General features: G+C 39.7%; 1 protein-coding gene across 1 annotated transcript; it reads left to right on the forward strand.

Annotated features, from left to right (window-relative positions):
* The first annotated feature begins 27,928 nt into the window (after positions 1-27,928).
* On the forward strand, positions 27,929-60,597 carry FRZB (frizzled related protein). Its single transcript, XM_008687230.2, has 6 exons — positions 27,929-28,782; positions 36,173-36,220; positions 51,472-51,537; positions 55,353-55,557; positions 55,934-55,997; positions 59,367-60,597. Exons 1-6 carry the CDS (start codon positions 28,305-28,307, stop codon positions 59,481-59,483), a joined length of 978 nt encoding a protein of 325 aa, XP_008685452.1. The 5' UTR covers positions 27,929-28,304; the 3' UTR covers positions 59,484-60,597.
* Positions 60,598-69,247: the final 8,650 nt, after the last annotated feature.

Consider the following 69,247-nt stretch of genomic DNA (forward strand, 5'->3'; position numbering starts at 1 on the left):
TAGAAAAATGGCGTTTAGCTGAAAGATTATCTGTTTTAATAATATGGTAGATATTGTCGAATTTCCCTCCAAAGTGTTTGTACCAACTGACACTGCCACCTACAATGTATAGACAGCTGTTCCCCACTCTCCAGCAATGGATATTATCAGATTTTTAAACTGTCAATTTAGTGGATGGAAACTAGTGTTGAGCATCTTTTCTGTTAATTGATTTGTAAGAGCTTTTAATGCATAGTAACAAAATTAGGTTTTTGTCCATCATATAGTTGGCAAATATTTTCTACATTGTATACATTTGCCTTTATGCTTTTTTAACAGCTAGGCGGAACTTCTAAATCATTATGTAGACACAAATGTATCCACTTTTTCAAGATTAAAAAAAATTCTTCATGTCATTTCTCATACTTTCATGGTTTCATTCTTTACTTTTAAGTCACTGATTTATTATTTTGGTAAAAGATTGAGGCCAAGAAACTTGGCTCTTTCATGAAAATAATAGTTACTCATTAAACAGTCTGGGAAGCATTATGCTAGTGCCTTCCGCTGGTCACAATGCCATGTGTGTGGCACACCGGCCAGGAGGCAGCTCGGCAAGCCCAGGAGCACAGCTAGCAACTGGTGAAGACACGAGACCTGTGCCCGAGCGATGGTCTGAAGAGCTGATTTGTTCACAGACTCTATGACTATAGAGGGGACCTCTGCTTTCATACTCAGTCACTTCCTTCATTTTACACGAGAAGATCTGAGCCCTAGAGACATCACATGAATGGGAGCAGCAACTTTAAAAACCTGTCAGAACTCCTGAGTCCCCCCCAGCCCAGTGTAAGTTTTTTCTTCCAAAAACCTTTATTCTCAGACTTTCCTGGGTCAGCACAAGAGCGTGTGCAAGACATTTCCCCATGATGCTGCTTGGCGATTTCACCTCCAGGGACTGCAGGGACTGTGAGGCTTTCTGGGGGCTCCTTTGGCTCTGTGAAAGGCTGTAGGTGCCCTGGGGAGGAGCAGACCAAAGTACCCCCACCCGCCTTCGCCCCGATGGAAACCTGGAAACCTGGGCTCTTAACTCGAGGTGGGGAGGCCTCTGGGCTCTACTGCAGGAGGCTTGTGACCCAGGCTGTGTATTTACATACGTGTATTCTTTCTCCTAGGGCCATAGCTCATATTGCTTATCAGATTTTCAAGAGGGTGGGGGAAAGGTTAAGAATTATGTCACTGTACATATATAAAATATTCACCGAATGGATGCTTGCATTGGACTGTATTTCTTCTTGAAAAATTTCTTTTAATATGCATCATTTCTTCTTGAAAGATTTCTCCACTAGAAATTCCTCAACCAACAAAGGTAAGAGCCTATTATTTTACTGTCAGCAGATGTGTAAACATTTTTTAAATTGTTTCCTTTTCCAGAGCTCCCCCGCTCCCTTCTTCTGGAATCTTTCAAGTCTGAGAGGCAAAGTACTCCTGAATGTCAGAGAAGCTACACAGATGGCTGTGGCCCGAACATTTCAGGGGCCTTGAGTTCCCCCGAACATAGAGTCCTGGCTGTTCTGTGGCCAGCAACACAGCGGTCCATGTCTTCAATTAGCGCAGAGCCTGGGCTCCCATGAGGACACCCCGTCCCATTCAGCCTCAAGCAGCGACGTGATTTCTTGGGCTAAGCAGGAGGGAAAGGAGGGACGAGATGGCACAGCCTGAAAACTTGCAAGTGAGATCAACTTTGAATTGATCCAGAATGAAGCCTTTTTTCCCTCCTAAGCTGCAAGTCTTTGAAATGCTCACTGGTGTCTTTGGGGTGGGAAATTAGCATAACTTCCTTCTCTCACGGTCAGGTCTTCCAGCCTCCCAGTGGGGGCTCTCTTTGAAATACGAGGAGTGTGTGTGGAAAGGATTCAGGAGCAAGGCTTGCAGGCCAAGAAGAAAAGCAACCGGCCTATTTCCCATCCAAAGAGTAACCAAATACAGCTGTAACTTTAGAATGAGGTGCTTGGGAAAATGGTTTTTATTATTATTTATTATTTTGTAAGAAGCAAGTGTGCACTGCTATGGAAAGGATCTAAAACGTGGCTTAGGAAGTCTGGCTTTGATGATATAGTCTAATGTATTACGTAAAATTCAACAAGTTAGCTGATTTGTTTTCTTGGGGAGAAAAATCTCATAATTAAAAAATTTTTAAAAGACAAAATAATTAAATATTGATTTAGAAATACAAACCAGAGATGCCCAAACACCCAGCGGGTAGAATATACTTACAGCCTGTTCCTATTTCCTTCTGTATTAGCTCCGTTCAAGTTTGAGCAATTATTAAAGGAAGCTAAAATTCTCTTGTGTTTTGTCTACCTGTGGGAGCTATAACGGCATCGCCGCTGAAGCAGGAAATATACAATAAATCCCCCCTTGATGACTGGAAGTGAAGTATTTTATGGCCTTTGCAAGTCATGTAACTTTGTAGGGGAAACGAGTAAATTACATTGTAAGTTATGTATCACTAAAGAGTCTCTGCTGAATAATAACCTGTTTTGTATATTTGCCACCTCTTTGTAATTGCAGCCGGTGTCTGCCCGGTAGGTAGCACGTAATCAACTGTGATATTGAAATGAAGAGAAAAGAGGCATTTGACACTGAGTTTGTGAAAGCTTATGTGTAATGAGATTTCCCATGAGCAAATGAGACCAACAATGATATATTGTATCTTATTAGTTTGAATAGAAAAAAGCTAGGTGACTTAAAAACTAGGAGATATTTCAAGAATATGGTTTTTTGGCTCAGTGCTTTTTTTTCAAGGAGTCTTTAATTCATGAGTCTTTCTTCTGCCATTTTAAGAGAAATTCAGAGTAGTTATTCTTTGATGACTGTTACCAAAAAGCTAACTTTTAAAAAAGAAAGAAAACGAGACACTGTCTTAGTTTTCAAAATCCAGTTTATTTGAAAAGCCTATACTGGGGGTCACCATATTATGTGCATTTGAATCAAACTCTTTTTGCTCAAGTCAGTCTACCCACCTCTGATCCAAATTTGGTGGTGTTTCTTGATACCTGCATCACCTCTCCCCTGTCTGACTTTGCATCTCCAACCTATCACCTGGTCAAGAGCAGATGTAATCGAGATGAGACTTATAAGGTGTATCCCTAATCTCGACACTATTGAAGATTCTGGTTTAATGTCTTTAAAGTCTTGAGAGACCTGGGTTCTGTGTATCTCCAGTGTAAGGCTTTGATCATGATATCAGTGACCATCAGTCTCACTGCAACCCAGGCGGTGTCTCTAGAAGGAAAAGAAACCTTTTTTCATACAAATGGAAGACTAATTCATCATAGAACCCATTCATCTGAAAAGGAATTGAAGTGAAGGGATGCAGAAGAAACTCAGAATCAACCTTCTGCACCTGTTTTTGTTCCTGGTCCTTGCTCTGAGTGTTGTGATTGTGGCTACAATCATAGTGAGGCATTTTGTGAATCAGAGGATAGACTGCAAATACCAGAAACTGCCAGAATGTTAGCTAGAGGATTCAGCGTCGAGTGAGACCCATTTCTCCTGAATGCTGAGGGCAATGCTACCTTGTGGCTATGTGCATTATGAATAAATTAGGGAGGGCCTCATAAAAGTGGGGGGAGAGCCCACAAAACAAATTCAAGAAAAGTAAAGAATAAAAAACAATCTCCTTCCATGAGACCATTTCACTGAACCCGTTAGTATATATACATTTCTACTCGATGTGCTGTTCACTGGAGATACTGTGACTTAAATAATAATGCAAATTTGGATTCGGTAATTGTTCCTTCCTATATTTTTCATGCACAGCATCTAGGCCTTCTGTCATGTATCAAGCTGAATCCTAATCTTCCATAGTTGAAAAAGACCATTTCTATATTTATTTCTTTAAGGCCTTCTTCTTAAGAGCCAGCATTCTGCAGAGGATATTATACCAGAAGTATTTGACTCTAAGGTGTTATTCCCTAGTGGAGGTGACCACATTTCCTTCTTCGTTATTAAACTGGGGGAGGCAGTCCTAGGTGGATAAAACAAAAAGGAATTGGATGCCAAAACAAATTTTCTATTCCATCTACTACCCAGCCATGAGTACCTGGCTTGACGGATTGGCCCCCATTTTGCTTGCCATAGAAAGGTTCAGTGTGGAATTAGGCTCGTCTTCACTTCACAAATCTGAAGATGTTTCCCAGATGAATTTAGAATGCCTTAAAGCAACCATTAAATGCCTTTTTATCATGTTTCAGATGATAGGTGGCTCAGTGTCCTAGAATTTGTGTGAAAAGTCACATATCCCTCAAGAAATCAAAAGCTGCCCCTGCAGTTGTCCCCGGCCTGGGGACTGGGATGGTGGCTGTGACTCCGTTCCCATGTAGCCTGGCCACGTGGCAAAGGAAATATGGCTCTGCCTGCGATAAAGCCCAAAGGGCATGACACAGCATTGGTAGAATTGGGGCTTAAAAAGTATAATCACATGAAGATATGCATAATAATACTTTTCTTTTAGAGTGAATATGGCATAGTCTCTTATTGGTCTAGATATGCTGTTTTCTCCTTGTGTCATCCACTTAAATATTTTTCCATATTATAAAGTAATACCCGTTTGTTGAAGGAAACTTACATATTTATTGCAGAAAATCCATGTTTATTCAGAAAAATACATCAATAGACACAAATGTTAAATGACCTCAAATCCCATCTTTATTAACATTTTATCCAGATGTAAAGAGATATCTATATAGATATCCAGATATGCATATACTTCCTAGAGTTATATGTATTTCTGTATCTACATTTATATTTATAAATATATCTACATTTATCCTTACACACCAATCTATCATCTCTCAATTTATTTCAGTATCTATATGTACTCATATAAGATCATGCGAGATCTACTGTTTGACAATTTTTTATAAGACTTAACACATCATGAACATTTTTCCATACCATTTTCTTCTACTACTATATAATCTACAAAGTCATTTTTAATGGCATAATGCGTAGTATTCCATCGAGCATACATTTAACAACTCTCTGTTGTTTTTTTAGGATCAATTCACAGAAGTGGAGTTATGAGTCAGTACTGCAAAGCTTCTGCTACTCAATGACATTGTCTTCTAGATGGTATGTTCCTATTTCTACTTCTACCAGCAGGGTTGGGGAGGGTCTGCCTCCCTGCCTCATTACCAAACATTGCTTTAAGCTTCTCTGGGCTGTTCTTTATCAGAACGGCTCAAAGTGCCACACAGACGTCCATTTAACAACGTCTTCTATGTTAGACAACAGAGTGAAAAGAGTTGTTATTCTGGTTTAGCAAAGAGTATTCACTATATGGTTGAGGCAGGAAATTAAGAGTAGATTCCTGGTCAGCTGATTGCCCAGTTACAGCTCTTTCTTTTAGCTGTATTGTAAACATTGCCAGCTCTTTGCTATTGGGCTGACCTAGAACTTAGAGGGTTTCAGTGAGGATTAAATAAAATAATGTATCACGAGTACTTAGCACAGAGCTTAGCATACAGAAAAAAACCTCTTTATATCTGAATGCAGGAAAAAATGTTTTAGAAGGTGGAGTAGACAATTGTTGGGGACCCCATTAATTATGTTGACTCCACTTGATATTACTGGGGCTTACTTTGCCCCCATAAGAGGCAAAACCACCTTTCCACTCATTGCAGAAAATCCAATGCCTTCCCATCTATGTCCATGAATTTCCGAGAAACGTATGGTCACCTATGGCTCCAGTCTCCTGCTTCTACCAAATTACTCGTTAAGAGATTGCCTCATTTTCCCATGAATCTGTCCATGTCCTGTGCCACTTTGACCCTGACACGTCACCCAGCGATTATCTTTCATTTCCATATACACTCAAAAATTACTCAGCAAGGATACTAAGGTCTGTGTTGAAAACTTGACTGCAGTGTCAGGTAGAGGGATTTGCATCACAGACACATTAACTTACATATTCAATGTTGGATATTTCTGATTTTGAAAATGCCTTGGCCATTTCTGAAAAGTGGGCTATCGTTAAAAGGATGGTGAATAATAATACCTAAACCACAGGGTTGTTGTGAGGGTTAAATGAGATAAGCCATACAAAAACACTTAGAACAATGCCTGGCATGAAGTGGTTAGCTGCTTTTCCTCTCGCTACTACTCTCACTATTATCGATATCTGGGCTGCCACCATGTGACTTGGCCATCCTCTGTCTGCGTCCCGTCTCTTTCTTCTGCCAACCACATTCCTATTTGTTGTCTTGGCAGGTGCTGACCTTTAGCTCTGGCATTCATCAAGATATTTATGAAACATTTCCCAAACAGAGATAGTTCCCTTTCTAAGAAGAATTCTGCTGCCAGCTGTTAAGATAACATGTTTGTGTGTGTGTGTGTGTGTTTCTTTGCCCTACTACTTACATGTTTCAAGCTTATAAAACAAATTTACTGAAGAAGGCAAATTCCGCGTGTATCCCAGATTGAGATCACATTCATCCTCCTGTCCTAAACAATCTATACCTACTAGCTACCCAGGTAACTTATTGACCAAAGAGTGTGTTTCTTGTCTTTGTTACAGGAGAATTTACTCCTTGATGGCATGGTTGTGCTCCATACATTTTGGTTTGACACGGAGACCTGCATGCAGGTGGCTGTCATAAATAATAGTGGATTGCTTTTCTCCCTTTCTCCACCACTGTGGTGTGCGGGGTTGACACCTTTCCTTGTCCTGTTTCCTATAAGACTTTCAGGATCAAGTGATTTCTGGCCAAAACAAACAAAAGAAACAAAAGCAGAGTCATTTTCATTCCCCAATGAATTCACCTGGAAACTCATAATAAATCAGGTACAACTCTAAGAGGAGACATTGGAGAATAACCAAGCTGTGTCTGTAAGGAATCACTCATCGGATGACTCACACCTGATGCTGTTGTCAAGCTCACTAGCATTTTACCCTTGTATCAAGCTGAAAAACTGCCACTATCAGAACAGTTGGGCATATTTTATTGGGAAAATAATTTTTTTCTTTATACCTCTGCACAGATTGGTGCAGTAATAAATACGTGAAAACTTTTGTTTGAAAAAAAAATAGCTGATTAAATGAATAGACTGAAGAATACTGAGTATATTTAGCTCCAAGGAAGAAAAGTATTTTTGAAAAAAGAGCCAGCAATCTTTTTAAGGTAGCATGGAAAGGTTTAATTCATTCGCCCCCCTCACAGAGGGGTGGAAGTGGTGATAATGGTTACACGGAGAGGCCACCTGTCTGCCCCAGCTGAGCCCACGGGCAGAGGGGCATTCTGGGAACGACTCGCCGCAGCTCGCAGCCTGGCTCCCAGCAATCCAAGTGCTGAAGACACCTGCTGTGGGAGCAGGTGGTCTGGAAGGTTCGCCGGTGTGTGTGCGTGTGTGCACGAGTCTGCTTGTGTGAGTGTGTGTGAATGTGCGTGTATCTGTATGGGGTGTGCCCCGCAGAGCGGTAGGGGGCCGGCCGTGTGTTGAGGGGGTGGGGTGGGGGTGCGCTTTTCCTCCTTGTGTCTAGCTGAGCGTTTCCCGACAGCTTTGGATGCATTTGGCCTTTAAAATAATCTTGTAGGTATTCTAGCCTCGGGCATAATACGGTTTAGGATATTTTATATGAAAGGGGACGTGTATATAAGTCTTAGAACTCAAAAATCAATTTTCACCATCTGCAAAAACCACGGATTTGACATCCGTTCTGCCTTTCCTGATGTTGCCCGGTAACTGAGATATTCCTTTGTTTCTCCTTTCTTGAAAGGAAGGAGAGTGAATGATGTTGACTAACTTCATCAGCTGTAACTTGTTAGTAGTTGCGGAGGACCAACCTCTCTAGGCTCCAGCAAGGACGGCTCTACTCCGGGACACGGAAGCCCTACCTCAGCAGAGCTCATCAGCTCAGCGATTTACACGAGAGCCAAGAAGACTGTTCCATTTAGAACTGGCTAGAAAAAATGTGCGAATGAGGGGCACGTTATGAGTGTGGTGTTTAGTAAGACAGAAGTAGAGTAATAAACAGTGTAAATGAAGAGGAGAGTGAAAGAGAGAAGGAAGGAAGAAAAGAAGGGAGGGAAGAAAAAGAAGGGGACAGGGAAGAAAGTCTAGGGCTTACTAAGGGTTTATTCAGTATTCACTGTGGAGGGAGTAGGGCCTGGGAATGAAGGGGGTTAGGTATCCAGTCACTTTCTAATTATGGCATCGATTCACTGAGGGAGGTTGTGGGATATTATGTTCTGACGGTGTTTACATTTTGGAAACTTCCAGACTTCATTTCTGAGACCTGTGTTTTTGTTATCACTGAAAAGACAGTGTGGTTTCCTGTCTCCTGGCCACAGACCTGAGAGATTTCCCCCACCCCGCAAACCGCTCCCTATTTAGGTGGTTTGGTCTCATGGAGGCAGCTGCTTGCCCTACTTGCTTCTGAAGCATTTCTGTGGAAGCAAAAGTTTTAAATTTTACTTGAAAAACAGTGGGAATACACTTATCTGATCTTTTTAGTGTCATGGTATAAAGTAAATGGCTAAATTCCCCCTCCGTCTACTTGCACCACATGTAATCCCATCCTCCTGGGAAATTTTTACCCTCTCTTACATTTTTGACTTATCCTTTCCAACTCATTCCTACAGAGACGCAATGGTATATGCAGATATATGCAACTATTTCTTGCCACAAAACGGAGTAGTTCTATGTATATTTGTTTGCATTTTTCCCCCCGCTCCATATATCATGGCTTTGTTTTCAAGTCACAGTGTGCAAATCTGCCTTGTTCTTTTCAGTTGCTATACAGGGTCACCTTTGGGTAGGTACCATCATTAATTGAATCAGGCCCCTATTAATAGCACACAACTACAGAAAGTTAATTACATATACTATATGTATATGTAAAGTTGTTTCCAACTTTCTATTATAAACTATCCAGCAACAAATGTCTTTTTAAAAGCAGGGCTTAATTTTAGAGCATTTAAATTTTTTCTATGGTCTTATGAATGAGTTGAGTTGTGCAAAGCTATTGTTCCTCAACACTGATAGAGACAAGAATTGCGAAGACCAAAATTCTGCGTTTTCTCCTGAAAATTATGGGGTGGATTAGTTAGAGAGATAATCATACAAATAAGTCTAGTATATGTAATTAACTTGCTGTAGCTGTATTTCTTGGCCTGCTAAGTGTTATAGAAGTGTTAGGATCTTTTATTATGTTCTTACCAGTCTTTTTTTTTTCTTAAGATTTTATTTATTTACTTGACAGAGAGCACAAGCAGGGGGAGCAGCAGGCAGACGGAGAGGGAGAATAGGGTTCTCTGCTGAGAGCCCAACATGGGACTTGATCCCAGGACCCTGGGATCATGACCTGAGCTGAAGGCAAATGCTTAAGCAGCTGAGCCACCCAGGCGCCCCTATTCTTACCAGTCTTAAGATCATTTGAACACAGTCCTGCTTCAAGGTAAGATGAAGAATGAGACGATACATAAGATTACAATCAGTTTGATATTCTATTTATATTATAATTTGTTGTATAATTGGAATAATCTAATTATAATTTTGTAGTATTATATAGTTTAATAATGATACATTGCTGTGTACCTCAAATCTAAGTCAGTTGGACCTGATTTCTGTAAGCCAGTGTTTCTGAGCCACTTCCCCCACAGCTTACCCTGTTGAGAAATCTATTTAATAAGCTTATTTCACAAAAATTTAGCCATTCAATATGTACTGAAAACCTAATTGTAAACGAGAAATACAGAAATATATGTCACAAAATTTCTGCCCTTAAGAATCTTACTATTGTAAGCAGTCAGAAAAAATTCACATTTCATTTCAACGTATGAAAAGTTGAATGAATAAATATAAATGACAATGTGATGAAATGCTAAATAAGTCAGACAGTAAGTTTAATAAAGAAGAAATGAAGGAATTGAGTCAACTTATCCTTGAAATTTCATTGTTAAAATGATTTAACATTGTCGAAATTACAACTTACAAATTTATACTGTTTTTATATACATTATCTTATTTCACCCTTAAAATTGCTTTTTGATATAGAGTGGGAAAGGACTACTAGGCTCATTTTACAGATGAGGACACTGAGGGTCAGAGAAGTTCAATGACAGACAAGGTCAAGATATTCGTATGAGATGGAACCAGGACCTAATATGCCTTGCTAGACTTTATATTCAGTGAGGTTATTATGATGAGTAACTTCTCAATGTTGCTGTTCTTCAAGAACAATCAGCAAAGATTCTTTTTCACACTCATTCATTAATTCATGCAACAAATATGTTTTAAATATGCACTATGTGCCTGGTTCTATTGTAGGCACTAGAACAAAATGGTCAAATTACTATCCTTGTGAGCTTCCATTCTAGACAATAAAATATATACATATATAATATTGTTTATTACAAGGTGCTAACAGTTATGGAGAAAAATAAAGCAGTACGAGAGGGCTAAAGAGGGCCATGGGGTTGAGCATGTACCTTTTTAAATAAGATTGTCAAGGAAGTCTTCAGTAAGAAGTCAACATTTGAACTTAGAGAACTTCAGACAGAGAAATTCACAAATCAGGAGCATTTCCATTCCCAGCATGTTCAAGAAACAGCAAGGAACCACATGTGGCAGAGTGGAGCGATCGTGGCTAAGAGTAGTAGAAGATTAAGCCAGAAAGGAAAGGGAAAGGTAGCTCCCGAAGAGCCTGGTTGGCCACTATGAAGACTTTGATGTCTGCTTTCCGTGAAAATGAGAAAAGTAACATGATCTGACTTCTATTTTTAAAGTATTACTCTGACTGTGGTGTCAGGATTAGATAGTAAGGAGCTGACAGTGGAAGCAGGGAGATGACTCGTGAGGCTCTTTGAATAATCTAGACTTGTCCCACTGTGCTAACGGTTGAGGTGATAAGAGGAGGTCAGATTCCTTATATATTTTGGAGGTAGGACTGAAAGAAAGAATGGCCCCAAGGATTTTGGTCTGAATTAACTGGAAGGATGGAGCTGCCATTCATTAACTGAGATTGGAAAGATTGTGAGTGAGCCAACTTTTTAATTTTTTATTGTTTTTTTGTGGGGGTTGTTGGCGGCGAAAGATCAGGTGGTGAAGATCAGGAGCATGGTTTGGGACATGCTAAATTTGGGGTGTGTATTAGACATCCAAGTGGAAATGTTAGGTAGGAAGTTGAATAGAGTTCAGGGCCAAACTTGGGCTAAGAGACATAAACCTGGCAGTTTCTCGATGGAACATAAAAAGCCATGAGATTGGGTGAGATCACCAAGGAAGTGAATTCAGGGAAAAGTGTAGGATCAGAGACTGAGCTCTGAGGCTCCCCAACATTAAGAAATGAGGGAGATGAGGATTTCCAGGATCATCTTTTAGGTAGAGAACATACTAGGACTCTCCTACATATACAAATAGTCTGCCGCCACCACCATGACCACCATCATCATTATTATTACTTCCATGGCCACATAGCCGTTGTGTGATGCTGGTTAGGTGCACTGGATCTGCCATCACAGTGCTTTACAGAGCAAGAGTGACCTCTTTGCATATCCATGAGTGGTGAAATTGCTGAGTGGAGAAATTCCCTAGCCAACTTTCATATGAGAAGGGATACCTCTTATTCTACTACTATAGAATATTGGCTCAGGAAGGGCTTTGCTCTGGGTTCACATGCCTTGATTAAAGAAGCTACACAAGGTAATTCTAGAGAAAAACGAAGACTCTGTTCTCATTTAGGTTACAAATACTAACCATGTACTATGGGAACAGCACACTGGGAAGTATGGCGAGACATACAAAAGAGTTACAATATAGCACGCAACCTTGAGGCATCACGAATTGTTACATGCCTCTATAACAAGGAGCTATCTGATGAAGTGATACGGTTGTGAGTCCCTGCATGCTGCCAGGGTTGGGGAAGAGTTCGTGAAGGTCATGCTTATACAACAGTCTTCCTGAAGCAGAGCATATGTATTGAAAGGCAGCTCTGTGTTGACTTGGAGAGAGGAGGAGGTCAGATCTAAGTAAGGGGCATGAAGAGACCAGGACCAAGGGAGCCTTGGGGTGGTGGTGGTTTGGGAGGGGAACATGGCCTAAGCAGTGGGAGAATGTCAGGGGTCTGGCCATCCTGGGCCAAGTCTCTGAAGGGTTTTGATTAAAACCTCAAAGGGTAAGTCTCAGCCCTAGCCACTTATACTACTTTAAAGAGACATGGGTTTGGGGAGGACTGGACGTCGGGACTCTGGGCACCTTCTCATACTGGAGATGGAGGCCGAGCAGCCTCACGGACCTTCGGGGTCTTTCCTAAATCTCAGGACATGAGGGGCACAGGAGTGACTTCCAAGGATTGCCTTCTTTCTTCCCTTCACCCCCACTAGTGTTAGATTGAATTTCACTAGGAAAAAGTGTTGTGAAATTTTTAAAAACATGATTTTTTTACATGAAAACATTCTTAACAGAAAGTTGTTATATGAGACAAAAGTGACACATATTCTTTTGTTTATTTTTTCATTCACTCTGCTCTCACAATCTACATTTATTGAACATATATTTAAGACATCGTGCTGAGGACACAAAAGGGATGAAGTCTAATTTCTGCCTTCTGTGGAGGCTCTGACGTGCTCACATCATTGTTATAGTTGGAATGCTTTCTGGTAGAAAAAAAATCATTTAAGTATGTGCCCCATCACACCTACTCCCCAGAACCTCAAACAGTGGGTTCAGTTTAATTTTGCACCTGTGTGCCTCAAAGGAGAAAGTAATGACCAAGCATTTTGTTAAATAAAGCCAAACTGTTCTTTTAGCTGCAGTCATCATGTGCTCACCTTGAAGGTTAAGAGCCTACAGAAAAACCTAGTGCTAAAGTTATTGAGTTTTATAATTTTATTCCACTAACAAGTGATGGTTTTCACTAAGCAGGGAAAAGGCATAAGGCATTTAGTGGGATAGGTGGTTTCAAGACTTTTCTAGTCAAACGATTTTTATTTCATTATTAACAATATCAGATTTTCTCTGAAAGCTTTCTTTTGCAAAGACTATATTGAACCTCAGAATGTATTTTAAGTGCCTTAATCACTGTAATAAAAAAAGATAAACACTGTGGCCATTTTCATAAATTTCAATGTCCATTTTATGTCTTTGCTGCAGAAGAAAGTCAAAAGGGAGAAAATGAACTCTGGCACTTCGTTATAGTTCATCTAAAATTTGTTTTGTCTTTTTTTTGCTTTCTTAACAGTTATGGCTGTATTTACCATTTGGGACTGGGTAAATGCAGCAACAATGACTCTGGCAAAAACTTTTTTTTTTATTTAAAGAAACTGAGAATTTTGGAACATTTCCAAAACATTACACTAAGGAGCCTTTAATTGGTAGCAGTTAAGTTTTGTTTAAGCTTAGCCATTTGGTATTTTATGTTTGTCTGAAAAAAATTGCCTCGTATGTGGCTGCCAAAGAACACACAATACACACAATAAGTTAAATTTGTAGTTCAGTATGCCATCTTGAAACAAAATGGCGACCTAGGAGAATTTTCAAGTCAATGTAACATTTTATGGGTTTCTGGGAAATATTTAATGTAAGTTATTGTAGAGTCTTCTATTTTAGATTGACAAATTAATCAAACTAATGGAAAGTCTAAGTTTTCTAGTTAGTTTGCTTTGAATCAAATGGATTTAAAATTTGTTGGTGGATATTCATAAGTTGGAAGAGCTCTCTAAATTAAACATTGAAAATCTTATTCTTTAGAATAGAAAGGAATATGCCTTTCCAAAGAGTTGTATTTTGTTCATGTTTAATCCAATTTCAAAGCCTCCTGTCTTCTTACCAAGCTGTGCTGCACAGAGAAAGGCTATGAGCAGATCTTGGCTATAGTTGGCATTATCGTAAGTATAGACTGTCTTGTCTTTCCTAGAGGCCCTAATAATGAGACACTGAATCTAATTCTAACCTTATGGTGCTTCATTTGTCAAATCAGGGCTATCTAATCAGAGCTGGAAATGGGAATGAGGCAGTGTTGATAATCTCTGATGAAACCGGCTCAGAGGCTCTTCTCCTCTCCCTCCTCCTGCAAAACTGATTCTGAACCCTAAATGTTTTCTCTGCATATCTCAATGATCTGTTTTTTTTCTCCTTCCTCTTTCTCCCCTAAATTATCATTATCAATAAAATAATCGGTGTCAATAAAATAATTAGTATGTACTTCTGATCTCATAAAGTGATTTAAGTTACATAATTTTAATTGAATTTTCTTATCATTGAAAATAGGATCAAAAAGCCCCAACACTACCAACAACCAGATAATTCAAATTTCAATTACATTCAGTCTGGCTTTTAGTTCTTAATTAGTCAAATTTGTTTGTTAATATATAGATTCAATCATAGGGATGGGTAAATTGTTTTTCTAAGTGCTTAAAATGTAGGCATAACATTGATCTAAAAACAAAATCAAGTATATAGATACAGGTATATATGTGTATGTATAATAAGAGAAAGAGAAAGAGGAGGAGAGGGAGACGGGGGTGGGGAGAAGGGAGAGAGAGAGAGAAAGAGAGAAAGAGAGAGACTGAAACTTTGGTTTGGTGAGGGAATGGGGTTTGAAGGTCACAAGGTGGGGAAGTTATACATTCTATGGTATATTTGTAAATGTAAATAATTCCTAGACCATGTCTGCTCTTAAGTACAGAGATGCATTTTGAAGTTTTTTTTTTTTTAAAGACTTTATTTATTTGAGAGAGAAAGAGAGAGAGAGAGGGAGCACAAGCAGGGGGAGTGGCAGAGGGAGAGGGACTGATGTGGGCCTCGATCCCAGGACCCTGATACCATGATCTGAGCGGAAGGCAGACACTTAACTGACTGAGCCTCCCAGGTGCCCCCATTTTGAAGTTTTTACTTTCATTTTTCTTCTCTGCCTCTTCTGTGTTTTCCCTTTATTAGTTTGAAAGTTACATTTGTAGTGGTTACCTTAGACAATTTGAAGGACAAATTTAACCTAATGCAATCTATGTTAATAATTAGACAATCAAATAATCCTTCCAAACAATAAAGGATTTTAAAATGCTTTAGCGCTAATCACCACACCTTTTGGAATTACATGCTATTGTTACCCAGTAAATAGGTACCTATGTGTGGACATTCTTTAAAAAAAAAAAAAAAGAAAGAAAGAAAAAGAAATTGGGAGACATCAGTTAAGGGTTCAACAGATGTAGATTTTTATAAATAATTTACAAACTAATTAATAATGGAAATGTACAGGAATTTTTACCCCTAAGCCATCCATTGTTTGTAACCATTCCATATCATGACAGAACATATTTGTGTCCTGACTCGAGTCTTGGTTCACAGGCTCCTGTGAACATACTCATTCATTATTTCTGTCAATGAAGAGTTGCATATTAAATAAGCAGGAGAATCTTACATGATAAACCTGGTAGGATACATGGTAAATTACAAGCAGATTACACAGAAGCTCAGTGGTTTTCATGGATCTTGCCTCAGAAACTTACACTATTTTATGGCTTTAGATACAGTACAGATCAGATTCCTGAACAGTACTTATATTATAAAAAGGTACAACATAATTTTGGCCTTATAGAAACATACAATATGCTAAAAGCACCTTCAGTCCTGTGTTTTCTGGGGAGGGGGGAAAGGTTATCGAGCACACCATCTGTTCCATCTTGTATTTATGTAATGCTTAATCTCCAGGGCATCTCTGTTTATAGATAAGCAAAGAACAGGCAACATGAGAGAAAAATTGGTGGGAATGTCATGGTGAACATGCGAAAAACAAAAAAATGGTGAGAGTTGAAGGATTGGTAAACAGTATATTTATCATCTGTGACCTATTTATTCTTTATAATCTTATTTATAAAATTAAACAATAATATTAATAAGAGTAGTACTTTGGCATCAAAACATCTTTTTGGAATCGTATCCTTTTTGGTGGTGTATTGCTGCGGTACCACACGGAGGTCCCATTACCATCCCTATTATAGGGGAACTAGATTCCAGTGGCAGACAGTTGTCCCCGAGGCTGATGAGGTGAAATTAGACTCCTGGTAAATCTTGAAGGAGTCCAATCAACAAATCCCTCTGTTCCCAATTCAAATTGGGAACCACTTGGAAAGTAAGTTCTAGCAGAGAAACTAATGGATGTTATTACTAACAAAGTTGATTGGGGAATGTGGCTTTAGGTATTTGGCTAACAGGGCTTGCTAATTTTTGATTCTTGGCTTAGTAAGAATGAAGTACCCAGTCACAGGACTACTGGACCACCTCTGGTGAAGCTTCCCTGCAGTGGCTGAGCCAACCCTGGAAGTGACCCCACGGGACATCAGAGAGAGTGGAAGAGAGCCTGAGGAGAGGGGAAGCCTGAAGCATCCTTTGCTCAAATTCACAGGTCAGAAAAACTGCTCCTTGCCCACATTCCTCCCATGATTTTCCATCCTGGGGAGAAGAGTGGACATCGCCTCCCCTCTGTCGAAATAACGTCTTGCTTCTCTACTAGTATTAAGTTCATCCCCACCATCCTCCCATCTTATTCCCCCATGCTTTCCTCTGTTCTCGTTAATCTCCTTGGGGTGAGGGGGGTGATCGCATGCTGTATTGATCCTGGGCAGCCATCAAACATTTTTTTTTTTTCATTTTCTCCTAATCATTTATTTCAATCATGTATTGTAGCCTTAGGGATATAATATTAACATTAGTTATACCCATTTAAGATGCAAACATGGGAACAAGTATTTTATATATTTTGAGATCTCTATAAGAAATGACACAAATCTTAATTGTCTATATTCAGGAAAGAGAAATTAACTTTGTACTTTGGTTGAAAACATGGAATGTGTGAATGCCTGAGGAACGTTACATTTGTTAAAACTATACAATAAGGGACTCCTGGGTGGCTTAGTCAGTTAAGCATCTGCCTTTGGCTCAGGTCATGATTCCAGGGTCCTGGGATCGAGTTCTGCATCAGGCTCTCTGCTCAGCGGGGAGCCTGCTTCTCCCCCTCCCTCTGCCTGCTGCCCCCGCTGCCTGTGCTCTCTCTCTTTCTGAAAAATGAATAAAATATTTTAAAAAACCCCAAAACCCCTCACTATAGAATAAGTTTCTTTATATACAGAGCCTAGACCTTTGTTTCCCTAGAGGTAGCAATAGCTAGAGAGAAGCTATTGATTGGCTATCTATTTGGGTAGTTTTTTCTTTTCTAAATGTGATTGAATTCTGTTCTATTGGCTTTGGTTCCTTTGTTATAATCTTACTAGGAGTTAAGTGTTAACAGTTTTTATGGTTTTCCGTTTGGTTCTTCTTAAATACTTTAGGGAAAATCTTAGCCTGTTGTTGACCACATTCCTCAGAGAAAAACAAGTTCTAAAACGAAATGCATCGCAGATGTAAAACACTGCAAGGTCCCCCACCTGGTATCTCACTGCAAATGATATGTGTAACACGAGGCGGCGCACAGCGTTACTGATGTGGTACTGGGTGACAGAGAATCCCTTGTGGCTTGCGCAAACCTGGCAGTTAGGGTCTTATAGATACGTCCGTGAACATTTTTTATATCTAGATGAGAAAATGAAATTTCCTGCAAAAAAAAAAAAAGAAAAAAAAAAAAAGAAAACAGCGAACATGTCCATGGATAATGTGGGAAAAGACACAAAAATAAAAAGAATATATAGACCTTTAATTTGGTGAAATGAAACAATAAATGTCACCTGCAGGACAAATAATCATTTCAAATGTACACCCTTAGGGTATTATTATATGCAAGGTGAGTAAATAAATCTATATACCAACACGACAATATGTCAGTGAAATGTAAGCAGTTTTTCAAAAGCTGTTTATATGCACTTCCAAAAATGCCTAGTTAATCATTTTCTATCTGCTAGTTCTTTCTAAACCTCACCTCCCAGGCTGTCCGTCTTCCACATTAAGCAAGGGGCCTGTCTGAAGATAAGAGGGAAATTTGTGGCTTGGTTTGCAGTGGAGTCATCTACACTCTTACAAGAGAAAGGTATTCTCTCTTTCAATAGTAACTTAATTTTTAAGGGAACCATTTCAGGACTTTACCAACCTCTACCTCGAACATTCTTTACAGCTATTGTAACTCTTTCTGGCTGTAACATAATGTTGTAACTTAGTCTTTCCTCAGCTAAGGTACAGGACTGACCATTTACGGTTCTTCCCTGTTGTAGAGAAAAATTTTATCAGAATGCAAATTTTATGGAGGCCCTGACTTTGCTGTGTTTATTGTATTGTTTAGTCCACCTAAAACTATCTGAAACTTAACAGGCCAGCAATAAGTGTTTAGTAAAGGAATGGATGAATTTTCTTCTTCAGAGCAAAAATATTCTTTTAAACTTTATCCAGAGATTGTATTCCATCTCTGCCCCGCAAAGATGTCTCATGTTTCCTCTGTATCTTGTCCAGTTTGGTGCTATTGGACACAGATTTCTAGACCTTAACAGCTGTGTTGTCATTGTGTTAATCACCATCTTCATCACTGTAATAAAAAACATGAAAACATTTATACTGTTTATACAACAGCATAAGTGGATGCCAGTGGACATTCCCCTCCAAGGCTCTCTTGAAGACCTATAAACTGTTTTCATTTAAAGCAGATTATATTATGCTTACAAATTAAAATCACTTCAGCTTCAAAATTGGTGAGAAAGAAAATCTAAGAAAAGAGGTACTATGTCTTACTCTTGCAAAATATTTAAGGAATTCAAAATGTTTTTGTTTGGCAGTTACTAGTGAAAAGTCAAAATCTGAACTTCCATCAAAACAGGAGGTGGATTTATAGAAATTCTGTACTTAGAAAATATCTGGATGGCCTGAACTGATCTTCACGCGTGTTGTTGTTTTCATAACTTTGCCAGGTTTTTATTTTTGGCAGGCCAAGAGAAAGGATGGCTGATTTGTTGTCCCCATTTCCCTTTTCACCTCAGATGGAATAATTGAGTGATGTTAAATTCTCCCTGGGAAACTTTCCCATGTATCATGCTGCCTTTCAGAGGACATGTAACTAGGGGAGAGGGATGGTTTCCCAGAAGACCTGTGTACAAAGTCCTATCAAATCCTACTTCATCAGGTCAAGCAAGGAATTGGAGAGACTCTTACTTCTCTGTTCCTTTAATAATGTACATGATCAGACTGAGAGCCAATATTGAGGATCAAAATAAGTATTACTTATTATGAATTGTAATTATTAAATACATTCTAAATAGGCTTAGAATCTATTTCTTATAAAGGACATAAGTAAAAACAAATTTTTATCTAGATAGAAGGTATAGAAGAGATAGAAAGTATAATTCTCCCCAGAACTATTCTGGAGACTGTCATGTATCATAATGTTATAAGTAATGGGTTTAACCAGATGTTTTTCCTTTGGGTTCAAAAAAATATTTGCTACTGTGTTCAGTTAATAATATTGTATTAATAACATATCAGTCATACATTCACGGTAGGATTTGAAAATTATAATCATCCCGTCTTGCCTTATTATGTCTGAGAGATTGCTCAAAGAAGACAGGACTTACAGGACAAATTTTCTAAGATAAAACCAATCTTGGTGTTAAGGTCTTTGCTACTTATCATCAGAATGAATCAGGATATCAAGAGAATCAGTGGAATAGAATTGAGAATCCAGAAACACCCTTTATATTTATGTTCACTTGATTTTTGACAGAGATGTCAAAACAATGAAAAAGGAATGGAATTATCTTTTCTACAAACAGTGCCGAGACAACTAGATAGGCACATGCAAAAGAATGGAGTTGGACCCCTTCCTCACACCGTGCACAAAATCTAGCTAAAAATGGATCATAGCCCTAAATACAAGAGCCCTAAATACATAGCCCTAAATACACCTACCTCCTACCATGCATAAAAACTAGGTAAAAATGGGTCATAGCCCTAAATACAAGAGCTGCTTTAAAAGAAATCAGAAGAGTAAATCTTTGTGATCTTGGGTTACTCAAAGCCTTCTTAGATATAAGACTAAAAAGCACAAGAGGCAAAAGAAAAAAATAGATAAATTGAACTTTATCAATATTAAAAACGTCTGTGCTTCAAAGAACACTATTAAGCAAATGAAAAGACAAACCATAGAGTAAGAAAAGATATTTGTAAATGATATATGTGATAAGGAACTTGTGTCTATACCATATAAAGAACTCCTACAACTCAAAGCAAAACAAAACAAGAACAAATCATCAATGACAAACAGCCCAATTAAAAAATGCAAAGGGTCTGAATAGAGAGATCCCCACAGATGTTACATAAGTAGCAAACAGGCACTTGAAAAGATGCTCCATATGAGTAGTCGTTAAGAAAATACACATCCAAACCACAATGAGATGTCATTTCACAGTCATTAGGATGGTTATAACAAGAAAGACAACATTTATAGTAAGTGTTTACGAGGACGTGGAGAAATTGGAACCCTTATACATTGCTGGTAGGAATGCAAAATGGTATAGTTACTTGGAAAAGAGTTTGGCAGTCCCTCAAAAGGTTGAACATGAAGTTACTATGTGACCCAGCAAGTTCACTCCTGAGGATATACCCAACAGAAATGAAAACATATGTCCACACAAATTAATGTGTGCACAAATGTTATAGCGGCATTATTCATTATAGCCCCAAAGTGGAAAAAAAAGGTGCCATCAAGCTGCTGGGTGTTTGTTTTTCCCCCCACTTTTTGGCTACAACATAAATGAACCTAAAAACATTATAGGAGGTGAAAGAAGCCAGTCACAAAGAACCCATATTGTATGACTCCTTTTATATGAATGTGCATATATGTGTTTAAAATAGGCAAACCTGTAGAGATAGAACATAGATCAGTTGTTCTCTAGGGCTGAAGCAATTAAGGGGGAAATGAGAAGTGACTGCTAATGGGTTTGGGTTTCTTTTTTGGGGTGATGAAAATGTTCTGAAATTGATAGTGATTGTTACATAACTCTGTGAATAAGCTAAGAACCACTGGATTGCATGCTTTTAAAGAGTGAACTTTATACATTTATGTAAATTATATCTCAATACAGCTGTTATTCAAAAAAGATATCTGAGGCATGGCATGCAATTTAGTAGGTAGAGTATTTCTATTATATTAAAGCATCCCAGACTGCTCCTCGTGGGCACTGTGCCCAGGGGAAGGGTAATTTCTCATGCAGACAATTGTCTGAATTGGAATCGTGATAGGACCTCTTATTAAGTCATGGGATCTTGGGAAAATGATTCTTTCTGTGGCGCAGCTTCCTCATTCATAAAATGGGAACAACAATGCTACTATGGTATAGAGATGTTGTGATGATTAAATGAGTTAGATGCTTTTATTGTGCCGGGCATCTAGTAAATCAGTCAATGCTGGGTAAGCACTTGTAACTATGATAGAGTCTACAAAATTCAGAACTTAATCCTCTGGTGCTGACTGAATTCCAGCTCTTCTTGTTTCCAGCTTAGGGAGTAAATACAGTAACAAGGGAGCCCAACTTTGAGTAAGGAAAATAGATTTCCAGGGACAAATTTCAGACAGATAACAAAACAAGAGACAGAGGAAGAATACGGTAACGTCTGCATTTGCCTCCTCATGGTCCAGTTCTTTATGATGGAAAAATGGAGAGAATGATTGAAAGAGTATTAGCCAGAGGTGGAGATATTAGCCAGTGATGGGAAGAGTAAAGTAGCTGAGGGCCACCTTGAAGGTCAAGGACATCAATTAGAAAGAATCAGGGGAAGGATTGAGTAGGATGGTTAATATTCGTGGTGTAGCAAGAAGGTCAGCAGACTAGAATTCCCACATGGGGTAAATTAGTTGATTGGTGATATAAGGGTAATAAACCTAGTCCCAGGAAAGGTTCTATTAACTCTAGGAGGATCCATGTTAAGATTTAGGCTTTAACATTGGCTAAATTATTTTTGAAATACCTCATTTTGACCCCAGAAAATTTTCAGTAGCCATTTCTGATATTTGGAAAAACACTTATTACTCTTTAAGACCGAGGAAACAATTTTAGACTTACAAAAAAAATTCACTGGCTCTGGTAACTGATTTATTTGCCAAGTTGGCAGATTCATGTGCTCATTATTTTTATATCCATGGAAGGGAACAATTCATCTTCCAGGTTAAACATGAGATGTACGACTCACATTTAACAAATCACCAATGACTGAGAACTAGCTGGGTTATTGCTTCTTACTGATTTTTTTTTTGCAGGATTTCTAATACCGTGGGGGTTATTTTAAGGCTCTTCTGACTTGGCCTTGATGGTCACGGTCAGTTGCTCAGTTGTTCAGCCGTAAGCCTAAAGCGCGTGTTGGAATGACCTGTGTGCCGCTTGATTTCCCTTCATCATCAGAGGGGGGAACTAAGGAGTAAATCAAAGACTTTTAAAAATATAAGACATAAGATATAACAAAACACGCAGGTCTGTTCTAGAGTAAGATGGCAAAAGGGTGTTCTAGAAATCATCTGTAATTAAATATTTTCAAAGGGAGATGAGAAAGAAATTCGGGATCACCTGAGATTCAACTGACATTAGACAGAGGGAGCACTACAGTCTGGGGTCCATTTGGATGCATCCCGTACTTCTGCTGGACCCCCAAATCCATTTGGGCTGTTTGGAAGGTTTGGATGATTTTGCGAGATTGTAAAACTGAATACCATTATGCTTAGTTATCATACATATTTTATACAGGCATTGGTGTTTCCAAATGAAAGAAAGACACATGCTTCCAACAAAGGATGGTGTAAATAGAAAGATCATTGAATTGAGCATCCATTAACTGCCATTAACTGACTCCATCCATGATTTTGCATAAGTGATTTTTATCTCTGAGTTTTTTTCAAAATAAGGTAGGGAAGGCTGGAAGGTTAGAGGGGGAGGAACAGGTGGGTGGGCTAGATTGCTGAGGTTCATTTCATTACTAAGATACTATGGTTACTCCTGGAACTTCTTTGAAGCTGGATCTATTGTTCTTTTGTTGCAGTGGGGGTGGAGTGGTGCTATTTTCCTTTAGGAAAGTATGTCGGGGTCAGAGAGCCAGCTGATTTTATTGTCAAGTCTCACTGGGGCTCTGAGGTTGGCCTTTGAGTAAACTAGTAGAGAAATCTAGTCCTCTTTTTCTCCCTAGCCGCCCTTCAGAGTGTCATTTAGCTGTTAGACTGCTTTATTGAAATTTTGCTTCTCAATTCCTCCTAAGAAAAGATAACTGGGCAATAAAATAATGAAATCTTTATAATATGCAAAGTTTACTAAGGGTAAATCAGGGCTTCGAAACTAGTTCAAAAGGGTGATTCTCAGAGTGTTGTCCCTGGACAGCAATCCCAGATAACCTGGGAACATATGAGAAATGCAAATTCTCAGGCCCTACCCCAGACCTACCATACCAGAAACTGGATGGGGCCCAGCAGCCCGTGTTTTCCCAAGGCCTGCAGGGGATTTTGCTGCACGCCACAGTTGGAGAGTCCCTGCCCTAATGTCGGTGTAGCTCCCCAGCGGGAAGCTTTTACTGGACTGTTTGGACACCAGAAAGGTAGTATCTTCCTAAAGTGGAACTCGAGGACTTACAAGGTCGGCAGAACAGTTTGAATGGGGCCACAAAGCAAGAAGATCTCCAGATTTGAAGAGCAGGGCTGCACATTCTGTTCCTGGGAAAGCAAAGCCAGCGTCTGACAACCTGAGTGAACAGGGTTCGGGCCGAAACCTAGGTCCCCAGAGAGCTGTGGTCTTTCCTGTTCCTAGATCCTCTCTGCCTAGGAAGAAGTGTGATTGCTGGAGTTGGGAAAGGAGCATGGATTCAAGTCCCGCCTCTGTTGGGTCCTGTTCTAGTTGTGAGAACTTTGGGAAATTCTTCCATTCCTCTGAGCCTCCGTTTCTTTGTCTTTGGAGCGAATACCTCCTGCAAAACATCTGAATTGTTTATGTGCCTCACAGATAGTATAGTTCCCTTCCTCCCCGGGTACAGAGGGATGATCCCCAGTCGGCAGAGTGGGACTAGCCTCAGTCATTCAGACTGATTGATGTCCGTGCTTGTACTAGTTGTTAATTGTTTCACATATCAGCCCTGCTTAGAGAAATGTAAGCACATTTTCTTAAGGGACAGATGTGGATCCTCTTACAAACGTAAACCGGGGGTAATTTAAAGTGTACTTAAACAGATGAAAAAGAATGTTAAATTACTGACAAAAACAAGACATTACAAATTCTTTTTTTTTTTTTAAGTTGGTCAAATTTAAATTTTGGGAAGATGGCTATTTCACAATGAACACCTCTAGGAGGATCTTTTCTTTCTTTTTTTTTTTGTTTGGTATTTAATTTTTTATTTTATTTTACTTTAAAGATTATTTATTTATTTGAGAGAGAGAGACAGAGATAGCACGAGAGAGAGAGCACGAATGGGGAGGAGAGGAAGAACCAGACTCCCCACTGAGCAGGGAGTCTGACGGGGGCTCAATCCCAGGACCCTGGGATCATGACCTGAGCTGAAGGCAGATGCTTAACCAACCTAGCCACCCAGGCGCTCCTGGTATTTTATTTTTATTTTTAAAAATTTTAATTCCAGTGTAGTGAACAGACAATGTTCTATCAGTTTCAGGTATAAAATGCAGTGATTCAACAATTATATAGGAAGATCTTTTCTTGAAATCGCTACTGGAACCCTTGTCAGGAAATGAGATGAAATGCCAGTGACCATGGGGCCATGATGCATTCTGAGAAGACTGATTGGCCATGTGTAGGTCTGGGGACACTTCCTAAGCAGCTAAGAGCCCAGAATTGACTCACAGCCCCAAGTAGGCCCTGGGGGCAGGCGCTATGCTGCAGCTCTCAGAGAGTCAGGGGCCACGTGGTTACTCGAAGCACCCTCATCCCCTGAAGAGGCACTGGGTGTGCTTCAGGGGCTGTTTAAGGTCTTGGAGTCTGGTCTTCATAGATATTTTTCAGGGTCTTGGTACATTAATACTTTGCATTTGCCACCTTGACAACTTTCTCAACTATAAAATCCACTGCAAAAATCTTTGATTTTCATCCTTAGTTCTAAAAAGTGAGTTTTAAAAGATACCTATTGCTGTGCCCATCAAAATATCATTTAAAAGCTTCCGTTCTCCAGCCACTAATGTGTTGCCTGCAAATTCTTTACTCTAAGGTTTCTTCAGCAGATCTGGGGAGACGTCTGAAGCAGTCAGCTGCTTTCACACAGCCCAGGCGAGCTTTTACAGAAGGGTTCTGTCAGTTCAACGCTGGTTAAATAAAAACATCGAAATAACATAAAAGAAACAAATTACCTATGACCCATTTCCTCTGAGGAACCAGGTTTCCATCTTCCCTTGATTTTCTCTAAACGTGGGGCTGTTGGAAGGCACTCATTCTTAGGGTATGGCTCATCCAGTAGTGGTGACCGTCACGCGTAATTTGTGTTTTCTTCATGATCACATAGCCTATTTTTCAAACTTTGCTATCACTATTTGTTCAAATTGTATTTTATTTCTCTTTAAGGTGTTTATTTTTTACTTTTCAGACATTTATATTTTAATATTTAAAATATTGCATTCTAAACTATACTAGTTCACATTTCTCAAATGCCTGTTTCAAAATATATAGATGAATTCTCTTCTTGAAAAAAATCATGCGGGCCACTTAGGAAGGCAGCACACACCCAGGTGAAAGAATAAAAGAAAAAATTTTAAAGCAATACATTGACAGGTGCTAAAGAATAATTTGCAAAAATGAACCAAGTTCAAGAGGAACTAACTAGAAAAATGAACAGAACCAGGCAGTGTACTAGAAAAACCTTCTGGGAGGCAGTGACATTGGTTTTGGGTTTTGATAAAGACACATTTGGATTAAAGAAGACTTGTGAAGGGGCATGTTAGACAAAGTGGATAATTAACTTCTGTGAAGGGGAAGGAAAGCAGCTTTTATTCCAGATAGTTGTGGAACCATAAAAACAATTGTTTCTTCTTATATTGTAAGCCTTAGGATGAACAGGCCAACATATATAGCAAACAATCTATTATATTTATTCTTCGCTTCTTCTTGCTAATTTATTGAAAATCCCAGCTACATTTTTAGATGCAGAGTAGCCCGTACACGCTCTATTATCAACTGTTTTCAATTTTGCTCCCCCAAATTGTACTTGCTATATCATTTTTTATCTAATTCATTTCTATAATTTTTGGCTTTGTTCTCTTACATGACATTAAATAATCGTAGACCAGGCAAAGTTTGTATACTAACTAAATGACTCCCTATCTACCATCTTTTGTGTGTATTTTTTTCCCCTCCTAAGTGGAACACACTTTCTTCTGCAAAAATTTACATTAGTCACAAACTGCTGTTTATGGTCATTTTAGAGATAAAATTCCATAAACCCAAGTGAGCACTGCTGTTTTGTCAGTGCCAGCAGGTCGATGCTGGGGAACGGAAACCAGCATCTCCCCTCGTGCTCTGAAGTGGGGGCGTCTTTTTTCTGTTTCTGACTGACTGTGAGAAATGGCTGGATTAAAGCAGCAAAATATCTCAATGATGCAGAGCAGAGGTGACTTCCTGTTTTGTTTTAGGGTTTGTTTCCTTCTCTTCTCAATGAAGGCTGTGTTTTCTGACATTCTGCAATCCTTTTGCCGGGTGAAAGGGCAGGGTGCAGGGCCTCTGTGGGTCATTCCATTTTCCATATGCCCTGAGAAGGGAGAGGGGGAGAGGAAGGAAAAGGGGCGGCTCATTAGTGGAAGGAGCAGACCAGGAGGGGATCTGTTTTCTATTTTCTTCTCTAGATTGAGCTAATTTGGATGGGAAGGGTTTTATTGTTGTCATCATCATCATGATTATTATTACCTGTGTGGAGTAGTTTTCTTACACAGTTCTCTCAAGTGTTAGGTGAGATCGTTGGTGACGAGAAAGAAATAATTAGTGCCATGTTTTTGTAGTGAGTAAAATCAGAAAAAAAATATCCAAATACCTCAAAGCAGGTAATTTTTCACTCTTAACCTTAAGAGGCAAACCCAAAAGTTCTAATTCTGCTGGGCAAAGAAAAAAAAATTTTAAACCTTACTTCTTGCTTCTGGGGGCCTACTTGTAATTATGTACAGCATTTTTCTTTTCTTTCCTTTTTTTTTTTTTTTTGAAAGGCATGTTTCCCCCACTTTGTTATTCATAATGCAGACTCCGTAGTCCTGACCTCTGGGTTGACAAGTCTCCACCACTCACGCAGGGGTCTGTGTTTTCTGTGACTTGGACATTTAAGGTGACATTGCAGCAGTCCAGCCTCCTCAGGTCTGACTTTCTGCAGAGCTGGCGATCTGCAGAGGTAAAGCTGTAGTTGCTTAAAGAGCCACCTCCAGGGAGCGAGGGGGCTTGGGCCGGCTCCCCAGTGGGGCACTTGGGGTACTCCTCCATGAGGGATTTGTGTAGGCTTTCAGGCAGAGGCTGGGGGCTCTTCTTTGGAGCCAGTGTGGGGATGGGGAAGGGGTGCACGTCTCAAGTCAGCGCTGTGTTGGGTTATGGCATCCTGGCTGCTTCTCGAGGCTTCCCTCCCCTCTGCCTGCATTCCGCAGACCTTCTCTCCTCCATCCCTGCTCCCTTCCCAGGAGCTGGCGTCGGAAGGCTAGGACTGCACCCAGGGAGGGTGGGGGCGGAGCTGCCTTTCGGGCCAGGAGGTGGGAAAGCGCAGAGCGGCGGATCGAGGCACGGACCTCGCGTCGAGGTTCCTGCGGCCGGCGGGTCCTTCCAGCCTGTGGCGGTCGCTGCAGCCGTGGCAGTTCTCACCGAGCTGGATCTTTTTGCTCAGCCTACAAGACTTGAAAACTCTTACTGCACCCTCCTCCCCCATTAAGAGTCTTTTCCCTGTGGTTTCCCCTCCATCCCCGCCCCCTTCGCCCCCCCTTCCCATTGGAGAATTTCATGCTTCTGTTAGCACCTTTTCGTAATTCAGGGGACGTGACAGTCCAGAGCTCCAACTGCCTCAGCTGGATTCTACTTTTGTTTTTATTTCTCCCTCGCTTCTTCTTGTTTTCCTCTAATCTGATTCATCTGCGAAGTCTGACGCTTCTGCCAGAGGGAGCAGGGAATAAATAGATGCTGCTGCCCCAGAAGGCTTAGACGTCGGGAAAGAACAGCCAGAGAGGCAGGGGCGGCGGCGGCGGAGGTCGGCGGAGCTCGTGGGACCCCATTGGGGGAATTTGATCCAAGGAAACTGAGATCGTCGGGGGAGGAGAAGCTCCCAGATCATTGTGTCCACTTGCAGCGGGGGGAAAGGGGACCGCGGAGCGGGCCTCTCGGCGTCCTCGGCACTGCTCCACCCTGCCCCGTCCTGCCGGGATCATGGTCTGCGGCAGTCCAGAAGGGATGCTGCTGCTGCGGGCCGGGCTGCTCGCCCTGGCTGCGCTCTGCCTGCTCTGGGTGCCCGGAGCTCGGGCTGCAGCCTGTGAACCCGTCCGTATCCCCCTGTGCAAGTCCCTGCCCTGGAACATGACCAAGATGCCCAACCACCTGCACCACAGCACCCAGGCCAACGCCATCCTGGCCATTGAGCAGTTCGAAGGTCTGCTGGGCACCCACTGCAGTCCCGATCTGCTCTTCTTCCTCTGTGCTATGTACGCGCCCATCTGCACCATTGACTTCCAGCACGAGCCCATCAAGCCCTGCAAGTCTGTGTGCGAGCGGGCCCGGCAGGGCTGTGAGCCCATCCTCATCAAGTACGGCCACTCGTGGCCCGAGAGTCTGGCCTGCGAGGAGCTGCCTGTTTATGACCGTGGGGTGTGCATCTCTCCCGAGGCTATCGTGACCGCGGACGGAGCGGGTGAGTCCGGCCCAGCCTCTCTCCTGACCTCTAGCCACCCCGCTTCTCGAGGAGTTTTTGTGACTCGCCTTTTACTTTCTCCCCCCCCCATTGGGATCGCTTCTCTTAATCACTCTGTGGGGCACCACTTCTTCCTTCTCTCTTCCAAACTGATGCACTCCATGCCAGTATCTGTCTTTCTAAAACAGGCAGTTCATTCCACTCCGGTCACACTGTTGTCGACGCTGACCCTACACTTTCCGTCCTTTACATGTCCAAGTCACCACATCTTGTATTAGTGATGCTCCTTTCTTACTGTCTTAATTTATTTACAGTCACTGCACTTTCTTTCCAGATTCTCTTGCATTCTCAGTCATCCGTTTTCCAGAGCTTTGCTGGTTTAGCCACTTGTCAATATTGTGAAAACAGAAAACTGAAGCACCATTTTCTTCTAATCATTAGAAATGCCTAATTTCAGTAACCTTACTCCAACCCGCAGATGTTAGTGGTATGTGTTTGCTCAAAGTCCAATTTGAGCAATTACCTTCACCTTAAAATTCCCCCTCCTTTCAATGAGATAAACTGTTCTTCCATTCCAGACTGAAACAGCTGTGAAACATTGCTATGCACTGCTAATTAGTGTCTGTGACTTGCTCCCAGCCTCAGAGCTGGCGAGGTGAAATTGCTGGGCTCTTTTCACATTCCCACATGCCTTCAGGTCCTTTTGTAAGTGACATATGGATGAAAGGAGTTATATTTAAGGCGTGTTATCATCATTCACTCATGTAACGTTATTTTTAATCTCCCCCCTTATCCCATTGTTATGTTTGGCAAATATGTCTTTAATACCTTATTTCATGCCCTTTGTTCCGTGTGTACTTCAGCCACACGTTCATCTTAATCTTCCCCCACCGGAAAGCTTGATTGCAGTTCTACATTTCATGGAATCCATCACAAGTTGTTTTCTCACTAGTGTTTGGTCTAATTATGACAGTCCTAACTCGGAAGACCTCAGCTAGACCTAGTTCATTATGGTTCATTTAATTCTTATTCAATATCACTCCTACCAGTAACCCCTGAACTCAAATTTCACCCTTCATACAATTTCATACTTTCTATGGTTGGTCGTATTTCACACCCTCCCCAGAGGAACTCTGTTACTAGATGCGATGACTTGATTGCCTCCTCTGTTCATTTCCTGGGCATCAGTTTTTTCCTTCTTCTGCCTCTCAACTCGCTCAGCCTATGCTCATGCCCTTAGTCCATTTCTAGGTAACAGTTCTGGGTTGTCAGAGAATTGATTTGGAAAATTTGCTTTCCGTGCACATTGACCTGCTTAATGGAAAGTGAGTGAAGAGGTGAAAAGTACAAACAGCTGCAAAATCACCAAACAGAAAGATTCTGGAAGCTTTTCGATCATCCTCTCATTTAGTGAATTGGTCTTATAGACCTATTGTCCTCTTGATTTTAACCAAGAGCTAAGAACTGGTTGTATACTATAAGCAGAAGGGAATGTATTTCTTACTCTTTGGGCTAAAAGAGCGCTCTTGAGCCTGTGTACTTACTAGCATCCCAGGCTGTGCAGAGTCTGGACGAGCTTGGTCAGTTGCTGCCTGGCTTTGCCAGGCACTTAGAATCAGTAAATGCTGGCGCTTCACTCAGGCCAAGGACTAGGAATGAGGTGACTATGGTTCACTCAGAAATGCTTTCCTCCCCTTAAAGGAGAAGACTTGCTCTGACACCTCTCTTAGAGATGGACCTCAAATGAGAGAGGTTTGGCGAGGTAAACAGCTTTCAAAAGCCATGGCCAATATGGATGGGAAGCAGTTTCCTTAAGTGTCCCTGAATTACCTAGCATCAGGGACCAAATGCAGAACAATTGCCTCATTGAAGCACTCAAACAGGTCATGCATGGAAACAGTTTGTCAGTACGTGGGACCTGGTTTCTGAGCTGCTTTAAAATGCCATAATATCTGCTTTGTTGACAGCATCCTTGCTAGAAAAATACCTAGGGTTGGGTGGCAGTGGGAACTGTATTTTTGTGATGGTCTTCCTTTACCACAACCTGCAGTGTGAGTCAGAGACTGGTGGTAGGAGGGGGCTGCAGGGGAGGGGAGATGGGGAATGGAGAGGTGGATTCTAACCCTAAGCGTCTCCCAGCTTCCGAGGCCAGCTTGCTGAAAATTGCATTCCCTACCCTGGGTCGAACTGTCAGGCACCTGGAATTACTTAGGAACTACCATATGTGGCCAGTTTAATTTACGATGCAATATACTCTGGTTCAGTGGGATATGATAGTTCACGAAGCCCTTTTCCCCCCTTCCTTTAGGTGTAAACAGAATTGCTTATGTTTTATGTTTAGAATCCGGCCGAATACAAAAATGAGGTCTCCCTGAATAGAAGGGGCCACCCTGCACATTCCTTCAATGCCAAGAGGATTTTCAAATCCTACCATTCACATGGGTCTGTTCCGTCCTAGCACAGTATGTTTCCACAAACAAGTTTAGGCCCATTTACAAAGCAAAGTCTTATTGAAATGGAGTAGTGCTTCAAACTACTTTTTGCTTTCAAAATACTAAGGGCCAGCATACATTAAAACAAACCAACCCTATCCTGACCGTTACTGACAAATGCACAATACATTTTTTCTTTTTCCACGTTGTATACTTACTATGGAGCTGTGGCTTCACGCACAACTGCTTTATCTGAGAATTCACTTCAGCCACTTAAGACCTCTAGTCCAGTCTTCAGTATCGTGTGGCCAGTCAGGAGTGTGCACTGGGAGCCCAGCAGACCAGGCTTTGAATCTGGACTCTGCTTCCTCTCCAGTGTTATTATGGGGAAATTCTAGAAGCTCTCTGATCGAAAGTTTTCTGGTCTGTATCATGGAGACAGCCTGCCTCTACATCCCCCGGGGATAGTGAAGATGGAATGAAGCAGCATAGTACCTGGGACACGGTCCCTAACAGATTATGGTGCTGCTTTGCTCTTTCGCCATGGTTATCATCGTTCTATCAAAATGAGGTTTTCTTTGTTAAAATGGTATGCTGGTCAATGCAGATACAGCGTAGAACTTTGATCACTTCAGCTCTGGAAACCAAGCTTCACACTGGGACCCAACTGGAAAAGCAGATCTTCCTTCTGAACACATAAGCTTAGTATTGCATTTTCCACAAATGGACCTGGATCTCAGGCTCAAGAATAAATCCTGTTGGGAGCACCAGGAAGAAAGAATGAGTCTGAGGGATGCCTGTTAGTTACAAATAGTTTATCTTGGAAATGTAGAGATCAAGAATGTAAGAAAACTTATGGTACGATATTTACTAGCTATTTATTCAACAGCCATGGTTCACCATGCCAAGGGCTTTATAATCAATCCTCAGTCATCGCTGGTTTCCGCGGCAGTGTTGGCTTGTCACCGCAGCTCTTGCTCAACACACTTCTCCAGGCCCTCTCTTGCCTGCCTGCGCGCCAGCTTTCACATGCACGCACCACTGTGGAGTCGTTTCTCTGCGCCCCGAGGAACAGGCAGCCTTTTCTTTAGCTCTGGTCTACAAATATTTGAGAGGCCAAATACCAAGAAGGAAGAATTATTTAGTGTGATAGGAGGAAAATGGAATGGAAAGGAGAAATGGAAATTTTAGATTAAGGCCGGAGAGAAAACGGTTCTAAGGATCCCTCATTCCACAAAATATTGAAAGGTGTTCCGGATGGGGTAGGGAGGAGACTATCTCCGAAGTTCTGGTATTTCATTATAGCTAACCTGATTAGTGGTAATACAATCTTGTGTAGTCCCCAAATCTTATTTTAATAATTCATTTCTATTTCATTTCTACCAAATTTCCAGATAGTTGTTGCTGTAAATAGCAGAATTGACTCCGTTATATTCGGCCTTTGTCTTTCCACTAGGTATATAGAAAGAAGAGATACAGTTTTGAATAATTAAGAATTGGTTCTGTTTCTGCAATTTCACAGTTTGAGAGGTAGAGGCCCTCAGTGGGATTTCCAGCCTTGCCATTAATGTTAGACCTTGAGCAAGTCATTTGAGATTGACAGTGGGAATAGAGAAGAACAAAAGAACTAGTCATGTGAAGTGATTGATAAATGGCAAAGCGTAACAACGACAGTGTGCTCTAGGAGAGGACAGGTCCTCTCAGGAGAGGGACCTTTGGTAGCAGCAGAATATACAAACATGTTCTGTCTGCTGTTTGAAGTGTGTTATGCATATCAATTTGTTATAATAACTACATGGTAGGTACTAATATTCCCATTTTGAAGAAAAGGAAGCTGAGGCGTGTGAGTGACTTGTGCAAGTTCATAAACCTATTAAGAGAAAAGATTCAAGCCAGAAGCCATTCTCCACTACACTTTTGTTTCATGAAGAAAGAGGTGATTCATAACTTTAGAAAGAATCTGTGTCTTTTGACACTCAGGTTGCAGTTAAAGGATCAAATTTTGTCCATTGTATTTTGAAAGCCCACTTATATGTAGCTTAAGAGAATAAAAGACAGCCCTGGCCAGGGATTTCAAGAGATAAGAGATAACTACTTCACTGCCCTTTTGAGATAACAGAGTGCGTTCCAGACTCTCACATCTAACCCTGAGCCCCTCAATCTCCTCACGCCACAAAATGAACTTCTCATTTCCTTACCCTCATCTGCCTATTCGTTTCTAGTATTTTTTATATGGTTATGAGGCCCCAGCTTACGCATGCTCCAGACCTGGGAGTCAGCCTAGATTTTACCTTATTATTTTTTTAAAGATTTTATTTGAGAGAGAGCGAGAGAGAGACAACACGAGCAGGGGGAGGGGCAGAGGGAGGAGAAGCAGACCCCATGCTGAGCAGGGAGCCTGACACACAGCTCCATCCCAGGACCCCCGAGATCATGACCTGAACTGAAGGCAGATGCTTAACTGACTAAGCCACCCAGGGGCCCTGATTCTACCTTATTCTTTATGCCCCCCCGCCCCCCGCATTCAGTAGGGGCCGGTTATTGGATCTACTCTGATTCCAATTTCCTTCCTTCCTTTTCTGATGCTACTTTCTTAGTTCAGATCTCAACACATCTCACACGGATTATGGCCACAGGATAATAACTGGCTTGTTTACCCCCAGTACTGCCCCTCCTTATTCCAATAGGATGATCTTTCTGAACTGCAATTCTTTTTTTTTTTTTTAAAGATTTTATTTATTTATTTGACAGAGATAGAGACAGCCAGCGAGAGAGGGAACACAAGCAGGGGGAGTGGGAGAGGAAGAAGCAGGCTCACAGCGGAGGAGCCTGATGTGGGGCTCAATCCCAGAACGCTGGGACCACGCCCTGAGCCGAAGGCAGACGCTTAACCGCTGTGCCCCCCAGGCGCCCCTTGAACTGCAATTCTGTTGCTTAAAGTTTTTTTGGTGTCTGTCTCTAACCTTCATGACCTCATCCCTTCCTATCCCTCTAGCTCCATTTCTCCCTGCTCCCCCATCTCTCTATTTTAGCCACCCTTAAAGACTTGCAGGTCCCTTGGTGAGTACTGTAGTTTCTTTCCATACTTCTTATACATGTTATGTGGAACCAACCTTCCCCAGCTCCTTTAAGACTCTTCTTCTGGAAACTTCTATGACTCCTACTAGAAATCCTTGGGGCATAAAACCTACTCATGCCTACTAATAATCTTAACGTAGGATGATTTTGTTGGAATTCCCAAGTTGAATTTTCTGAAAACAGGTTTTCTTTGGATTATTTATGACCAGATAATTTTGTTTTTTTCTCTTATAATTCTAACAGCTTATTTCTAAGCACTTTTAAAAACAGAAACATTTTCCTGTGAATGAGAATGAAAGAAGAAAACCACTTGCCTAGGTTCAGCTGTATCAAGGGATTTTTTCCCCAAGGAAAGGGATTTATTTTTCATTTTTATTTCAACCTTTCAACACTTAACAGTTATTTTACATGTGGATTAATATAATTTCTTCATTTATAGAGAACTCATTTTTAAAAAAAGATTTGAGAGAGCGAGAGTGTGTGTGTGAGCAGGGGAGGGGTAGAGGGGGAGGGAGAGAGTTTCTCAAGCAGGCTTCCCGCTGAGCATGGAGCCCAAGTCAGGGCTGGATCTCATGATCCTGAGACCATGACCTGAGCCAAAATCAAGAGTTGGGTGCTTAACAGACTGAGCCACCCAGGTGCCCCCAGAGAGATCATTTTTCTATAGATCATATGTGTGTTATCATGATTATTGGACTTATTCAGTAACCATTGGCATGTTACTTTAATACTTGGATACATTTATCATGAATAAAGTCTTTGAATAGAATAAAAGTCATTAATAGTATATGACTGAATTGAACCTAATGTTTTAGAATACAGTATTTGTTGCCTATTTGTTTATTTGGTGGTTACTTCTTTCCTTGTATATAGCTTTTTAAATACCAGATGAATAAAAATGAAAAAAAGATTAAAAAATCAAATCCCAGGTGATGATTACTAAGCTGGAGAAAGTAATTCATTAATTGTAATTTTGAGTGCTATTGTCCTAAAATGGTATTTAGCCACTCCTTTTTAATTTATTCATGAGACATCCTATAAGGAAAAAGGACAGAGGAAGAATGTTATTTTCTGTTAGGATAAACAGATATTAAACTCATTTAACATAAAGTGTTAATACAAAATTAAAACATGTGAAAGGAGGGAGTTGAAGCTTCAAGACGATTACATAGTGAGGCGCAGCAAGTCTCAGCATGGTGTTTTGCTGGGACACTCGTATCCACTAGAGGCTGCATTGTTAACTAGAACACAGAAGAACTTTATATAAGTACTATTTACTGTGTATCATTACCATTTTCTGGGATTATGGGAACATGAGAAGAGTCATTGGCAATTTCCAGTTATTGCCATGTCTATTAATTGCACCGGCTTGAGTGGTCCTTGCATGGTAGGCTTGTTTTCTGCTGAAGAACTGTTTAGTTTACAAGTAACAAAGGGCATGAGAATGTGTTCTAAGTGCTTTCCTGATGCACTAAGAATTTAAATATATGCTAGTCATGCGTGATCTATTTACCGAGGAGATGTGTTTGCTTCTTTTAGTATGACACAAGTGTTGGGTGAGCACTTAATATGTATGTGGACTTTATTGCGTCAGAAATTTCATGAGACTCAAAAATTTATTAAATCCTGACATTTTACGCACAGTTGATGAGGATTCAGGAAAGTGTATCATCTCTCAATCACACAGAAGAATAGATCTTGTCCTTATTTGACCTATAAGTAATAGAGTGCCAAGTTCATGGCATTAATAAGAATCCACTTCCTTGAGACTCCTGGGTTCTTACCCTAATTAAATTCATGACTGAATTAGATTTTATATGGGAATTTTTGAAATAATAATGAATAGATTATAATTCTTTCCTTATTCTATCACCTTTCAGATTTTCCTATGGATTCTAGTAATGGAAACTGTAGAGGGGCCAGCAGTGGTGAGTACATCACTATCTTCCTAGTTTTCATTTGTGTTCAAATTAGTCTTTGTAACCTACTCAACTCTTATATGGGTACATTTGTGCCCTATGTTTTAAAAGTAAACTTAAAAAATTATATTTTATTTAAAAAATTAGCATATAAAAATTGACCTTTTCTCTTGGTCATTAAAAATTGTGTGGATTTTGAGTTCTGTGGATTTTAATGCACGAGTAGACTTGTGTAACCACTACCACAATAAAGATACAGAACAGATGTATCACCTCAAAAGGAACTTCCTCATGCTATCTCTTCATAATTACAAGCTTTTCTCACCCTTTACTGCTGGTGATCACTGATCTATTCCTCACTCTAGCTTTGTCTTTTTGAGATGATCTTATAAATGGAATGGTAGAGTGTGTAACCTCTTGAGATTGGCTCATTTCACTTATCATAATGCCTTTGAGCTTCATGCAAGTTGTTGCTGCAGGTAGTGATTCATTCTAATTGCCAAATGTTTAATGACTTGGGTCTATTACCATTTGTTTAGCCATTCAGGTCTTGAAGGATTATTGGGCTGTTTCTAGTTTTTGTCAGTCATGGGTAGATCTATTAACGTTTGTATAAAGGTTTTGTATAAACATAAGTCTTTATTTTCTCTAGGGTAAATATCTAGGAATAGAATTACTGGGGTTATATGGTAATGGTATGTTTAACTTTGTAAAAAAAAAAAACTGCCAAATTGTTTTCAAAATGACTGTTCCATTTTACACTAGCAATGTGTAAGAGTTCCGATTGCCGTGTACCCTTTCTGACATGTATTTTCAGGTTTTTATTTTTTTAATCCTAGCTCTTTTAATAGGTGTGGAGTGATAGCTCACACCTATTAAAGTAGTGCCGTATTCTGGATATAAAGAACCATCTTTTGGTTCCATTGACTTTCTCTATTGTTTCTCTGTTTTCAGTTTTATTGATTTCTGCTCAGTATTTCTTTCTTCTGCTTGTGTAGGATGTATTTTGCTGTTTTTTTTTCCCCCTTAAGGTGGAAGCTTAGATTATGATTTGAGGCTTTTCTTCTTTTCTAGTATAGTAATTTAATGCTATAAGTATCCATCTAAGGATGGCTTTATTGGCTTCTCACAGAGTTTGATAGGTCTTATTTTAATTTTTCTTCAGTTTAAAATATTTCATAATTTCCCTTGAGACTACCTCTTTGACTCATGAATTACTTAGGATTGTGCTATTAAATTTGTTGCCATTTGGAGTTCTTTCTCTTTGCTCTATGTTGTTATATTTTATTCTAATTCCCCTATGATTAGAGAACATACTTTGTATAATCTTATTCTTTTAAATTGGGTAAGGTTTATTTTATGACCCTTATTATATGACCCAGGATATGATTTATCTTGGCGAATGTTTTATTTGTGTTGGGGAAAATATATATATATTCTGCAGTTGTTGGGTAGAATGTTCTTTTATTTATTTGAGAGAGAGAGAGATGGAGATAGTGAGAGAGAACACAAGCAGGGAGGAGGAGAAGGAGAAGCAGGCTCCCCGCTGAGCAAGGAGCCCAATGTGGGGCTTGATCCCAGAACCCCGGGACCATGACCTGACTCAAAGGCAGACACTTAACCAACTGAGCCACCCAGGCATCCCGGGTGGAATGTTTTTAAGTGTCAATTAGATCAGTTAATACTGTTGGTTAGTACTTTTATATTCTTGCCCATTTTCTGGATACCAGATCTATTGATCACTTTGAGATTAATATTTAAGTCTCCAAATATTGTAGACTTTTCTGTTTCTCTTATCAGGACTTTCAGTTTTGTTTCATGTATTCTGAAATTCTGTTATTTGGTACATTCACAGTTAGTATTTTTATGTCTAATTGGGGAATTGACCCTTCATCATATAATGTCCCTCTTTATCTCTGGTAATTTTCTCTGCTCTAAAGTCTATTTTCTTTGATATTAACATAGCTTCTTCAATTTTCTTTTTTGATCAGTATTTGCAAGGTCATCTGTATCCTTTTATCTTTAACATACCTATATTATTATGTTTTAAACAAATTTCTTGTGTACCTTGTGTAATCGGGTCATTTTTTTGTTGGTATTGGTTTTTTTGTCCATTTTACCAATCTTTGTCTTTTGATTGGTGTATTGAGACTATTTACATCTAATGTGACTATCGATATGTTTGTATTTAGATCTACCATTATATTGTTTGTTTTCTGTTTGTTCCTTCTCTTTTTCATTCCTGTTTTCTATTTCCTAGTTTATTTTGGATTATGTGAATGTCTCTCTCTCTCCCTCACACACACACATATATAACACACAGATAAATATATATATTCACAAGGTATATATATATATATATCATGAGACTATATATACTTGTGTTTTTTCTTTCAGACATTAAAAATGTTTCTTTTAAAGATTTATTTATTTTTTTGGGGGGGAGGGGCAAAGGGAGAGTGAGAGACAGACTCTCAAGCAGACTCTGTGCCGAGCATGGAGCCTGATGGGGGGCTTGATCTCCTGACCCTGAGATCATGATCTGACCTGAAACCAAGAGTCGGATGCTTAACTGGTTGAGCCACCCAGGCACCCTGACATTAAAAATATTTTAAACAACTCAATAGAAGAATAGCCTACTGTGTTTACACAGATGTTTTTAATTTCTATTGTTTTCCTGATTTCTAGTATTCCTTCTGCCTGAAGAGCATCCTTCAACACTTCTTTTATTAATTTTTTTAAATGTTTTTTTAATTATGTTAGTTACCATACAGTACATCCCTGGTTTTTGATGTAAGGTTCGATTCAACACTTCTTTTAGAGCAGTTCTGGTGGCAATAAATTCTCTTAGTTTTCCTTTATCTGAAAATGTCTACCTTTCACCTTTATTCCTGAAGGACATTTTCATTGGATATAGAATTATTGGTTGGCAGTTCATTCAGTGCTTAAAAAAGTTATTCCATTTACTTCTGTCCTCATTGTTTCTCATGGAAAATTGGTAGTCATTCAAATATTGTTCCCTATATATAATGCATCAGTTTTCTCTGGTTGCTTTCAAGAATTTTTCTCGGTCTTTAGTTTATAGCAGTTGGATTATGCTATGTCTGGACATTTGATTTCTTTGCGTTTATCCTGTTTAGGGTTAACTGAGTTTTTTGAGTCTATAAGTTTTTGCATTTATCAAATTTGGGAGGCTTTCAGCAACCATTTCTTCAAATATTTATTTTTATAGCACATTTTCTTCTACTTCCAAGTCTATGATGATGTGAATGTTAGAGCTTTTGTTATTGTCCCACAGGTTGCAGAGGCTCTGTTAATTCCCCTCCCAATCTTTTCTGTTTCTTCAGATTAGATAATTTCTTTTTGTCTGTCTTCAAGTTCATTGACTCTTTCCTTGATCATGTCTGTTCTGCTATTGAGCCCATCCAGTGAATTTTTTATTTCAGTTATTGCAATTTTCAACGTTCAAAATTTCCACTTGGTTTTTCATTGTATCTTGTATTTCTTTCTTGATACTTTCTATCTTTCCATTCATTTCAGGAGTGTTCACTATTACTTTTTGGGCAATTTTTATAAAGGTTGCCTTGAAAGTATTGTTGCATAACTTCAACATTTGTGTCATCTGATTTTTTCCCGTACATATTGAGATTTTTCTGGTTCTTCATATGCAGAGTAATTTATTGCATCCTGGTCATTTTGATTATTATGTTCTAAGAATCTGGGTCTTATTTAAAGTTCTATGAAGAATGTTGATATTTTTATTTTAGCAGGAGTCAATCTTGCTGGGTTAAAGCGGCAAATTCTGACTTGTCTCCTGTGGGTTGTGCTTTCAGTATCCGTTCCATTGTCCATCTTTGCAATGACTTTCACATCCATCCCATGTGTATCCTACCCAGTGGCCAGTATGAGATCAGGGTCATGATCTATCCCATAGTTTAGTTTTCAAAGTCTATGGTGTACTGTTTAGTGTCAGACTCATATATACCCAGGGGTGAATCTACCAGTTCATATACAATTTTATGGAATTTTTTCTAAGTTCCTCTCTCTCTGTGGTCTTCTCAGTATTTTTCAGTTCATTGGGGCTCCTGTTTTTGGTCTTTTGGCCAAAAGCTGGAGCTTTATTTATCCCACTCTCTGATGTACTTCCTATGACTAACTCTGCATCTGAGGCCAGATGGTGGGAAGACAAAATGATGGAACTTTGGCCCAGTCTCATGACACTACATGTCCAATCACAAAGGAGGTCCTTCAACATCAGCAGTTTAGGCTCCTGAGGGCCTCCCTTGGTGCAGCTATTGTCAGCATGGCCCCAGGATTGTTTGAGGGATGGGGTACAAGAGAATGGAGTGTTAGAAGACCCTTTTCCTACTTCTTGAGTCAGGACTGGAGGGCTTCTCCTGAAGAACTCTGTCTGCATCATGCCCGCTTACAGGCCATGGGCTGTGCTGAAACTAGGCTGGAGGATTCCAGAAGGGAAAATCTGATGAACCTACTACCAGTTTGATAGTATTGGTCTTTTCCCCCAGTCTTCCTGCTACTATTTACTTTTTGGAGTCCTTAAGTAGTTGCTTCATGCATTCTGTAACTGTGTTCAGTGGGAGAGACAGGGTAGAGGCTAGTTAGTCCATCTTAGCATAAAATAAGCTTTCAAATGAAGTATGACGTATGTGCAAAGAAAAGCACTAATCATAAGTGTGCAGCTCAGTGACTTGTCACAAAGTAAACATTCTTGGGTAACCATCACACAGATCAAGATATATACCATTACAAGCACTTCAGAAACCTCCTTGTGCCTCTTCCAAATTGCTCCTTCCACCCTTCTTTCCAAAGGTAATTGCTAGGAGAAATTCCAATACCATATATTAATTTTGCCTGATTCTGAACTAGCTATATATACATATATATATAGGGCGTGACTTCCTTTGCTCTTTATTATGCTGTGTATAGTAGTACTTGTGAATTTTCATTGCTGTATCGTAGTTTATCATATGAGTATACCACACATTATTCTAATGTTCTTGGATATTTGGGTTGTTTCTAGTTTTTATTTCTATGATTAATGCTGTATTTGCTCTTACAAGAATATTATAACTACAATTAGTTCCTGTATACCTTTTATATTTTACTTTCCTCTAGGAATTTATACTGATTTGGGTCCATGTGTCCTGCCTTCTAAGGTGTCTTTTTTTTTTTTTTTAAGATTTATTTATCTATTTATTTGATAGAGAGCAAGAGTGAGCTGTCATTCCCCTCCACAGACTTGAGATTAGTGGGAGGTTCATTTCTACATTTGCTTTCATTTCCGATTTAGCCTCTACAGTCCACACATCCTTTCCTTTTGGGGCTCGACAAGCTTCCCTGAGCACATCCTTTCCTTCTTTATAGCTCCTTGAGTTCTCAACACCCACCATTCAAAGTAGAAACAACAAATAATGGTTGTACTTTACCCCCTTCTCCTCAAAAACCCCAGCTTTAGTTGTCTTTCAATGTATTGAATCCCTGTCATAATAAAAATATTTAATGAAAGAAAAGCAAGAGGAATTAGGTCGTGTAGAATAGTTTTTCTCTGCTGTGGAGGCCGCTGGTGGCAGGAGGGCTTAAGGGAAGAACTGAGAAGGAGAAACAAGAGTTCCCAGTGGAAAGTAGCCAATCTGGTTTTATCTGGAGTAACCATCAACTTTGAATTTCAACTTTTCTCGTGACCTTGTTAAATACTATTAACTCCATACTTCTCTCCAAATTCAAGGAAAAACGGAAATTTAGAGGGAAAATAACCATTTTTTTCTACTGAGAATCCCGTATCTTTAAACTATTAATGCTCAAACAAACCGAACTATTAATACCAAAAGAATCACTTGACTTGTTCATTTACCTGCTCATCCTCTATAAGAGTCATTCCACTAGGGGCGCCTGGGTGGCACAGCGGTTAAGCGTCTGCCTTCGGCTCAGGGCGTGATCCTGGCGTTATGGGATCGAGCCCCACATCAGGCTCCTCCGCTATGAGCCTGCTTCTTCCTCTCCCACTCCCCCTGCTTGTGTTCCCTCTCTCGCTGGCTGTTTCTGTCAAATAAATAAATAAAATCTTTAAAAAAAATAAAAATAAAAAAAGAGTCATTCCACTGAAACGACCTGAGATCATGACTTAGCCAAAATCAAAAGCCGGATGCTTAACTGACTGAGCCACCCAGGTGCCTCTACCTTGTAAGGTGTGGAAGTGGAATATTTATTTTATTGAGTTGTAAATAAATTTGAGATATCAATTTTCATTAGACTGCAGCCGTTTTCATTGTTGATTTCCACTGAATCTTGTCAGAGTGACAAGGGTTTGGCCAGAGGCAATGTCTGCCAAAGGTGCCCAACAAATATTTATCTTGTGAAAAACGTAAGTGAATGAAAATGACTTATTTAGAATTATTTCATTACCTACTTGCTGCAATTGAGAATGTTCTTGCAGTGTCATAAAATCAGCTGAAAATTATCGGTGTCTAGCCATGGTCCTATTTTAATGATCACTCCTACTTTATATTTGATCAAAACAAACCACAAGGCTCATTTGCATAGTATAATTGGTAAGTCAACATTTTTGGCCAAGTGCAGGCATGTGCTATCAAATTATCCAGAAGTTATGGTTAGAATAATATAGTACTTCAATTTGTCAATGAAAGAAGATGGCATCAACAATACTATAAATAATATACAAAAACAGCTCAGTGTGTAAAACTACCTGTGATGAATGTCATTTCTTGGGTTTTGTGTTTACTGTTCCTCTTTTACAAATGTTTTCCCATTCCCTGGTATAATGGGAACGATGAAAACCAACCAACAAACAGGCAAAACCAAGCTCATTCTGCTTGTGAAAAAATGCACTGACATATTCACATGTTCTGTAAAGAAAATATAAATTATTTTGCACTTAAAATTGTGTGCTTTGGAAAAATGGAGCAGCCGAGGTTGATAAAACAGGGAATGAGGAAGGTATAAAAACACTGTAAAACCCACATAACCCCACTTTCAAAAGTGTCAAGCTGTTTCTGCCTGGAATTTGGAAAAGAAATTCTTTCACTCCAGTTAATGTATCCTTTGCCAGGAAGCTTAACGATTCCCTTCTCTCCTCCCCTCCCCCCTTCCCTCCTCGCCTCTCGCCTCCTCTCGCCTCCTCTCTTTTCTTTTTTCCTTCCCCTTCCTTCCCCTTCCTTCCCCTTCCTTCCCTTTCTTTCCCCTTCCTTCCCCTTCCTTCTTCCTTCTTCCTTTTGAGATAATGACTTTGTTGAAGCAGCTTCCAATTTGTGAGTTTTACTATTGTAAACCCGCTGTCCTAACAAGGAGTACATCACCTCTAGTTTCCATCACGTGGAATTTGGGGAAAAACAATTTTAGTTTTATTCCACTGAGTCATTTGGTCTGTCAAATCAACACAGAAAATGAAGGCAGGTATTCAAATGATGCAATGAAAAGATCTATTTTTTATTATAAGAATTCTCTGTTTTCTACTTTGGGATGGTGACCAGTTTATGAATTTTTATTTTTGAAAAACACAAATTTTTCCAGGGAGGAGATATAGCTGGTAAACTCTGACACTAATTAATTATAGAAGCATAACCAAATTGCTTTTCTGGTTTGTTTACAAATATAAAATCAGACTGTATTGACCTCTGCGTTTCCATCGGATATATTTTCGAATCAGGGAAACATTAGCAGTATCCCCAGTGTAAGCTGGGTGCTCTGCTCGGTGTTCACTAACATCTCCCTGCCCAATGTCAGAGGTGCTGCCGACTCTTCCGGGTGGCTGAGTGGCAGCTGCTGAGTAACTGGATCCCTGATTGCCTGCACCTGCCAGGTCTGCCCCAGCTACCCCCTCTTCTGGGGGGGGGGGGGCTACGACTGGATTAGGTTCTAAAAATTCACTCTCTCTCTCCGTCTCCAAACTTCTTCCCTTCCCTTTGACTTCCTCCTAACTGGGGGAAGGAATTTAGTTTTTCTCTTTGGTGCAAATGTACATTGACTATAGCAGCTGAATTAACTTGGGGGGAACTTCTGCCTTTTATTGGAAAAAAAATTAGGATAGATAAAAAGTAGTATATTTATAATTTTATAGTAGCTTACAAGTATATGCGTTCCTTTTTTTTTTTTTTTTAAAGATTTTATTTATTTATTCGACAGAGATAGAGACAGCCAGCGAGAGAGGGAACACAAGCAGGGGGAGTGGGAGAGGAAGAAGCAGGCCCATAGTGGAGGAGCCTGACGTGGGGCTTGATCCCGTAACGCCGGGATCACGCCCTGAGCCGAAGGCAGAAGCTTAACCGCTGTGCCACCCAGGCGCCCCTATGTGTTCCTTTTTTTATTGTTATTATTACTTTGCAGTATTTGACACTTTCGATTCATTTTTATTCCTAAGCATTCTCCTCCTCGAGCTGTTACCCAAATCGTGCTTGTGCTTCTCCTGTCCCCCAGCTGTGGGCATTCCCCGAGGCTCTGTGCTTGGCCTCTGCTCCTCTCTCCTTACAATGGTTTCTTCCTGTGGGAGTGCACCCAGCTCCATGGGCTCCGTTATCAGTCTCGTGACTCCAGGTCTTATCACTGTCACGGGTAGAGCGCCACATTTCTCGTTCAGTAAACATTTCTACCCGAGTCACCTAGTTGTACTTCAAATACAACCTAGTTAATATTTAAAGCCATCTTTGAATTAATAACACATTTCTTCTTTACAACTTTCTTTTTTAGTATGTGGCACCATTGTTTTCTCAGGTCCCCAGTATCGAAACTTCATAGTCAGCTTATTGGTCCATCCACCCCACTGTTCATTAGAAATGTAATGGCCGCCTCCTCGTGCCAGGCATACTGTATGCCCGGGACATGGGGTCAGGGAGTGAGCACTGACTGCACCTCCCTTTTCTGCCCTCTTTTCTGTGTGCTTGAGAGGGCTAGATAGATAACTGATCTTCTTCTTCTTTTTTTTTTTTTTTTAAGATTTTATTTATTCGAGAGAGAGCGAGCGAGTGTGAGAGAGAGCACAAGTGGGGGAGGGAGGCAGGGAAAGGTGTGAGGGAGAATCAGTCTCCCCACTGAGCAGGGAACCCAGACACAGGGCTCCATCCCAGGACCCTGAGATCACAGGACCCTGAGATCATGACCTGAGCTGAAGGGAGACACTTAACTGACTGAGCCATCCAGGCATCCTGATACATGACGTTCTCAAAGACTGTGAAGCCCACTTTGTTTTTGTTAATTGAGCTCTTTAGAGTATATTGCTGAACATAGCACTTCAGATCTCACAGGAGAAAATGGGCGAGTCTCATTGACTGTCTATATTTTGTATATCCTGAATGATCCTTGGGTCCAGAAATGTGAAGGACAGTTTATTTAAAAAATTCAGAAGAACGAAATCCTAAAGGAATAAACTAAATTTCCTTTTCTCATTAATACAGTGTTAGTCCTCTCAATCTTAAACGTTCCCCTTTACAAATTACAAATTACTATGAATAGAGACCTCTATTACAATATTTGAGGTTTGTTTTTTAAGCTAAACTGAGCAAATGTTATTTTTGCGTTTTAAAGCCTTATTATATTACCTACGTTCACCAATCAACTGAATTGCATTTTCCACATACTGCTCTCATCCGAAATAAAATCTAATAGATTCTTTGTCTTATGATTGGGAAATAAATATTATTTTAAACATGTAATGAACAGCTGCTAAGTCATGTCACACTTCAGTTTATGGAAAAATGAAAGGAATGTCTCATGAATTTTTATGTTATTGGTACTTTATCGATGTATAATTCACTTACAGTAAAATACATAATTAAGTGTATGCCACACTGAATTTTGGCAAATGTATACACCTGTGTAGCTATCACCCAGATCAAAATAACATTTCCATCACCCCCGAGAATTCCCTTGGGCCCAATCACCCACCCCACTGTGAGACAAGCACAAGGGTTATTTTTATCATAATAATGTCTGTTTTTCAGGTTCATGTAAAAATCATATAGTACAATATTCTTTTGTGACTGGCTACTTTTGTTTTTGTGTAATGTTTTTGAGATTTATCCATTTCTGTGTTTCATTTCATTCTTTTTGTGGAATAGTGTACCCTTGTGGGAGCATAATACTGATGTGATTTCCTCTATTTTTTTAAAATATAGTTCCTCCCCAAACTAAACGTAATACATATAGAAGTTTCTATCTCTAGGAAAAAAATTAGTACATTTTTATCTTTAAACTTAAACTTTTAAGTATAAACTTTAAACTTTAATTTTAAAATCAACTTGCAGATGATTTTTGGTTAGAAGATTATCTCTTCTGTTTCATCAACTGCTCTTGAATTTGCATAAGAATATAGATGTTCAAATTGTAAAAATTTATTTTTTATGTCTGTTTTAAAACTTGTGGTTTGCTCCTATGTTTCTTAAAATGGAGGGAAGGGGGCAAGTGGGCTTCTAGGGTCAAATGCCAAGATATAAAATATATTATACATTTGGTACAAATTAAAATTACTTAAACTCTGATCTGATTAGAATGAGTCAATCTTGAAATTACAGTGGAAATGGTAAAACAAATAGAATATTTTCTTTAATCCCCACAACTTTTTGATAATAGATTTTGCACACAGATCTAAGGTGTCTTCTCCTAGAAAAAGCAGAAAAATACTAATTCATAGATAGTAGTATTGCAAAGTCATGGTACCCGAAAATCTATAGGGGTTTTGGAATCTGGCAAAGGAAGTCAGTTACAGTCGTAGGGCTCTGGATGAGCCCAGGCAGTAGTCAATTTCAAGCAAAGGTCAAGGTTAGAAAATTGTATCACCCTTAAGCATGAAGTTGAACAGATGGCATTAAGTAGTGAAGGTCCACCAAGAATCAAATTTCATCATTTTATCAGGTACTTACAATTCTTCAGATTTTATGAAACCATATGAGTCTTTAAAAATACTATTATCATTACGTGTTTTCGATAAATGGGGCCGTTTTTATGAATGAAAATTTGAATAAAGAAGGATGTGATTACTTTCCTCTCTGAATTATATTTATAAGAAGCCTCATTGTTGAGAAGTACATGGGGGCATCTCCTCTGAGTTGCAAACCGGATTCTGTGGAGCTCAAGCATGTTAATTTTGAAACTGTTTGTATGAGGGTGATATACTCATGTTTGTACAAGGATAATAAACAGTCTTCAGTTTCATTAGCAGAGATGTAGGAAATCATTGATTCTAGGAGAGTGCCGGAGAGAACCAAGCAAAAATGTGAGGGAGAGCTGCCAAAGGTGGTTTGCTGATGGAGGCCCGTGGATGCTTGTGGGATGCAGCACGCCACGCTATTTTGTTATGTTCGATCCTAGATGTTGAGGCAAATGTATTGTTAATACAAAACCTTCCCCATGGTTGAAGAATTCTTTGTCACTTATCTCGTTGCAGCCAGGTCCTTTAACTTGTTCATGTACTTTTTTTCTTTAGATAAAAATGCCAAAGCAGTTCCTTTACAACCTTTTCTTCTCAACAGTAGAATGCATGCAAATCAATATCTAACGGTTTTTGTGCAAAGCTCAGTAAATAATAGATTTTATTTTGCCACTGTAGAAACCAAAATTTAAAAACCTTGTGCAATTGGGAAGCTGGGAAAGGAAGACTACTGGCGCAATTACTAGCAAATTAAAGTAGAAATGATGATAATATTACTAGCTCCATAAATTCTGAGAAATCAACTCTTTATAGAAGAAGAAGGAAAAAAAGAGGCCGTTCCAATCTGATTTAGGGTGGCAGGTACAAAAACCATAATGAATAATGCATGTACGATATCCCTCCATGCTTCTTTGCGAATTCCCAGTTTTTGGGCTTTTGGGGATATGTATGTAGATGTGAGCAAATGTACTTTAGAAGAAGAAGAATCCATCTAAGATATAGTTTTCATGACTACACTCTGATACGAATGTATTTGGCTTGAGTTAGCATCGATAAGTGAAAAGAAGTGTCCAGATTTGAGCCTTGTAGATATAAATTTCCACTTCTCCTTTTATTCTGTTATTTTAGTGAGCTACTAATTACTTCAACTAGCCAGATGTTTGTTTTTAGCAAGAGCTAGGGACTGAAGCATGGCAAGGGTCACATTTATGGTGTGGCTCTGCCACCCCTGAGGCTAGCAGAGATAAGTGCGACGTAGGTGAATCAAATCTAGTCCCAAGAATGTAATTGCTTTGCTCTTTGGTGTTAGGAAATGATCTAGCTATGTATATGTAGTTGTGTGTATATAGTTATGTAAATTCCTACTTGAAATCTTCCTAAATCACTTAATGATATAATTTTTGAAAAATCGGTGCTTGGGAAGGTTATGGAATCTATTTGTTTATGCTTCAAGCAACGTTGTATGGTAACATGCTATTAGACTCAATCCAGTGATGGTATAGTTTTGCCAAGAATTATTGTTAGAATGTGAGCACATTTCTAAAGAATTACAAATATGTAGATAATTTATCTACATGCATTATGTTTGAGAAATATCTATTTTTAAATGATAGAAAGACACAAATCCCTCTGTGTATGTGGGAGAGAAGAATTTGTAAATCAAAGGCTATAGCAGCTACTTCTTCAGAAAAGGTCTCATCTCAAGAATATCTCTCCTTGAAAAGGAACGCTCGTGAACTGGTCGCGGGAATGTAAATTGGTGTAGCCACTGTGGAAAATAGTATGCAGGCTCCTCAAAAAATTAAAAATAGAGGGGCACGTGGCTGGCTTAGTCAATATAGTATGCAACTCCTGATCTCAGGGTTGCAAGTTCAAGCCCCACATTGGGCGTAGAGCTTACTTTAAAAAAAAAATTAAAAATAGAAACACCGTATGATCCAGTAATTCTATTACTGGATATTTACCCAGAGAAAACAAATGCACTAATTCAAAAAGATATATGCACCCCTTTGTTTATTGCAGCATTATTCATAACAGCCAAATAAGAGGCAACCTAAGTGTCCATTGATAGATGAATGAATAAAGATGTGGCGCACGCGCACACACACACACACACACACACACACACACACACACACACACACACACCCCGGAATATTACTCAGTCAAAAAAAGAATGAGATCTTGCTATTTGTGACCAGATTGGTGGACCTAGAGGGTATTATGCCAAGTACAATAAGTCACACCAAGAAAAACAAATACCGTATGATTTCACTTATATGTGGAATCTAAAAATCAAAACAAATGAACAAACAAAAACAGAAATGGGTCCATAAATATAGATAGCAAACTGGTTATTGCCAGAGAGGATGGGAGGGGCAAGATGGGCAAAGTGGATGAAGGGGAGAGAGAGGTACTGGCTTCCAGTTATGGGACGAATAAGTCACAGGGATAAGAGGCACAGCATAGGGAATATGGTCAATGGTATTCTAATAGTGATGTGTGGTGACAGATGGTAGCCACACCTTTGGTGAGCATGGCATACTGTATAGACTTATTACTGTGTTGTACACCTGCAACTAATGTAACATTCTGTGTCAACTATATTTCAGCAAAACAGGAATATCTCCTTAAAAAATTTGTAACATTTCAGTACAAAATAAAGCAACTAACAATAGAACTAGATAACTTTCCTTTTTTTGACAAATAGGAATATAAATGTTTTGTGGGTAAGAATGTTATTGGAGTGGACGTCTTCAGAATAGCAACCAACACTGAAATTACCCATAATTTATTGATTTGAGATCTTTATTCCACAGAAATTGTGTGTTAAAAATTATCTGCAGAACAAGGGAAGTGCTGGTAGTATGAGAAAATCCTCACCTCTCTTATGGATGAGAATAATGTTGTTGTCACTGCTTTGTAGAATAGCACCTATCCCCATTAATGGTGATTTCTAGAACTTAAAAGCTGCTAGGAAGGGTGCCTGCTACTATTCTTGGGACTGCTACTTTACAGCATGTTATCCATAAGTTCAACTGGAAGTAACATTTATTTTGATTAGAAAACATCGGCTGGGGGCGCCTGGGTGGCTCAGTTGTTAAGCGTCTGCCTTCGGCTCAGGGCGTGATCCCGGCATTTTGGAATGGAGCCCCACATCAGGCTCCTCCCCTGGGAGCCTGCTTCTTCCTCTCCCACTCCCCCTTGCTTGTGTTCCCTCTCTTGCTGGCTGTCTCTCTCTGTCAAATAAATAAATAAAATCTTAAAAAAAAAAAAAAAGAAAACATCAGCTGTTCATTAAAAGCTTCTGCCTTTTATTGGTCTATGCTAACGTAAAACATTTCTAAAACAAAATACTTCTATTGACTTTCTTTCTGTGATTGATGTACTCTTTTTTTCTTTTTTCTGTGTCAAAGCATAAACTGATGCCATTTATCTTCAATGAAGCTTTCTCAGGAACACGGCTTAGAGAAATCTTTGTACAGACTAAAATGCTTCCTGAGAGAATTGTGTATTATTTTCTATTTTTAGATTGACTTTAATGACTAACAACTTATCATGGTTACAATGCATATGTGACATATATTTGTTAGCTAAGTAATCTATAAACAATATAGTAATCCACTTTCCAAGATGTGAAGTGATTTATCCTCTATTTGAAACATTTTGAGACAATTCAAACTTTCATTACATATACTTGTCTTATATATAAAATGTATTCTTGTCACTACTCACCAGATTTGAAAAACATGGAAGTTCTCATTTCAAATAGTAATTTCTTCTAATAAGCATAAAAATACCATTGAGTTAAATAGCAGTTATTTGGCCTCTAGATGGGACTCATGGCTCCTCTTAAGAACTTTACTAAGTTCCCTGAGTTGTAATCATACCTGCTTATCCCATTGAGTTGCTTTTAGATCAGGAACTAGGATTTGGAAACGTGTCATGTAATCTGTAAGGCATATATGAAGCCGGCGGTACCCCACAGAGGTAAACCAGTTACCTGATCATAAGCAGCCAATTGCCTCTCAGTAGCCCTTGATTCTACTTCCATAGGCACGAAACATGCTTCTTTCAGGATTTGGGGTTCATGCTCTCTTCATGCGTGGTGGTGAGCAGGGTTTCCTCAGGATTTGGGTGGTTTGTGGAAGAGTAAGAGCTTATGAGCATATTGACATTAAATAAGAGGCTAGGTAAGTAGAATGAACATGAAAGTGGTCCCAGGAGAAAGAGATCAGACACATAGAATTGCGAAGAGCCTCCTCACCACCAAATTTGGGTCGAATCTTACCAACAAATGTGAACGAATAAAAGAAAGCTCATGTTGAATTTTTGCTTATAGCTAAAATGTTGTATTTTTCAGAACGCTGCAAATGTAAGCCTATTCGAGCTACACAGAAGATCTATTTCCGAAACAATTACAACTATGGTAAGGATAACTTCATGATTGACCTATCAACTGCTGTGCTAAGAAAGGGGTGTGTGTGTGTGTGTGTGAGAATTCGTAGAGCAGTTTAAAAATAAGGCTTAAAACCAAACAAGGACAACTTTTAAGCACAAGTCCCCTGTTCCTCCCAAACAATTAAAATGTCCCATGGGCAAAACTCTTTTGTTCTTTTTTCTTAACACATGCTTGATTTTGCAGCATCTCAGGCGGCATTGCTGCCATGTTGAAACCATGTAATTAGGTAAGTACCCAGAACTGCGTTTCAAACGAGATGAGAGGAACTCTTCCTTTTCTGAGAGGGTAAGGAGGGTTTGAGCCTGAATGTCTGGAGCTGTGTGGGTTTTCAGTTGTGCTTCAAAGTCCACTTTGCTGGGGTCAACAGAGGAGTACTTTGATGCCTCAGGGACTGACGGGTAATAGAGTGCAGCTTGGTTTCTCCAAGCAGTCTATCTCATGGAACACGTTGACAGAGTTGGAAGGTAGCACTCACAGAAGTTGTTAGTATTCAATTAAGGAAATGTTTTTTTGTCTAGCTTGACCAAGAAAAGTGACATTCTGTTAAAATATTCATTGAAGAACCACCACTCCAAATGTAGCCGACAGACTTAGGGAGGAAAATCCTCCTGTCTCTGTACCAGGTACTGGGCTGAGTGGTTCCTATACACTTGCTCTTACAGTTTTCTCAGCTGCCCCATGAGATGTATTATTATGCTAATTTTATCAGTGATTATTGAACCCAGATTGTCCTTTCTTAAATCATTTAGAATGTACTTTTGGGTACTGGCATGCTTGAGAGTCACAGATAGCAAGTACTATTATATTTGGAAAGCTCAGTTAGAGTTTTCCAGCTGATAAAATAAAGGACAAATCAACATTTGCTGTAATCCATAGCCATTTTATTGTGATTTTTTTCCTAGCATCTATGAGATTAATGAAGTTTGTGTGACTATCTCTGAAGAAGATTGTTGATGCTGAGTCAATGAATAAAAACATGACAATTAAATAGAGTTTAAAGGAAACTATTTTATTAAAATGAGAATTTTATCATTGAATTTATGTGCCTTATTTTAGAGGACAGAGGACATATAGCACAGATTTATTTCTATTTCTAAGCTGTTGGGAATCAGGAGGAGAGAAATTGGTAAGACTCTGTAAGACTAATCTTTGATATCTATGAAAATACTGTGTATTACAAGGTATAAAGTAGAAAATTTTCAGTGTAATAAATCTCTTTGAAATAAATGTACTAGTTTCCCAAGTCTTTCTTCAATGGAATCAATTTTTATTTTTTGCTTACTACTCATCTTAAGAGGAATCTAATTTCTCTTAGCCAGTGGTTGATGCACTTTCCAAGGTTGAAAGGTCATGTTTTTCTGAGGAGTTAAATGCCTGGCTGCTCATCTGAGAACCCATTCCTCTAAAAACTGATGTGAAAACTCACAGGGAAATAGAGGTCTTGATTTTTAGGAGATTAGGTTTTTTGAGACTGAAAAATGTTACGTGAACTTTTAAGTATAGTTATACTAAAAACAAAAGCATAGTAAAAATGTTATTTCAAGGAAATTCAGTTGACTTTGTATTTATTTTACTTATTATCAATTTTTACTTTATCTCACTTTCTTAGTGCTGTGACGGTTGGTGCTGCTATTTTGGTTAAAAATTAAAATGCTAGTGGTTATGAGTCCAAGTGAATATCATAAGGTAAAATGGAATACGGGTCACAATTAACGGGAAGGAGATCATTTCTTCCTCATAGCCAAACAGTAACCAGCTTGCCCATAGATGAAGCATTTCCATGTGTCTGCAGCCTCCTTAGAGCTTCTTTGGGCGAAGGCAGGCACCGGAATGATTAAATAGAAGGAAGAACTCCGAAAGGAAAACGCAATTTTAATTCTAAAATATGTTGATTTTTATCAGTAGTCTCTGCCGGTGTCAGAAAACAAAGTGGGGGTGGGAGTAAATGATAATTCAGACAACCTCGGCTTCATTCAGATTAATTCAGTAAAAGCTCTTGAGCTTTAACAAAATTACTTGAATAATAAAGTAAGTCTTGTAGAGAGATATTTATTTTGGAGTGGGTACATGTGCTAAAAATTTCTAATGAAAATAGCCACACTGGGTAAATAAATCATTAGGTTGAGAACGGTTGCAGTTTGCTAATCTCTAAGAGCTGATGGAGGCTCTGAAGCACATTTACATAAACCAGGACACAGAAAAATGTCTGCTAGCCGGGCTTGTCGATTTATCATCCGAATCTCCCAAATGACATTTCAAAAAGGGCAATCTTATTTTTTGTTAAAATACAGACTTGAGAGAACACGAAGAAGGGATTCTTTGGCTCACAAGTCGCACCAAACAGGGACAGCTGGTAGTTCTGTTCCATTAACGGTAGTCCTTATACTTTCTCTGGAAATTGAAATACTTGTGGAGCAAACATGAGGTTCTGTCCTAAAGTTTTTAGAACCAGCAGCTTAATTTCTATCATCCACATGTCCTACCTGGTGGAGTGTTATTGAATGTCTCTCTATGAAGTTGGGGCATTGATAGGAGGAACGGTTTATTAGCTGGCTTTGTATTTGCATGGGTTACTTCTTTCTATTCTTTTGTAGTCCAAAAGACCCTAAAGGCCATGGGAAGGGACTCAGACGAAAGTGGTTTGCAGATACGTGCTAAAAGGCTTTCAAAAAGTGGATTCGTTTGGATCCGTTGTGTCTTCCTCTGTGTAACGTCCCTGGATATTGGACTAGGGAGCTGGGCCAAAAGCCGCTGGCTTCTTGCTAATTGACATTTTTACTTCTTTGCAGGCTTTTTCAAACCTCTCCTTAAGAGAGAGAGAAAAAAAAAGGACAAGCTCATTTATCAGAAGGAGGAATCTAAAACATTTGGCTCTTCCAGAGGACAGAATATACAGATTAGAAGCAGAACTGTAGTTTGTAGATTCTGAGTCAAACACTTTGACTTTGCAGCTGAATTGGTTACTTTAAGGCAGTTCATCTTAATACTGAGAAGCGAAGCTGGCTTTTGTGAGTTATATTGGGGGCCAGTATTTCCGTTGAAAGAAGTACATCATGCAACGAACATAGTAGACCATGTTCCATAGCGCAGGAGGGGAGGGGATGTTGGGCGGTCTGGCTGCAGAACACATGGAAGAAACATGGTCTCAGGGTAGCCGTTCTTATTCAAGAAGAAAACGTAGCATACCTACAGGAGAATATAAATGATAATCTGTACCGAAACGAGGGAAGAAAGGAGCTGGCGTCTGAACAGTCCCTAAGATGAGCAAGGTGGAAAGATGGCAGGAGCAGCTGGGGAACACTCTAGAACAGGACTTTGAAACACTGTAGAGGCCCCAACTCTTCAGAAAATCTATTAATAGATCTGATAGAAAGAAAGAAAGCATATTAAATACCAGGTCTTTACATAGAGTGAAATTAATATAAATTCCTGTTGGCAGCAACTGAAAGCATGTATGTACACATTCAAAATAAAATACTGGAGGAAAATCACATCTGATTCCCTCAACCTTTGATTATCGAAGTAGATTTCTCACAATGAAATACATGTACACACGTATGCACACACACACAAATATCTATGTGTATGTGAATTGGAAGGGGATCAGGGCTGAACAGTAAAGGGGGCAGGTGTGTTGTGTAGTGTGTCATTCACTACGATCTAAGGCAAAAATATCGGGTTGACTTTTATAAATTGACTAGAAAGGGGCCTACTTGTCTTTTTTGAGTGGGGTATCTATTGTGTATCATATGACCACATCAGCTTTATTTTCTTTTATCCAGTCATTCGGGCTAAAGTTAAAGAAGTAAAGACCAAGTGCCATGATGTGACTGTAGTAGTTGAGGTGAAGGAGATTCTAAAGGCTTCTCTGGTAAACATTCCACGGGACACCATTAACCTTTACACCAGCTCTGGCTGCCTGTGTCCTCCGCTTAATGTTAACGAGGAATATATCATCATGGGCTATGAAGATGAGGAACGCTCCAGGTAATTCAGAATAACTGCTGTTTCTATCCTTTCTTTATTGCATTTCTCTAGACCTCTTACTCTGGGGTTCTTACCTGGGGCTCTCTCTAACTTCTAGGGGCTTATAGATAGGTTTCAGTTGGGTCCCATAATATCATGTAGTGGGTAGAAAAGTGTATGTGTGCAATTTGTGGGTGTGCTTTTTCTGGGGGAGAGGGATCATAACATCATTTCTTCTTAAGGGAGTCCATGACTCCCAAATTGTCAGATTTACTGTTCTAAAACTTGGCTGTCCTACTCTAGAATAAATAATAAATCTTTTTTGACAATGATTCCTTGTGTTTTTCGGTAATATGTTTTAATTTTTCAAAAATGGTTGCTTCTTTAAAAAATACAGATTACTGTTGGTGGAAGGTTCTATTGCTGAGAAATGGAAGGATCGACTTGGTAAAAAAGTTAAGGTAAGCCTGTATTTTATGTTCAAAGTGATACACAAAAATAAAAGTAGAAAACCAGCCATTTGTCATTTAAACGAAAGAGTTACCCTTAAGAGCATGAGACATACTTAAACCTGAGATGTGTGTGTATGTATGTGTGTGTGTGTGTGTGTGTGTCTGTGTCTGTGTTTGTGTCTCAAATTCTAAGGACGGGAATTTGTTTTTAATGTCAATTTAAAGAGTGAATTCTTGGGGCGCCTGGGTGGCTTAGTCGTTAAGCATCTGCCTTTGGCTCAGGGCGTGATCCCCGTGTTGTGGGATTGAGCCCCACATCAGTTCCTCCACTGGGAGCCTGCTTCTTCCTCTCCCACTCCCCCTGCTTGTGTACCCTCTCTCGCTGGCAGTCTCTATGTCAAATGAATAAATAAAATCTTAAAAAAAAAAAAAAGTGAATTCTCTGTAATTGTAGCAGAGATTTAACCATAGTTGCCTCACTTCTCGCAATGAGAAATCTGGCTATGGTTAGTCCAGTCCTGGTTGGGTGGCTCCACATTATCATTAGGGCTCCAGGCTCCTCCTAGCTTCCTGTTCTGCCATTTTTAAGGGTATTGCTTCCATGCTCATGTTCACCTGGAGGTCACAAGATGGCTGCCCACCCTCAGCATTACACCTGTATCTCAGGGAGAAAATAAGGGAGGTAAAAAGGAGTTTCCAAGGGCCCCATCTGGCAATTTATACTTAGGTTTTAGTCTCCTATCCATCCCTAGCTGCAAGAGAAGCTGGAAAATGCAGTTTTTTAGCTGGACGTATCACTTCCTTGGACAAATTGCAGTTCTGTGAGTCAAAGAAGAAGGAAAGAATAAATGATGGGTAGGAAACGGCCAATGTTGTCCCAATTCATAGACACCAATTCCTCTGTACAAGATGCAGCCACATTCATCTGTGTGTAAGAGATCTGACCAAATCAGGTCCTTAGAGCAGTAATGGAGCTTTATTTTTAAGCCAATGATTCTTAGATTCTGGAATTGATGCATTTAAAAAAATCACAGTAAATGACCTTATTATAGAAAGTTAGAAGGTTTCATTTCTTCTTACTATACTAAGCAAATCTGTTTCAAAAAAAGGAATGTATGCAAAAATGGCAAAGAATTGAAAAGGGTGTGCGTGTGTGTGTGTGTGTGTGCGTGCGTGTGCACGCACGTGCAGAGGGCAAGAAGGAAGAAAGAAAGAGTGGGAATTGTACCAAACATAATACATCCCCTTCCTTCTGTGAGTTTGAAGGCTTGGGAAATATTTACAGGGTAAGTTAAACACCCCTGGGCAGTTTATCTTCTACATCTGGCACTTGACACAGCAGACACATTTGAGTTTAAGTGACCTACAAAAATGTAAAGGGCATTATTTTGCAGGGAGAAACTACCCTTTGGTAAGTTCTTTTTTTCTCAGTATATTTGTCAAAAGTGAGATGCATTTCAAGTTCAGACTTGTGGGAATTCTCTATTTGTATCTCTTTTCAATTACTTTGCGTTTATTAAAAAGTGGCTCTTCAGGAAGTTGGAATCTCTTACTGTCCTTTTAATTTGGTTTTCTGCTTGCTAATGCAGAACAGGAATTTGTCCTAAATTCCTGTACCAGTTGGAAGAGCTTTCAACATCCCTGCTGCAAAGCATGTAACGAGGCTTGCTGCTTCTCTTTTGGTACCAAAACAATGGCCATCATGTAAAGCCCAGGACACATGGCTTGTTTATCCTATTTCTTAGGCAAACATATTTTCCATTGCTTTCTACAGGGGACTCACAGAGTTACTGTGAAATCCTTTATACTCTCAGTCTGGATTTAAACATGCTAAAGGGAAGAATTAAGCCAATAATGTGAACAATTTTTAATTCATATGCAGATACTCATGGCTGAAGATCTTGGGTAGAAAATCTCTTTTGGCTAGAATTATTGAGATGCTTACTTTAGTTTTCCTGTCAATTTGAGGATGTGAAAAAGAGCTTTATGGAGGATACTGGTTTTTGTTTTTTTTTCCCCAAATAAGAGTTGCCCTTTTTAGCTGATCTTTTTTTTTTTCTTTTTGCTCAGTGAATAGAATAAGAAATAAATAAAGACCTTCTTATGGCTTTGCCATACAAATGGTTGTTTGCCTAAGTCTCTGATATAGCAGGTTGTTAAAAAAAAAAAAAAATTGGTCTGCCCTGGGCAGCTGAGAATCAGACGATTTTTTAAATAAGAAAAACAGTAAGATCGGGGAGTAAGGTATGCTAAAATGAAGAATTCTTTGCAGTAATTAAAAAGTGATAATTTATTATGTACTAAGCCCTTTATGTATTTTTTATTTGTTAATCTTCAGAACAGCCTTATAAGTATATTTTATTATTAATTCCAAGTGTTAATGATGAAAATGAGGTTTAATAAGTTCAAGAAACTTTGCACAGTAACTGATGGAATTAGAATTCGGACTTGGGCCGTCTGACCTTAGCTCCTTGCTGCTCAAAGTGTGGTCTCTGGACCAGCAACACTGGCATCACCAGGGAGCTTGCTAGGTATGAAAATCTTGGGCTCCGTCCCAGACCTACTGACTGAGAATCTGCAATTTTAACAGTATCTCCAGGTTATTTCTATGTTTATTGAAATTTGAGAAGTACTGCTGTAGTCCTTACTCACTACCTATAATACCCAAAATATAACTTCCTTTTAATTTATTATTTTACATGTATACCCTCTTGGCATTGTTAATATGAAATATTAGTGAACTTGATTGTCGTTATCAGAAACATTGGTAATGTCTGCTTTGTAAATCTTTGAGTGCAGAACCTTGTCTGTTGTGATTGTTGCACTTGGTAGAGATTACTTGGAAATATATTTTTAAGAGATCCCATTTGCCCCCCAAATTTCCATTTTTTCACTGCTTAAATCAGGTATGTTTTAAAAGGCTATGTTCTGATGTGTCAACAGAGAAGACGATGAAAAATAGCCCTTCAAATTCTGTGTGTAAATCTTCCATTGTCAATCACCGTGGAGTGCCAGCCTTGTGCATGTTACCTCCGGAAACACCCGCGGATTTGGATAGATATTTTTGTCACCATTTGACATGGAAATTTTAAGTTTAAGGTTTGCTATGAAAACATTACTGACATATTCTAGGTGGCCAATTTCGTGCTTTCTATGATCAGAGAATTATGTCCGTATAGCATTATCAGATAACAAAATGTTATACTTTTTTATAACCAGAGAATTATGCCCATATAGCATCCCAGGATAACAAAATTTGATACTTTTGGAAAATGCTTTTGAGGTCTGACTTTGTGGTCTTACTAAGTTGTTAGAATAATAGAAATGATGACCCTGGTGATATGTGCCCGTGAGCATTTTCTGTTTTAAATTTCACAGCGCTGGGATATGAAGGTCCGTCACCTTGAACTGAATAAAAGTGATTCTAGCCACAGTGATTCCACTCAGAGTCAGAAGTCTGGCAGGAACTCCACCCCCCGGCAAGCACGCAACTAACTCCTGAAATGCAGAGAACATCGGTGGACTTCCTATTAAGACTTGCATTGCTGGACCAGCAGAGGAAAATTGCACTATTGCACGCCATATTCTATTTTTTACCACAAAAATCATGTGGTAACTGATATTACTTCTATTTTCTCTCTTGTTGTTTTTCTCTTCCCTCCCCCTCCCTCCTTGTTTTTTGTGGTCTGAGTGCAGATCCTTAAATATATGTATGCTGTTTCACTAATCCTGGGAAAACTGTTCTTTGCAATAATAATAAATTAAACATGTTGATACCAGGGCCTCTTTGCTGGAGTAAATGTTAATTTGCTGTTCTGCACCCAGATTGGGAACGCAATATTGGATGCAAAGAGAGCTTTCTGGTATCCACTGAAAGCTAGACATGCCGTAAAGCATAGTGTGCTCATCTAACCACAATTGCCTCGTTTTCACATGCCTTTCGGGCATTCTCCTCAAGCTTAAAAGTTCTGAATGTTTATAAAGGTAAAATGGCAGTTTGAAATCAAATGCCACACAGGCAAAGCAATCAAGCACCAGGAAGTATTTACGAGGAAACGACACACAAGATAAATTATTTGCAAGATTGGCAGGAAGCAAAATAAATAGTGCAAGGAGCTGGGGAAGGAACATTCCGCCTGACTGAGAAGCACCGCTGAAACCAGAGGCTGTTGGGGTGCAAACAGTAGCATTCTTCTTTGGGCAATACATTTGGTTTGTTTGTGAATATATTAATCAGCATATGGAAGTGAATTATAACGAGACATCTGCTGTTATCAGTGTAGCTCTGTTACATTTGCTTCCCTTTCAATAAACCCATTGGTGTAAGGTCTTTTTTTTCCATCTTTTAAAATAAATCTTGCTGCATTGACCAGGGAAAGGAGGTATGTGTGCATATGCGCCAGGGTGGTAGTTTTGAAAGATACATAGCTCTATAAAATGCTGTTGCTTGTGGGATGGTAAAAGGTGCGAGGGTGTGCGTGTGCGTGCGTGTGTGTGCGTGTGTGCACTCACACCCAGGCCGAACTGAATTACAGGCCTGTACTTTATCATTTGGATTTGTGCTGTTTAATGCTCAGTAAAATATGCCTAATAAAAGGAATTCCGGTTGTCAGGAGAGAGGTTTTTCTGACTTGTGAACCAAATGCAGTCTCACTGGCCAAGCTGCAGTGTCCCCACGGGAGGAGGATCAAGTGATCCTTTTCCTTCCTCCTTTCCTCCAGCCGGGTTCTTCCCTTCAATTTACATAGTTGATATTAGCAGAACCAAATTTCTAAGCTATCATATGCTGAAAATAAAACATTTATGAAGCAAAAGGGTGCTGTGCCTCCTTCTACAAGGGCAATCATGCCAGAGTGAAATTCATTCTGGAACAAACGTTTCCCCAAATAGCAAATAATTCCTTTAAATTCTCCCTTTTGAAAGCAAGAGAACATCCCGACTTTCTGGCTGATGCCTAAGCCCCAACAGTTTCTGGAATCCCAGACGAGTTCCCACCTTTGCCTCCGTGAAGACTGCAAGCTCTTTCGAGTTGCCGGATGGTTCCTACCAGATCATTTGGCCACCTGCCCTTTGGGCTTTATTCTCAAATTGGGGGGGCAGGTGCATCTCTTTCTAGATGCTACTTTCATAGCCTCAAAAAGGGAAGTGTCACGGGATTGTCGTGAAGTGGCACAAGGGAAGAAGCGCACCTTGGGATCTCTCATCGTGGTGTGGATGCCCCAACTGGAGCTTCAAGGACTGAGGACTGCAAAGCTGTGCTTCCTCATTGTCCTGTTTCTGTCATGCGTCTTTCATGCTCACTGTGGGCAGAAGGGCAAGAATGGACCGTGGGAGATGGAGAAGAATCGGCTTCTCAAATCCACGAAATGTCATCATCTCTTCCAAAGCATAGTAAGACATTATTTGAGAGAGGGAGAGTGAGAGCGAATGGGGGAGGGGCAGAGGGAGAGGAAAAGAGAGACTCTTCAGCAGGCTCCATGCCCAGCGTGGAGCTGGACAGGGGGCTCCATCTCAAGCCCCCAAGATTACGACCTGAGCCAAAATCAAGAGTCGGTTGCATAACCAACAGAGCCACTCAGGCGCCCCCCACAGTAAGAGGAATTTTTAGTGATGAAATATTTTGATGTACAATGAAAGACACAGATGTGTCCAGACTCTGCAGTATTTTTTCAGGGCTGGGAGGTAGTGGTGGTGGTAATAATTAGCTTCTGTGTAGAGAGGTGACACAATTTATGCTCAGAACATATACAATTTAAAAACAAAAGAGCCCTCCATTTTTGGGTTCAGCTGTGTTCTTTGCCACCTTTCCTTTAGTGATCTATGCTGGTAATGTTTGAGTTTGCTCATCCGTGTGAAGCTCCGTCAGCCAAAGTTTCCAACGGTCTGAGGTCCATGAATAAAGTGCTTTTGGTATTTCTGTTTGATTGTTGCAATATCTTCATTAATAAATTATGCGTAGGCCTCTTTGGGGAGATAACATGATTTTCATCATGACGGTCGTGTTTTTCATCAGACGGCAAAGTCATTTCTACTTCGCAATTGCCATAATACAAAGGTATCTCATTAGTGCCTCCGTACGGGCTTTTCTGACAGGCACTCACTTTCAAAGCCACTAAAAATTTAATCTATATGCACCCTCGTTGGTAACCTTGAGATCTACAGAGTTAAAATTTCTTTGAAAAATTTTGTTCACCTTCAGGATTTTAATTTCCCCAGCCCAGTAACATCACCAAAATGTTAGGTGCGTGCTGAATAGACTAGCACAAATGAAAATAACAGCAAATATGGATTCTCTTCGCAGATACGTGAGTATTTTACTGGGTCACATGTAGAGTGTAATCTGATTCAGTGCCATATGTTGCGCGGAGCATGTGGGGGTGGGGTGGGACAAGTCCATGGCTTTCCACATCTGTTCTGTATTACTCAGGCAAATACAAAAATTACAATCACTGTGAGTAAATAGCACTACTTACTGCCTTCTGCAAGAAATTACTCGCTATTATTTTTTCAACAAGTAAAATGACAAATAAGTATTTCAAGATTGGTGTGTATTCAGACTGTGAGCTTTAATATTTCAATAATATAAGCATTCAAGAAGATGGTAAAAATGAGATTGAGCAGTGATTTCTAATACTGTTCCTGAAATCCAACTGATAGAATTTTTGAATATGGTTCCCAGCTGTATTAATAACAAAAAATGGCATAGTCAGACCCTTTTAAAGTTATCTCGTTGGGTAATAGTATCTAACAGTGGCTAGAGCTTTATAGAAAACACCTGTATGTGTATTACCTCATGTAATACCTACTTCGCAGAAGTAGGTTTTATTTCCATTCTATAGATGAAGAAATCAAGGCCTTAGAACTCAGAGTTTCATAAAGTAGCAGAGCTGGGCCTCAGGCCCTCTTATTTTTATTTCCCAAGTTACATGTTTTCCACCACTGCAAATGTTGATAAAAAGATCAATGCATCCTAACATTGTAAAAAAGCCTCGTGTCAGGCATGGAGTGGGCTACTAATATTTTTTCTTAAAATGAGGTCTACCTACTGCATGGCAGAAAGCATATACAATATAGTTCTAATTCTGATCCCAAGTACTGTTGTTTTTGCTTTTCAGTTTTCCTGGACTACAAAATTAAAGTTTCAGTGGAATGACTCTTAAAGAGGATGAGCAGGTAAATGAACAAGTCAAGTGATTCTTTTGGTATTAATAGTTCGGTTTGTTTGGGCATTAATAGTCTAAAGATACGGGATTCTCAGTAGAAAAAAACGGTTATTTTCCCTCTAAATTTCCGTTTTTCCTTGAATTTGGAGAGAAGTATGGAGTTAATAGTATTTAACAAGGTCACGAGAAAAGTTGAAATTCAAAGTTGATGGTTACTCCAGATAAAACCAGATTGGCTACTTTCCACTGGGAACTCTTGTTTCTCCTTCTCAGTTCTTCCCTTAAGCCCTCCTGCCACCAGCGGCCTCCACAGCAGAGAAAAACTATTCTACACGACATAATTCCTCTTGCTTTTCTTTCATTAAATATTTTTATTATGACAGGGATTCAATACATTGAAAGACAACTAAAGCTGGGGTTTTTGAGGAGAAGGGGGTAAAGTACAACCATTATTTGTTGTTTCTACTTTGAATGGTGGGTGTTGAGAACTCAAGGAGCTATAAAGAAGGAAAGGATGTGCTCAGGGAAGCTTGTCGAGCCCCAAAAGGAAAGGATGTGTGGACTGTAGAGGCTAAATCGGAAATGAAAGCAAATGTAGAAACGAACTTCCCACTAATCTCAAGTCTGTGGAGGGGAATGACAGCTCTTAGTAGCCTAGGAGTGCTGGGGCCGCCCTTTGGAACAGCCAGCACCCACCCCCTCTGCATGCACTTAACTTCATGAAATGGGATTGAATGGGTTTGTAGGGTTGGGTCTTAGGAAAATTTTGGGCATCAACAAGGATATGTTGGGGTGATACCTGAAGCTTAGGCTAGCTCTGAGATGGTAAATAGTCTGTGAAACAGAGAACAAGGTATTTCTTGTCTATACTGGATGGCAAATAAAGCTAATAAAGTTGATCTGGTCACTCTAGTTTTATTTCTACATTATTTTGGTGACTCTGGTCGGTGGCGGGGTGGGGGAATCAGGGCTTCTCTGAGATAGGATCCCTTTACTAGTATTAAGAAGAGAATATGAGGTAAATACCATGACTTAACTGGACAAAAGAATAGATGAGTATAAACAAAATCTCTACTGCAGAAGTCTTGCCCTATGACTTATAACTCAAGGGAACTATCAAAGCTTTAAAAAGAAGTGTGAAACTCAGAAATATTATAACCCCAGAGACTGCATTGTCCTGTCTGTGCACATTTATCTATTTCCGTCTTGTTCATTCTCCCTGATTCTGCCTCTCCTCCTGTTGCTCCATTCATTAAATACAGGACTGTAGGAAGTATCTGCAGAATTGCTAGAAAATCAAGCATGAAACAAATAGAAGAGATTGCCATTCTTTAAGCCCATTGATCAATATCCATGAAGCTCATCTGAATTTCTTTCAAATCACTAGTTCAGGCCATCTTGTCTTTAGCTTCTCATATACCCGGTACCAATAGCCTGAAAGTACAACTGCTTGCACTCCTTCCTTAGAAACTTGCCATCATTCAAAATGGCTCCCTTATCACACCTTGAAAAGAGCTTTGAAGTTAGGGCACCTGGATTCAAATTTTTGCTTTGCAACTTTCTGGCTGTTTAGCCTGTTCTCCAAGTTCAAGATCAGGTGAGTGGAGCTGGGCGGAGGCTGCTGAACAGTGCCAGGAGCATGGTGGGTGTTTAATAAATATCAGAATTATTCCACCTTTTAATCTTGAATTCTCTCTGTAAGGTCCCCAGCTCTCACACAGGGCTCTATTGAGTGCTTACCCAGCCAAGAAGAAAAAGGGACTTCCAGGAGATCTTACACCCTACCCTGTTCTCCTCCACCATCTTTAAGATGCCAAACTCAAAAAATTCCCTTCATTCATTGTCAAATTGAAGATTGAAATCCTCTTTCTTTTCTTCTTCTTCCTAAGCAGATGTGCTTAGACAGTAGCATGGTCAGGAGACAAGATGAATTCTTTCAATTAAGAAAGATAAGATTCTGGAAAAACCACATAATACTCAATTCTACAAATACTTATATAACTGATGAAAATTTGTTTTCTTCCAAACATGTTTTATTTTGGAAATCAAAAAACCAAGAAGCTTCTCTAACCACTTTTAAATACAGAGGATGGTAAACTTATACGAAGCTGAACAGCTTTATGTTGGTTATGTCTAAGGAGATGTCAACTTCCAGATTGATTCACTTAACCTTCCAGCTTTGGAAGTGGGTTTTTATGCTTTGCTGTTATTCACTGTAAGTAATAGATTATTTCACATAAAGGAACAAAACAAGTAAACCAATATTTTTCTTAATGTTATTGGTAACATTTTAGTTGCCAAGAATGGTTATTGTTCATTGTTTAGGTGAGCAAGAAGACATCTTTTGCAAAGATATGTGTTCTCAGTGTGAGCTGAATTTTGTCAGAGGAGCTTCTTGGTGTTTTTCCTTTCCTAGAGAGTTCCAGAAGTACTAAAATTATATCGAGACAAAGTGTTTATGTTTCAAAAGTGCAGGCTCTGCATTCCAGGCTACACACTGAGGGTTCTCAAAACAGAGGCAGCTTTAACTGAAATTTGGGAAATATGGGCAACTCCTAAGGGCTTGGACTAGCACATATAAGAAAAAAAAGAAGATAACCCATCAGCCAGCTGAAAAAGGGAACAACCTAATTCCAGAGGTTGGCACACCTTTCTGTAAAGGGTTGCATAGTAAATACTTAAGGCCTCGTGGGCCACAGAGCCTCTGTTGCAGGCTCCACCCTTGAGGCTTACAAGCAGGCATTGATAGTAGTATGTGAATGAACATGGTGGTGTTCCAATAAAACTTTATTTACAAAAACGGGAGGTAGGCTGGATTTGGCCTTTGGGCTATAGTTTGCCTACCTTTGTGGGTCATCTAATCAAATGTTCACTAACTAGTTTGAATGGTTTGATCATTTTTTGGACTTAATGAAGTAGGTAGTTTTGGTGGCATAGAGACTTAAGTACTGTGAAAGGTTAGGCTTGTGCTTAGATAGGACTTTGCCTAGCATTTTGCCATTGGACAGTGAATCTATTGGGTAGAACATTGTTCTCTTCAGGAATAAAATGCAAGGGCTTGGGAAATATATCAAATTGCCATTTCCTTTGTATCAGTTAAGTAACGAGGGCTGAAAGAGGCCCTAGAAGTTGCAGGAGAATACATGGTACCTGGCCTAGGGAATAGGGGAGTGAAAGAAGCCAGGAAAGGGAGATGGTAGTTCCTCCCTTTAAGCAGTTGATCACAGGACTCATTTGACCACCCAATAATTTGTTGTTTTCCTGCAAAGGCACATTCTTCAGGATGATCCAGCAGGGAAAATCCATGTATAATACAAGATGGTAGAATTTACTAAAGAAATAAGAACAAAAGATAATTCTTTCAAAAGTCCCTCAAACTGCTGGTCTCATTTCTTTCTTGCCTCCCCTCCCATTCATTCTAGTTTGATGTATTGAAATGTGTTCCTACTGCTAATTATCCCCTCTTTTTAAAGCCGGCGTGCCTATAGTAAAGAAAACCTATAGATATGGTTGGTAGTTGTCATTTTAAAAAATGTTATTTACTCTTTGCTGTTTCCTTAACATTTCCATTTAAGTTGCTAAAACAAAAAAAAAAAAAGAAAGAAAGGAAGAAAGAAAATGAAAAAGAAAAAAAAAGATACTAGGAAGTGTTGCCCATGCATTAAAAACCCTGTTGTGTGTTTAACCCATTCACCGTAAGCTTGATTTACAACTGCTTTCCCTGCCTGATGAATCCCACATGCCCCATAATTTAAACATCTTAATGTGCCTCTCACTGGAGTCCCTTTTTATTTGAATGTAAATTGATTCTGAAACTGCTCCCAGTCAGAAGTTTGTGTTTGAAATACTGTAGCTTAGAGTCGAATATGGTCATACTAAGGTTCAATCTGCGAGGTATAGGAATGAGGTTCAATTGCTGGCATAATTAACCTACCTCAGGTTAATTTAACCATAAAATATACACTCCAGCTGACTGTTGAACCTGCCATAAATAAATAAAGGGCAGAGATCCTGAGCCAGTCAACAAATGGACTGCAGTTTGTTCGTATAAATACAAAAGAAGCTTGAGTTCCTTTCTGGATTTCTGCAGCTTATTCTTTTTTTGAGGACTTTTAGGGATTTTCAGTGGAAGGCAGACATGATTCTTTTAGCATTCTAGACCTGAGAGCAAGCCCACTAATTCTTATGTAGTCCAGGTAAAACCAAATATAATCTATGTAAGTGGGTTATCTATCATCTATCTCATTCAAAAAGAGTATTCTGGAAGACATTTAACGATCTCCTTTTGTAGGTAATTCTGGAATTTAATAATTCCTGCTATTGGCAAGTTCCACCACAGGTTTCAGCACAAGAAAATGTCAAATTACATGAATTATTTAACGACAATTATAAATGTTATAGTTTTTAAAAATGCTTGTTCAACACCTTACACTTAAATAGCCAGATCTGTGAGTATTTTGGACTTAGATTGGATATACTCCTAATAAGTCTTGGTAACATGTCAAGTCCTACTGTTCTCCTTCAAGCTCAGGAAGGAAAGGTGTTAGCTTCAAATATGCCTGGGTTTGGGTGTTAGCCGTCCTTGGAGACAAACCACAGACCCTTCACCTGATCCCCTTCTCAGAGCCACAGCCTGGAGAGTGGGAAAACGTCTTGTGTGATGAGGCCACTGACTAAACAATAACAACAACAACAACAACAACAACAACAACAACAACACATGAACAAATGAGGCAGTGGGCACACAAATGTATCCAAAGTTAGGCTTGAGCCTAGAAAATGTTCAGAGTTCCACAGAGAAGGCTAACACCCTGGCCCTAGTCTAGTGTCAAACAGTCAGAAGCCATGTTGAAGCAGAGATCTTCCTCTAAAACACAGAGGATGGTGATTTTCACCCGGGGAACGAATCTCTCTGGGCAACTGCTTTTTTTTTTTTTTTTTTTTTTTTTGGGTCTCAGGAAATTAGGTTGTGGTCTTAAAAATCCCTGAGGCTTGGAGCAGCTAGAAAGAGCATGTCAGTTGTTTCCTCTGCACCAGGAACTGCACCATGCTGTAAGCTTCTCACGATGGTTTAGAAAGGGAAGGAAAACAAGCCTTCTTTAATAACATGCAAACTTCGGTTGTAAAATACCTCTTTACATTTATCTGGCACTATTCATCTTAGAGGGCACTTTGTCACTTGGTCAAGGGCAAGTTTTTCCTGAGTGCTACTGATGAGGTTGGGGACTATACATGAGGTTCAGTGGGGTGGGGTCCGGAGCCGACGACCAAGAAAGAATTCTTGAGGCATCTTTAGTGCAAAATGGTGGTTTATTAAAGCACGGGGACAGGACCCGTGGGCAGAAAGAGCTGCTGCCCCGGGGTGGTGAGGAATGGCCCATTATATACCCTCAAGTTGGGAGGGTAGAGGACTCCAGAGGATAGCCTAAGTCTCTAAGAATACTCTTTGGAAGCAAGGTCTCCAGGACCTGAGGGGCTAGCTGTTGTTGGGAAAAGGTTTATTCATTATCGTCTAATAAAAACCTGAGTCACGAGATCCTTCAGATGTAGCTACTGGTGGCCAATGTTGGGATGATTGTCACAACACGTATCTTGGGGAGTTAGAGTAAATGGGGTTTCCAAAGGAATTTTTACGTAAAGTAGACTCTTACAGGATCTTGGTGGAAGGGAGGGGGTCAGAGTGTAGCTCGCCTTTTGCCCTTAGCAAAGTATTAACATCGAGGCAGCTGGAGTTCCTGCCAGGAATGTCACCGTGCCTGTCTTCAAGGACTTGTCAAATGGGCTGTAGGTAGTAAGACTGTTTCTTTTGTCCTGTGTGGCAAGCCAGAGTGCCTGAAGAATGTCACATAAGCATCCCATTATGAAGGTAGGGTGTCAGCTTCTGCTTTGTCCTCAGCTTGCCTTCCGTTCCCTCATCACTACTGTGCCAGATGCTCCGTTTGGTGGTGGGCATTCTCACGTGGGGCCTGCCCCGCTGTGACTTACAATGTGATGTGGGAAGCAGACAAGACAAGTGACGTATTGTGAGAAAGGCTAAGAAGGGTAAATAAGATGCAATGATATTAGGGGTAGAGGTGGAGGCAGCAGGGAGCGGGT

The sequence above is a fragment of the Ursus maritimus genome, unplaced genomic scaffold, assembly GCF_017311325.1.
Source record: "Ursus maritimus isolate PB19 unplaced genomic scaffold, ASM1731132v1 scaffold_1, whole genome shotgun sequence".
Taxonomy (NCBI): Eukaryota; Metazoa; Chordata; class Mammalia; order Carnivora; family Ursidae; genus Ursus; species Ursus maritimus.

Bases quoted from the DNA above. Each gene is read 5' to 3' on its own strand.
- FRZB (XM_008687230.2), top strand. From the start codon at position 28,305: ATGGTCTGCGGCAGTCCAGAAGGGATGCTGCTGCTGCGGGCCGGGCTG. The intron at 51,538-55,352 runs GTAAGGATAACT...TCTTTTATCCAG, and splicing joins CCGAAACAATTACAACTATG to TCATTCGGGCTAAAGTTAAA. The intron at 55,558-55,933 runs GTAATTCAGAAT...TAAAAAATACAG, and splicing joins GAAGATGAGGAACGCTCCAG to ATTACTGTTGGTGGAAGGTT.